The following is a 72089-nucleotide window of genomic DNA, read 5'->3' on the forward strand; positions in this document are numbered from 1 at the left end:
GAGCGCACTGGCACCGTTGTCCTGTGGCTGCCGTCGCATCATCCAAGTGGATGCTGCAAATTGGTGGTGGTGTGAAGAGACCCCCCTCATGATTGTGAAGCGCTTTGGGTGTATGGCCATACACAATAAATGCGCTATATAAATACACATTACATTACATTACATATATGTAAATGCATTTAGTACAGTATAAAACAGGAGGTTCTTTAACTCAGAAAAAAATGCATTTAATGATTAAACGATTAACACAAAATGCTAAACATTGAAGAGAGACTTAAAAAGGGTTAGTACAATCGAATGAAGCTTAGCAAAACTATAAAATATCATATAAAAATATAAAAACAGCTGCTTTAACTTTTATGAATACTTTCCTAAAACTATTTTGTACATTTTGCATTAGAAAATATAAACCTTTACTTTAGTAAAAAAAAAAATAAATAAATAAAATCTAGACATTCTGAATTTATGATAAATGATGAGGCTGTTTTTTCAGGCAAAATAGATTTGGGGATCGAAATTAAGACTTGCTGCTTCAGTTTTTAATTTTGTGAATGTGCGTCCATTTTGACCCTTAATAGCGGCACATGTTCAGGAAAGAACCAGAATTAACAAGCTTAAACCAGCATCAAATTATTATTATTATTTTATTATTATTATTACTTATTTTGAGAAAAACAAACAAAACAGTAACTGAATTAACAAAGAAAGGCAAAAATACTAAAACAGTAGTACATCCCAATTTAATTTAAATCTATGTTGCATAGAATTTACTTTTTAGTCATTGGTTTCATTTTCATCATCCTGCTAATGTAGATGTTGGACTGAAGCTAATATTCATTTACAATGAGGAAGGGCAGAGGGTTGCTGAAGAACTACTGAGAGATTTCAGCTGCTGTCTGGCCTATCACTGCCTTTCTACAGCTCCTTTTCTTCATGTGTTCAATACTTTTTTCCTGTGTCATTTCATTTCATTACACATATATTTGTAAACTAATTAATATTGCTTTCATTACATATATGGATTTCTTTGGTAATATGAAAAACAGCTCTCAGTAATATGTTTTCTGAGAAAAATGGTGATGTGTTGTCTATCCATCCATCCATCCATCCATCCATCCATCCATCCATCCATCCATCCATTCATCTTGTTTGCCATTTCAGACGCAGTTTTGTTTGCACATCTCTCTCTCCTCAACAGATGGTGGCAGTGGTGCACTTCCAACACAACCCAAAAACACAAGAAACACACACTCGTCTTATGTACACACCATTGGTACACACATCAAATGGGGCGGCTATGGATATACTTTGTATCCCTGCGTGCGTATATTTCTAATAACATGTATTGACGTTATTTACATATTAGTTGTTGATTATGTGACTGCACGCGGTTTTAAAACATTACATAGCTTGTTACGTAGCAATGTTTCGTTTATGTCAAAAGTCTAGATGTAGAGCAGCTATTAAATACAATCATTTGGTTCAAAATGATACAATTCAGAAGCAAAACCCAGCGCATTGGACATGGAGGAGGTTTTTCAACGCTGAACATGTAATATTTCCTCAATATAATCACATCGAACTCTTGGGAGTGTAAAACTAGTCCTGACATGACATTTACTAACCATATAAGAGCTCTCATTTGCATCTCTCTCTCTCTCTCTCTCTCTCTCTCTCTCTCTCTCTCTCTCTCTCTCTCTCTCTCTCTCTCTCTCTCTCTCTCAGATTTGTCTGGAATCAAGAGCACTTCCTATAGTTCATCATGTAAAATTTATCTGTGAGCTCCCTGAAAACCACAGATTTCCAATGTTAAAGTTTCCCAAAATCCTGGAGAGTTTGCTCAGAGATCAAGCCATAACGGATAAGCAGGTTGGATTTGTTTAGTGAATGTTTAACTTGAAATAATATGCATCATTTAATTAACTAAATTAGATACTTTATTAAAGGTGTGGGCTCCTAAGATTGCCTCAGAAGAGCTCTTGAGATGTGTGCACACTGAGGAGTATCTGTCCAACTTTATTAGTGGAAAAATCAGTGAGAAAGATCAGAAAAGGAGCGGATTTCCCTGGAGTTCTGGGGGGTATTCCAGAAAGCTGGGTTAACTTACCATCTGCTAAAACCTAAACTCTCGGTTGATTTACCCAAAACCTGCTTACCGCGAGTATGTTGGTTCCAAAACAGGTGACAAGAGTTAGTTAAATCAACCTCCTGAAGATAACCGCGGGTTAATGCGCGTGCACGGCACACACCTGAAGGCATTTTCAGTAGATCGCCGAATTCACGAGTCACCATAGAAAGTCACGGTAAGAAAAAAAGGGCAACGCACTTTACAGAGTCGAAGCTGGAGGTTTTAAACACAGAGATTACACATCTGCTTCAACGAAGGAAAGAAATATAGAATAAGAAATAGATAAGAAAATAAAAAATAAATAATAAGAAAATTTATTAATTGATTAAATTACACATGCCACCCTCCATTTTATTGTAATGATAAATTAAACTACTCTTTAACATCCTTTTTGAGTATGTTGTGTAACCATTCATGCATTTAATTTTCCTTCCATTAATTTCTTAAGGCCACAATATGTGTATTGACCAATAAGGCTTATAGAAATTGTAATCTTTCTGGAGCTAGAACTCTGTCCAAAGTCATTAAACACAGAAACATTATTATAAAAGGTAATATTTAATTACTGGAGCTCTTTATTTAACACTCTAGAATATGCTTTCTGACATGCAGCTAATAGAAAGAGGCCTGTCTAACTGCTGTGTCCTATAATAAAGGCTTTTCAGTGGTTGAGTTTTTGACTTAAACCACACACTCTGTCACTGTTGTAAGTGATTGTTGTCAGATAGCTTTAGGTTCTTTTTATTTTGCATGCAGACGAAGTTCCTTCTGCCTCAACTAACAAGCAGTGTAAGAATTTTCTGCACTTTTCCATATTTGAATATTACTCTTGGATCACAAAATCTTTTATCTACATATTTAAATTCTAAAGTAGCTGTATAAGGTCCATCTTCAAATATAAAGTCACATGAGCATCAACTTAAGGTGAGAAATGTATATGAAAAATATGTTACACGTTTAAAGGTGCGTGTGTAAAGCAGTGTACAAAATCATTCATTTTATTTCAGGAAGTGAAGAAATGAACAGACCAAACTATTTGAGTAAACATAGTTTTTTGACTAATTATATATTTTTTTAGCACTCTTCCATCTTTTTTGTCTGCTTGGGTCACTGAGATTTCCTCTGGGTCAGGCTGCAGGTACGTGTCATCGTATAAGGCAGAAAAGGGTATCTTTTGTCCTCCAGCAAGTAACAATGTAGTGCCTATGATTCTATTGTATAATACAAATATAATAAAAATAAACATTGTGTTAAGCAACATTTGCTTTATAGTTTTTTTTTACTATATTTGTATTATACACTTGAATCATTATTTCCTGAAAATCAGCCATTTAGCCTCAACATAGTGATGAGGTGGGGTGTGTGATGAGCTGGTAAGTGGAAGCAGTAATGAGTTTAATAGTTGAAACATCAAAAGATTAAGGATAGAAAATTAAGTTGTACCTGCACACTTATACTTTGGACAAATTTTATATTATCAGTGTCCTTTAGTGACTGATGGAGCTTTAAAATCGGCTGCAATTAATGCACACAATAGCATTTAGAAACCCTGAAAAAAAATTATATTAAAAAATGTAGGTGTGTGTGCGTGAATGTATATATATAAGAACGACGTCCTACATCTTAAATTATAGATATATTTTCCTACAAAAGACAAAGCTGCCACTTATAATATTATACAGAAATGTGAGGGTGCAGAAGGAGAGAAAAAACACACAATCTTTATGTGAGATTCGAACTCACTCCGTTGTGCGCTCCGTTGTTCTTTATCGACGCACTGTCCACTACTCTATTGCCGTGCTCTGAATCTTCTGTGTAATGATACGCAGTGATTTATGACCAAGGAACTGTACAAAAGTGTAAAAAACAGTTTAGTGTCAGGCATACTGTACAGGTGGTCCTACTGCCACATTGTACAGTTGCCTAAAATGCCCTGACGCGAATACAAAGAGCTGCACTGAATGTTTTTTATGGTAAGCGCAGACCCGGGGTTTGTCACATTTGATTTCAAAAAGGTTTGTTAAATACACTGACATTATGAATTTGGTTATGAAAAAAACTATGCACTTATAACCCTCTCACAACGAAAAAACTTGTATTTGTGTGTCCATATCCATAAATATTCCCATCAAAAGAGCATGCAATGCTCAGTAAACTCTTTAAAACAGACAAACTCTAAAACATAGCAACTTACTCTCTGAACATAACCTGCTCCGGAGCAGGTTATCTTCAGAGAGTAAGTTGCTATGGCTACTTAACATACCCAGAAGTTACCTCCGATTTTGGAACCAAAGTTGAGGTTATCCACCTACTTACTCTCAAACTTACCCGTGTATGTCACATAACCTGCTTTCTGGAATAGCCCCCTGGATTAGTGCAGCGCTGCAGATATGAAACAGGTATGGTATTTAGTATATGGAGTAGGCCTTGGGGATGTCTGGGTCAAATTTTTAATATTTATTTTTATACAATTTTTTTCATCTAATATGTTATTTAAAATGTTATATTTACTATATTTAGTTAATAATATGGTAAATGTATATATTTTTATTTTATTGTGTAGTTTTATTTAAATTTCCCCAAAGTAATCATTACTGACACACTGAAATAAAAAATAAATACTTGAGTATGCACAAATATTAATGACATTTGATTGCAAATTAAAATGCATTTCTATCTATCTATCTATCTATCTATCTATCTATCTATCTATCTATCTATCTATCTATATATATATATATATATATATATATATATATATATATATATATATATATATAGTTAGTGTATATTTTAATTTATTTTTGTTTTTGGTCATTGTTTTATTAGTTTTTTTTTTTTAATCTATAACTATTATTTACATTTTTATTTTAGTTTTGTGTTTTTTTCTTGTGGCAACAACTCAAAAATAATGAACACATGAACCCACACACACATTGGTGGTGATTGGCCTATTGGTGGTTTGTGAGTACTCCTCATAGGCATAATGAACTTTATATGAAAATAAAATAAACATTATTATCATTTATCCTAAACCTAACCCTCACTGGAAACTTATAGCAAGTTTTGAATTTCAAAAGAATCCTTAAACATTCTATTTTTAACAATTTTTAACAATAAAAAGGACACAGAGCATGTCCTCATACACCACTTTAACATTGTAATACCCAGGCTATAACCATGTCATTTTTCAAATGGGTGTCATCAGAAACCTTCCAAATCAGTGCATGCGCGCACACACACGTGCACATATATACAGCGCTCAACATATATAAGTACACCTCCCACAAATCACTCATTTAAATGAAGGTTTTCTATATGAAACTCTACGATATGGACCATTTTTACAAGACTGTTAGGAAGCGTTTTTAAGATTAATCAGAATCTTAAATTCTTTTATATGCATTTATGAATGTATTATATCATCTTTGCATCAACAAAAACAAAAAATGAATTACACGAGGTGTCTGTAATGCTGCATCTATGGGGCTGACAGTAAATTTTATATTATTCATCATCAGTCTCACAATTTTTTCATTTTTCTGAGAGACTTCATAACACCATCTTGTAATTTTTCTTTTATTATTTCAGCAAACAGGATTGTAAACAAATTATTTGCTGTACTCTTCGATTTACAGCATTCTTAAGTTTACCCAACTATGACGCCATCCGCTACTGAAAAACCCGGAAATGTGAAAAGTCTTATTATATTTGTGCATATACATTAGGTTAGTCAGTACTAAAGCCAAATCTGGAGCATATCTAACAAAAAAAACTTATAACAGTCCAAAATTATTTCACCCAAAGTTATGTTAAGAAAAATATTAAATAAAAAAATTAAAGAGCAAAATGAGAAACAAAAAAATGTTAACAATTTAGTTTAAATTTTGTAGTTTGTAATTTTATTTTCGTATTTTGCTTGAACTAAATTGTATTATCTTTCTATTTCTTACCCATATTCACTCAGAAATAGATAAAAATATTCATTTTCAAAATAAGCTGTACTCATTTATCTTAAGCACTATATATACAAGTTATTATTAATTTAATAATTTATAGTTTGGCTAAGCTTCATTTGATTATGATATCCCAAATTTTTTTGTCTCTAAATTGCCATCTTCAGCACTGTATGTAAATTGTTTAATCATCCTTTTTTTTGTTACATATAAAGCATACCTGAGTGCTTTTGCTGTGAAGCTGTATTGTTGTGCTGTCTTGCCTCTTCAGAAGTGTGATGTAATGTATTTGTCTGCTGTGAGATGTGGTCCAGGTGGGACGCTGTTGGCGGGACAGATCGCTCTGCAGAGAGGATTGGCCTGCAGCACAGCCGGAGGAACCCATCATGCCTTTCCCAGCCACGGCTCGGGCTTCTGCCTTCTCAATGACCTGGCTGTCACAGCTAAGCACTTGATCTCCGAGCCCACACCCAAGAGGAAGATTCTCATCGTGGATCTGGACGTACATCAGGTACACATATCAACCCTTAAAGGGATAGTTCACACAAAAAATTACATTTACAATCACTATATACGAGGACTGCACAATATATCGTTATCACAATATGTGTATACCCAATATTTACCGGTATTACATTATTAGACACCTCTCATTTAGTCACATGAAGTGCTCAGGTGTGAGTTTCTCACAGACTTTAACAGTGTAAAAATCTTGATAGTTCTGTGAGTCTCGTCCATCAAATTTGATCTATAATTTGTATTTTCTATTGGATTCCAGTACTATTGGATCCTATTCTATTAGATTCAAGTCAGGTGATTGGCTGGGCCATTCTAGAGCTTGATTTTCTTTCTCTAAAAGCATTTGAGTATCCTTTGTTGTGTTTTGGATCAAAAGCTGCGTCTCAAATGGCACACTATACACTATGTACTTATACACTTACACACTCAACAGCATAGTACATGAATGTAGTGTTGTCCCAAATGGAACACTGTTTTTTTTTTTACCAAGCGGAAATTCAAACTGTTACCCTGATGACGTTTGACGGTTGCCAAATCAGTGAAATAAATGACTAAACTATCAAATAATACCTGCCATGAGTATAAACGCATTCACCATCGGGAGGCGCTATAATTACTCTCCTAGGAAAATTTTGCTTTCACCATCCAAAATAAATAAAGGTATCCAACATGTGCGCCTGATAGCTCTTCGCTACGTGAGCAAACCTGCGGTCGTTGAGTGCATGAATCGTCCATCATTACACACTTAATTTTAGCGGCTGAATGAGTGCATCATCCAGGTAATTAAAGTGCACTTATTATTTTTAGAGTTTTCAGTGTGAACACACTACTTACACTATTTATACTAGAAAATGGCGTAGAATAGTGCATAAGTATGCGATTTGGGATGCAGCTATTGTCTACATGAAATGTCCACTCTGGTTTCATCTTCATCATCCTGCTAATGTAAATGTTGGACTGAAGCAGCTGATGTTCATTTACAATGATGAAGGGCAGAAGGTTATTGAAGAACCTCTAAGAGATTTTAGCTGCCTTCTGGGCTTTCACTGCCTTTCTAGACCTTCTTTTCTTCATGTGTTCAATACTATTTTTCTGTGTCATTTCATTTTACTATGCATAACTTAATTTGTACTAATTATTATGTTTATGTTTTTATTGCATATATGGGTTTATTTGGTTGTTACCAACATCTGGTGAGAATTTTAAGTCAACAGCACCTTTAGAAATAAGTTTTCTGAGAAACATAATGTGTTCATTACTTATTTCCCCCACTGTATCTACAGGGTGGGCCATTAAATGGATACACCTTAATAAACTTATTGGGAATCTCACACACAAAAAAAAATAATAATAATAAATAAATAAACAATGGTGTGTTTGGTTTTAAAAATAACTTTATTCTTTCATGAGTTATTTACAAGCCCCCTCACATATACTAATGTGCCCCAAACAGGACGTTGACATCACCAACCATTCCCATTTTATTAAGATCCATAAAAATGGCCCACCGTGTATATATATATATGTGTGTGTGTGTGTGTGTGTGTGTGTGTGTGTGTGTGTATATACATACATACATACATACACATATATATACACATACACACATTTATATATATATATATATATATATATATATATATATATATATATATATATATATATATATATATATATATATATATACACACACACATTTATATATACATTTATATATATATACATATATATATATATATATATATATATATATATACATATACACACATATATACATATATATATATACATATACACACACACACAATGAAGATTATTTATTTGATTATTAAATATTTGTATCTAAATTTTGCTGTACTTCCAGAAAATCATAAAGCACTGTTTATTTTATTTGTACAGTATCGTTGCTCTACTGTTTTTTCTCAATGTTTGTGATTGCTTTATTATATTCTATGTAGATGTGCTTCCCTACAAAATCCTCCCAGTGCATCGAAAAAAATTATGAATTCTTTCCAAACAGACCTATTTATTTCATATGGTTAAAAGATATATTCAATATCGCAATATACAGCATGTAAAAATAAAACAATCGCAATGTCAGTTTCCCCAAAATTGTGCAGCCCTACTATTTACTTACCCTCAAGTGGTTCCAGACATTTACAAGGTTTTTTCTGTTAAACACAAAAGAAGATATTTCGAAAAATGTTAACCATTGACTTTTTATTGTAGGAAAAACATGCTATAGAATTCAATAGTTAACATTTTCAAAACATTTTTCAGTAAACATTTTTCTTCCGTTCAACAGAAACAAGTCTGTGACAAGTGAAGTGCGAGTAAATGATGACAATTTTCGATTTTGTGTGAACTACCTCTTTAAAGTCATATTTCGATAACAGCGGATGAATTATTTGCATCTGAAAATCAAAGAGAATCTTTCTTTTGTTGTACTGACCGAAATGCTGCTGTTTTCCTCAATTATAAATGATGTTTTCCTTTCCTCCAATCACCAGGGTGACGGCACAGCATTCATCTTTAAGGACGAGCCCAGTGTTTTTACCTTCTCGGTGCATTGTCAGAGAAACTTTCCTTTGCGGAAACAGCAGAGTGACCTCGATGTCAGTTTGGAAGATGGCACTGAAGACAGAGAGTATCTTTCCAGAGGTATTTGATTTCACTTATATGTAGCTTGCGCATACACAGAAACAGATCATTTCTTACTTTTAAATACATTTAAAGTGACACATTATGCTTTTATTGTATGTATAACATTTCATAATGTAGCTGATAGTGAATTTAAAAGGTCGGTAAAAGGATTCAAAGATCAAAATGGATTCTAAACGATATTGTTTATCAGAAGAGAGACCTGATTCTGAGCTCCCTGAAACAAATTGTTAAGTATTTCTTCCTGCACAAATCTATAGTTCTTTGTTTTAGTAGTTCCAGTGTCTGATTCAATACTTAACAAATAAGATGGTGAATGACATTAAGGAATAGGTAATAAATAAGTAAACATCAAATGTACATTCATAAATGTTAAAATAAGTAAATACAATAGAACAAATGTTTCTTTGAAATGTTGTATTATTGAATCTTTTTGACTTCAGACCTCCGGTCTCATTTACTTCCATTAATTTTTAGATGTTAAAAACAGCTCCTTATTCTGCTTACGCTGCAAATGAATATTTTCTTGTTATATTAATCTACTTTTTATGTTTAGTCATGAACACACTAGGTTTTAGAGCAAGTATTTTGACAGATTTCTGCTGTTTATTTTTCCTAGTCATTAGGAATAGAACTTCTACAAAAGGGGTCTCAAACTGGTGACATAACATATTTTTTGAACCAGTATCATTAATGTGCAGTCGCCTCTAGCTACTTGTGTGTTTGACCCTACTGGACATTAAAATTACTGCATTCAGATTAGTTTTACTTTCATTTTCTCTCAGTGTATGGTCGAGAGTAAAGTCGCCTTTCCACTGCACGTGACTGTTCTCACAGTGTTCAAAATAAAGCAGTGCAAAAGCAAGAGCCATTATTCTCTGCGCATTCACCGTGGTTGAATGAATGGATGAATACTAGAAACTCAGACCACAAAAAATATTGGAGGGAATGTGAAGACAGCATAAAAAATTTATTATTAGTACTTTATTACTAACATTTATCAATAGAAATGTTTATATATCAGAAAAAGTTATTTATATATATATATATATATATATATATATATATATATATATATATATATATATATATATATATAAAAAACTTTTTCTTATTCAAAAAATGACAAAAAAAATTATAATTTCTCATCTCGCGCACACGGACCTGCTTGGACAGCACTGAAATACATCACATCCAGTCGGCCGGTCACATACGGTCTAGTCGCAGGAGTTCAAATATGTCAACAGATCCGCAGCTCAATTTGGATCTGAATTATCCGCATACGGAGATGATCGAACTCCATGCAGCTCCCGGACTACTCTCCATTGAAAATGAATAACTTCCGGTCTGTCACTTGTTGTTTGTCGTGTGCAGTGGAAAGGAGGCGTAACACGCATGCATTTTAATTCTGTGGCTGATTTAAATGTTGAAATACATGTCCGTAACTGCTTTATTGATAAAGCTCTATTTTTGTAAATATTCAAGGGTTGTTTGATTATTATCAGTTTTATACCGCCTGTATTTTGTTGTACAAACACTTCTTCATGGCTTACAAATCATGTTGGTGGTGTAACAAATATGATTAATTTGCTAATAATTGATTCAAATGGTCTCCTTTAATAGATTTTCCTCATATGCATATTAAGATTTGCATAAAAACTATGTACATTAGTAAAATTGTACTGCTAGTTGAATTGAACTTGTTACAGTAAATGTGAATATGTACATACTTCCCCCTCAGTAAAGTCACTTAAATTACATAAACTGCTTTCTGCTGTTGTTACGCTATTGGGACAATACAATCAGTTGGAACAGAACAAAAATGTATTATTATGTCTATTATTTGTAGTATTTTCATAGCAATTTAAACTCCCCATTCAATATTTACAACAATAAACAAAAAGTTTGAGTTTTGACTGCATATACTCTGTTTAAGAATGACTGAGTGCGTGTCTAACACTCGACCTCACACTACCGCAGATATAGATTTCAACAGCTGATGTGTGATACGATACACCTACTGATTTGCTTTATCAATAGTGACAGGTAATACTTAAAGTATAAACGTCATGTCTGTTGTCCTAAGATGCATTAATTATGTCAGGTTTCCACTTTTTTCTTGTACTTGAATGTTTAAACGGCCCTCCTATGATTTGTCAGTCACTGAAATGGCCCCCCGCCTATTTAAATTTGAGACCCCTGTTCTACAAGATCTAAAACAGTCGCAAAAATTAGAACTTCTTTGGTAGAGAGAGAAAAAATAAATAAACAAATTGCCCTTAAAGCCACATAAACCTAGGTACAGTACTAGTGTTGGATAGGTTACTTAAAAAAATATTCATTATTGATTGCATCAAAAATATTATTTTAATTTCTTTTCTAATTCTTTTGTTTGAAAAGTAACTTATGCCGAGTTCAGACTGCATAATTTTTTAATAGGAAGAATTGCAGACAACTTCGTTCAAACTTCGTCTCACAGCCAAAAACACGTAATATATCTTTTGTTATTAACTACATAACAAAAAAGAAGCCTTTAATGGGGTAGAAAATGTACATATTTGCTCACCTGGGTTTGAAAGGAATTAGCAATTTCTCCTCAACTTTCTTTTCTAACTTTCTGTATGAAACGTCAAACCCGTGTGTGTGCTCCTGTCAAACCTCAACTAGTTTTTCCCTCCATTTCTTGGGTCCAAATAAACCGAAAATGATCGCTTTTAACTTCTCCCTCAACCTCCCGCTGGCCTGCAGGTACACACACACTAGTGAATGCTGCTTTCTCATTGGCTGTAGGCGATCGCCGATGTTATTTTCAGTCAAAACTCATTTCACACAGCATGATCTGAATCGCCGACAGCTCCAGATATTTAGCATGCCAAATATCTCACGGGCATCAGCGACTCATCGGAGATTCTCTCAGGTCGTATCTTTGATAGTTCATACTGTGTGATTGTCACTCAGGTGCACGAGCACCGATTTGCCTTTGATTTCAGGCATTTGTCAACGACTTCACAAAACCTGTCGGCGAGTCAAAATCGGGGCTAAAATCATGCAGTCTGAACTCGGCATTAGTATCACAATCGCCAGCGATCCAGGCTTGTAGATCGCAGGGAATTATACACCTTCACTTACAATCCCGTCACCATATGGACTACAATTCCTGTAATGTACCTCACACACAACTGTTCTGGTTTTCCGTTGATTACCCACACACACACACAGCTGCGGGAGCTGCTTATTGATTACAAGTTCTATTTATACGCCATGCACAAACACTTTTGGGCTTAGTCTTGTTCACTATTATTGTAGCATCACAAAGCGTTAATCCTGTCTAGTCATTCCGTGTTTGATCCTTGCCTGGTTTTCTGTTATTGCTTCTTTGCTGCCTGTAGTAAATCAAATCATGATTACTATTGGAATGTGAAGAGTCTTTCAACCAGCACAACAAAACATGTTACTGAAAACAATCACCTACTGCCCCTTTAAGAAAAACTCTTGATAAAATATACACCTATCTGTTGTATTATGCAAGTCCAGGAACATCTTCCTTGGCTACTGGAGTCTTTCAGGCCGGATCTGGTGTTGTATGATTCTGGTGTGGATCCGCACTGGGATGATGAACTAGGAAAGCTTCGACTCACTGATGAAGGTGAATTTGTTCATTCTGTAACACATCTAAAATCGCAAAATGCAACTGATTATTCAATGTTGTACTTTTTACTCAACGCAGGACTTTACCGGAGGGATCTCTATGTGCTTCACACAGTTGTTAAAAGCGGCATTCCTGTGGCCACTGTCATTGGAGGAGGCTATTCCAGAGATATTGATCGACTGGCACGCAGGCACTCAATAATTCACAGAGCTGCATTAAAGGTGAGCATGCAGAATCCACAATGAGGATAATGTGGGATTTCATGGAGCTGACAGGCTTGTTATTGCTTATTAGATTATTTACATATTTTTCCCCCTTTTTTAGTTAATCTTATTCTTTTATTATTATTTAAATCGGAACATATGACATGTATAAAACACACACTTTCTGTCCCTTTAAGTCACCTAAATGTAAAGTATTGCACTGTCTGAGGTTTATATGCTTTTAAAGGTTCATATCTTTGCTCTTAGGTTTGGAGGGAACATGGACTTTAACTCCAGGATGGAAATAAAATGAGATTCAACAATCATAGAAGAAAATATTCAGTTTAATTGTGTATGCATAAGTAAAATGTCGAGGATCTTTATATACTTGTAAATGGTTTCAGTAATTTAGATATGTAATTTATGTATATTCCCCCAATGAGGAACAAGGGAACGTTCTGCGGTTTCATTGCAATTGATTTTATGAATAAAAATGACAGATTTTTTCAAGAGATAATCTATGTTTTGCACCTCTAGTATTGTTTTAGCTTTTTAATATATAAAATATTAGCCTTATCTATATATATATATATATATATATATATATATATATATATATATATATATATTTAAAATTTTAATTTAAAATGTAATTCTAAAAGACAAGTCCAATTTATATATATATATATATATATATATATATATATATATATATATATATATATATATATATATATATATATATATAATATTATATTAAATATATATAATATATATTTTACATTTAAATTTTATTATTAAGTGATCAAATTAAATAATTAAACACTGTAAATAATTACCTATTTCTTTTAAAAGACATTAATTTTAGCTAGTGATCATACAGTTTTTTGTATATCTTTGTAGATAATAAAATAATTAAATTATTTTAATAACATAAAGAAAAATTGCCTTTCACTAAAAAGATATGCATTTGAACCAGCATGTCAGCTAAAACCTTGGTACTTTAGAAGATTTAAAAATTATATTAATAATAATACCAACTTTACTAACTACATACATTTTCTTATAACCCACAAAACAATTTTGTGCTTAAAACATGTCTAATAGACAGACATCTTGGGTAAAACAAGGCTAAATTTGGGCTGTCAGTGAAGATCTAATAGACGTCTAACAATAGTCCAAAAATAGACAAGTCATCAAATAGACAGGAATGAAAGGGTACACATGAAATCTAGTCTATTTGATAACTAGTCTTTTATCGGACTATTGTTAGACGTCTATTAGATGTTCACTGACAGCCCAAATTTAGTCTCGTTTTAGCCAAGACTGCTACATTTCTATTAAACAAAAGAAGCTTGCTGGTAAATGATTTTATACAGTAATAATGTGTTTTTATAAAATAATTCACTAAAGAGACAAATGAATTTGAGCCAGTAGGTTTGATAAAAACAAAATATAGTACTTTTTATTATTTTGAAGTCAAAAATACACATAAAAATGGTTCAAGTTTAAGGGAAAATTAAAGATTTTGTTGTGACATTGACATGGTCAAGGTACACCAATACAAACACACACACAAACAAACACAATTCACAACAACACAGGCACAAACATGTTTCATTGTTCAAGTTTTCAAGACGGGAATTTATGTGCAATTGATAAACAAGCAGTCGACTATTTAAAACCTTGTTTAAAATCTTCAGACCACCACAACACGACAGCTATATGGTAAAATATTAACCGCACAACACAACACCTACACAGACAAACACGCGAAGAGCATTCAATAAGAAAACTCTAGTTATGTGCTTACATTGTTTGGTTCAAAAAAACAATGTGCTATGCTTTCTGTTTCAGGCAGGCGTTGCTGAAGACAGCTAACAGTGATATACCATTAAAATCAGTGCAAGTCGATTATTTTTAACTAAAACCAAACAACATCGAAAATTAAAGCTGTAGTTCACCCTAAAATGAAAATTTCTATGTTATTTTACTCACCCCCAGGATATCCAAGATGATTTTTTACTCAAGTACAACACTTTGAGAGTCAAAAAACTTGTATAGACAAAACAAAATGAAAGCACGTGGCTCCTGACTGATGTAAATAATGTTTAACTTCTTTCACACAATGATCCTTCAACTTTATAAGACATCATAGTTACGTCAGAAGCCATAGGTAATAATTTTGTGCTACCTGTACACATATTTTGGACTCTAAAAGTCCGAATAGACTTGAATTTAGCTTGTATTTAGTTTCAGCAAATGTTCTACCAAACAATAAATCTTGGATGGCCTGAGGGTGAGGTAAACTTACAGTAAATTTTTCCATTTTGGCATATACTATCCCTTTAAAATGCCACAGCGAGATGAATATTAAATTTAGTTTATCCGTTTTCATATTAAGACTAGCCTAAACGTTACATTTAGGACCAAGGTTGGTCATCAGAGCATCAATACCTCGCTGCTTATTGCCATTTATACTGTTAACGTTTAATATTAGCACTCCCAACGTCACAATACTTAAAAATCTCAAACTAAAACAGAACCTAAAACCATTAAAATTCAATTTAAACCTTCCAAACCTGGATCTTCTCAGCCACCACGCACCAGTTAGCATGGTCCAAGAAAGTGTGCAGAACATGGAGATCATCCACATGGTTTTGGATCAACTGTGTCAGTTCTCCTTCCCTGAATACATGATAGTACCGCAAACAAGAGTCTTTCGGCTGCTCTCCTTTCATCCCTTCGACTTCCAGAAGAGACGAAGAACTTTCCTTCCTCCGCAAAGGCTCTCGCAGACTCGATTCCTCCTCTTGTCCTTCAAGATTCGACTGGTCCTTTAGGTAGGAGACCAAATCAGGCAGTGGAACAGAGGAACATTCATGAACAAGCTCCACATTTCCATTGCCAGCACTTCTATTGTCTATTTTACGCACCGTTTCATTGGAATCCGAGATGAAGACATCTTCTTCTAGACTAGTTCTGGAAGAGGATGAAAAAAGACTGGACATCTGCCTTATAAGACCTCGACCACTGCCTCGTCGGTTTCGGTTTTCCACTGTTTCAGTTTGTAAAGTGCTGGAGGAGGAACGGGAGAGAGTCAAGCTGCCGAAATCCAGCACAGAATCCAAAGATCTGGAGAAGAACCAAAGCCTCTGCTGTTTCTGTTGACTGGGACTGATCAAGTCACCTTCGTCCAACATGGAGGATGTGCTTCTCACTTTCCTGTACTTGTCGCCGGATGCAGTTTCATCGCTCACGCTTTGGGTCCCGTCGCCTCGCTGTCTGGTTCCTCTGAGGGCAGGAGATAAAGGAGGATTGGGGTTCCAGGGAACAAAGATGTCCTGCTTCTCAAACTTGCGCCTCTTCTGCTCCATGGCCCAAACGTAGATCATGATCCGTCCTCCGACGCGCAGAGTTCTCGCCATCTCTTTTATTGCTCGGATACGCCGCTCTTTGGTGGACATGTGGTGGATGACTGGGTAATTAAAAGAGATTGTATTGATAGGTCATTGATGTGTTATAGTGCAGTCAAGGTATTTAAAGTAATAGTGTGCCCTAAAATTAAATTAAATTACATTAAATTAAATTGGGGCTTACTCAAAATGCTGCAGTATGGAATAAAATCGCTGTCATAAAAATTGTGTGAAAATTTTGTAAAATTTTGTAAAAACTTTAAGGAAAACGGAACGTACCCTTAATTTTACGAGGGTACAATTCCCTAATCTGTGATTGAACAGACACAGATACGACATTTTCTTTTGTCTGTTTGTATACGACTTATAAATTTACGGTGGTTGTACTTTACGAACACAAAATACAGTTTCACTATGGACATGATGACCTTATTACATTTACAAATTAAAATGCGACACTCTGCTGTCAAAACTACATCACCGCTGTAACAGGCATTAATAAACAAGTGAAAGCCATCGATCGCAATGGTGCACTTGCGTGATGAGATCCTGCATCCTGACTGAAGGAAGCCCACCGAGCAAAATGCCTGGGCATTCAAGATTTCTGTTATTCCCTCTTAAAGAAATGTCTGTCATGAGCATAACAAAACAAAAATCTTACCTGAGACTGTGTGTGAGAGCTCGAGTGCCCAGCCGTGTGGTTACATTATTTTGACAGTGGAGTGTCGCTTTTTGATTCATACTGGTAATCAGGTCGTCATGTCCGTGGTGAACTGCATTTCGTGTTTGTAAAGTACACCCAGCGTAAATTTATAAGTCGTATACAAACAGGCAAAAGAAAAATCTGTCTTTTCCGATCGCAGATGTTGGAATTCGTAAAAACACATAATTAAGAGTATGTTCCGTTTTGCTTAACGTTATTAAAATAACAACTGCGTAAATTTTATATACGCATTAAATATTTATGACATTGAGTTTTATCCATACTGCAGTATCATAGTTTTAGAATGCATGCAACAAATTTTAAGAAAATGTATTATTTAGTCATGGCGTACACTGCATCATTTCATTCATGTATTTTTGTAACTGTTGGGTTTTACAATATAGAGAATGAATTATTAGATTAATAGAAATTTTTGCCTCAGGATTTTTTATTATGGTATTATGATGTTAGTGGTTAATAGTAAAAATATATTGACAATAAATAAACTTAATACTTAACTAGTTATAATTATAAAATATATATTATTTATTACCACTACTGCTGATACTACTACTAACAATAACAATATTCATCTCAAATAAATCTGACATTTTAAAATTATAATATCATATTCTTCCCGTGACCGCGTGGGTTTCCTCCGGGTGCTCCGGAGACATGCGGTATAGGTGAATTGGGTAAGCTAAATTGTCCACAGTGTATGTGTGTGAATAAGTGTGTATTGATGTTTCCTAGTGATCAGTTAAAGCTGGAAGGGGAATCCGCTGCGTAAAACGTATGACGAAAAAAAGAAAATCAATGAATGAATAAATGAAATATATTGAAAATGAAATATCGTTTACTGAAGTAATTTAAGTACTTACACTGTAAAAAATGCAGAATTCATTCATATTGTCTCAACACAAATTGATTAAAGTTAACTTAACACTTTTAACAAATTTTTGTGGATTGAACATAAGGAAATTAAGTTGTCCCAATGAAATCCCAAACATGTTATTTCAGCTCATTTTAATTAAGTATTTTAAACAAGTAAAAAAATTATATGTTTTTGAGTGTATGCCGTAAACTGAAGTCGAACTAAAGTACATTCTAACTAAACTAGTACTTTTACATTAGTAATTGTAATTAGTTCATTCACTCATATTATTATTACATTATTATATTATCTTTAATCATATATACACTCACCAGCCACTTTATTAGCTACACCTGTCATACTAGTTGTTAACACAAATTTCTAATCAGCCAATCACATGGCAGCAACTCAATGCATTTAGGCAAGTACACATGGTCAAGATGATCTGCTTCAGTTCATCAGAATGGGAAAGAAGAACAGGAAACTGAGGCTACAATTTGCACAGCCTCACCAAAATTGGACAATAGAAGATTGGAAAAACGATGCCTGGTCTGATGAGTCTCCATTTCTGCTGTGACATTGAAGCGATAGGGTCAGAATTTCGAGTCAACACCATGAAAGCATGGATCCATCCTGCCTTGTATGAACAGTTCAGGCTGCTGGTGGTGGTATAATGGTGTGGAGGGATATTTTCTTGGCACACTTTGAGCCCATTAGTTTGAATTGAGCATCGTGTCAACGCAACACTCTACCTAAATATTATTGCTGACCATGTCCATCCCTTTATGACCACAGTGTACCCATCTTCTGATGGCTACTTCCAGCAGGATAATGTGCCATGCCATAAAGCACGAATCCTCTCAGACTGTGAAGGCCATTTGAGAACAGTGAACTCATTGTCATGTTCAAGAAACCAATGACCAGATCTCAACCCAATAGAGCACCTTTGGGATGTGGATGGAATGGGAGATTCGCAGTATGAACGTGCAGCCGATAAATATGCAGTAACTGCGTAATGCTAGCATGTCAATGTGGACATTATACCTTGTTGAATCTATGCCATAAAGAATTAAAGCAGTTCTAAAAGGCAAAAGAGGGTCCAACCTGGTACTAGTGTGGTGTACCTAATAAAGTGGCCGGTGAGTGTATAGAATACATCAGAAAAATATTACAAATTTTTATTTTAGAAATATTATATATATAATTTATTAAAAAAAAACTGACATAAACCACAAAGCGCTTTGTAAATAATAATAAGACCTGTGAAAAATACAACCACCATGAATGCAGAGAGCCAACTGAATAATAGCGTGTGTTGTTTCATGATTTTCGAGGGCCTTTCAGAGCCTTTAAACCATTATGAGAGCGTGATCTCATCAATGGACATTAATCTTCTCTCCGAGGACTCACGAGGGGTTGCCAGGTGAGCCCGACGTTTTTCCTGACAACAAACACTCCCCAGACCTCCTTTACCAACCGCTCATCTCCTGTAGCCTAGAAACACCTCATCAAGCTGAAATCAGCCGCACCATTTCTACACTTCTACTTTATCTGTGTGCGCTCCATTTCTACTTAAGACAAAAACACTACAGGCGAAAAGGGGAGAATATTGTCATATACAAACAAGTCATCACCATACTGCCCCAGATGAAAGATTTGCAATTACTGTATTTTAAATTTTCTAAAACGTTTCTTAAATATGCAAAAGTAGTGAAATTTATCATATCTACTCTTATTTATTGCCATGTCAGCAACACAGGCTATTTTCATGCCAAAACAATTGATAAAAAATAAAAGAAAATACAATAAAAGCCACTTACAAATAAACACGATATCATTTAGATTAGATTTTTAATGTGAATATGATTGAAAAATTCTAAAACTTTTCCAGGTAAAACTTTGCTGAATAAATGGAATGAATTTGTTAATCATTGGCTAATTTGCATACATCTCTATCCAATGTTCCAATTGTAGTGCTAAAGTCTAGTCCAAAATCCTCATTTCTTTGTTTCTTTTCTATCTTTCTCTTTCCTTCTTTCTCTTTCATTCCTCCCTTTTCCTTCCTTCTTTCTCTTTGTCATTCTTTACTTGTTTCTTTTCTTCCTTCGTTCCCTTTCTTTCCTTCCTTCTTTTTTCTCTGTTTCCTTCTCTCTCTTTTTCATTCTTTCTTTCTTTCATTTTTCCCTCTTTACTTCCACCTTTCTTTTCTTCCTTTATTTATTCCTTCCTTCCTTGTTTCTTTAGCTTATTTCTTTCCTCCCTTCTTTTCTCTTTCATCCTTTCTCTTTTCTTCCTTCTTTCTCTTACCTTCATTTTTCTTTCTTTAATTCTGTCTTCCATTCCTACATTCTTTCCTTCATTTCTTTTTCTTCCTTTACCTTTTTTCTCTTTCCTTTTTTCTTTTCCTTTCCTTCTTTCCATTCATTCTTTCCTTCATTCTTTTATCTCTTTCTTCCTTCTTTCCTTCCTCTTCTGCCTTCTTTCTCACTTATTTCCTTCTTTCTTTTCTGCCCTTTTTCTTTTTAATTTCATTTTTTCCCTCTTTTTTCCTTCTTTCTTTCCTTCCTTCATTTATTCATTATTTCCTCTTTCTATCATTCTTTCTTGCCTTCCTCTCCTTCCCTCCTTTTGTCTCTTCGTTTTCCCCTTACTTCTTTCTCTTCCCTTCCTTTCCTTCCTTCTTTCTCTTTGTTCCTTCTTTTTCATTCTTTCTTTTCCTTCCTTCTTTTTGTCCTTCTGTCTTCCATTCCTTCATTCTTTCTTTCCCTTTTTCTTTCCCTTTTCCTTATTTCTTATTCTTCCTTCCTCTCATCTTTCTTTTTTCCTTCCTTCATTCGCATATTAGAGTCAAAGGTTTTTACAGAGAAGATCCTGACCACAATTCAAGTCAGGTTTTTTTTAATGAAATGTTGTATGTACTCAGGCAAATATACTGTATATGAACATATGCCTCAGTAAAACCTACAGAATGTAGATAAAATTAAAAAAATGTGCTGTTCGATTTATGTAAAGGCTGCTGAAAATGTAAATGTATGACTCATTGCAGGAGAAAATAATATGGAAATGGACTTTAAAAACATGAAATACAATTGAAATCTACAGACACAAATTAAATAAAGACTTAAAGTAATAAGTGTAAAATAGAAATCTTTACTATTGTAAAACCGAAAAGAAATTGATGAAAAGCCAGAAAGTTCAAAATCTCAAATCGGACATGTGCAAAAGACAGAAATGAAATGGTTTGAACATGGAAACAGCAGTGTGCTAATCTGTGTGTGTCGCATGAAATGAACGCGTTATGAAGCTAGAGTACATCCTCATAAATGATTATGCTAATGACGTCTTGTCAGAGCCTATCAAGCTGAAACAGACAAGATGTTCTGCAGCACTAGATGTTCCTTCTCAAGTAACATGACCTTTAACTAATACAATCTGTGCAAAAGTGAAGAATTCATGGGCATTATATTAGATTAGATATTTGTATACCTTTTTTAAACATTGTAGAATAAAAATTCTCTCCTTCATACTGGCGTAAGCTGATGGTGCCAGAGTAGTATGTGTGGACATAAATTTAACAAAACCTGAAATTAAATCTGATTGGTTTATTTCCATTAAACAAAAGATGAAATCTGAATTAAGTTCGACTGGTTTATTGATTAATATGAATGAGAATTGAGACTCTTTTAAAAAGAAAAATCTGAAATGTTGATATGGAATAAATGTAACATATTAATATTACTTTTTAACCCTAACCCCTAACTCTTTTTAGCAAACAACAACAAAAAGCAGACCACAGAAAAACTAAATGACTTGTTAATTCTCGTATAGAAAATAGTTTTAAAAATGTCTGTTAGATTGTTATTTGCAGAGTTGATTCTATCCAATGACTCACTGAATCAATGTGAACAATCTGTCGCTTACTTGCTCAACAGCAAGTCAATTATCCCTCTGGTGCTTCCTTGAAAGTACTAAAATGATCAATGATGGAATGATTAAAACACTGAGGCACTCTTTGCAATCTGAATTTAGAATGAATTGAACTGAATGCAAGATGTTTACTATTGCTTGTGTTAAATGTCATAATCAGTTATATACTGTAGGGGTTAGAACAGTGGTGGGCAAACTCGGTCCTGGAGGGCCGGTGTCTTGCACAGTTTAGCTCCAACTCTAATCAAACACACCTGCTTATAGATTTCTAGTGATCTTGAAGACACTGATTAGTTTGTTCAGGTGTGTTTGACTAGTGTTGGAACTAAACTCTGCAGGGACACCGGCCCTCGAGGATCAAGTTTGCCCATCCCTGGGTTAGAACCAGAAAGATCTAAAACCATGTTAAGATGTATGCAAAAAATTTATATCAATACCAAGTACATCTTTTGGGCTAGACATTTATTAATTGCATGTTATTTGATTTTGTATTTAAGGTAATTTAATTAGTTTTTAAGGTAAATATTATTTAATAACACAATTACACACATATCTACCTGTCTGTCTGTCTGTCTGTCTGTCTGTCTGTCTTCACATCCTTAACATTTTAAAAATTATTATTAATCTGCTGATGTTCCATTTATTCTCTCAGTATATATGATGATGATACATTTAAAAACTAATTGAAGACTTACAACAATTAAATAAAACAAATTTTGTATAATATTTTTTAACCTAAATAGGATATATGCACAGCTAGTGTTTCTTTCCATACTGACGCACTTCCGGTGAACGGTTAATGAGACCTTTTTCAATTTTTTACAGTTCCTTTTACAGCATCGATGTTGTAATGTAAATGAAATATAATTGGTTAAATAGACTTTGGCGAGATGAAAACGAGACGAAAAACCATTTACATGCACGCACTGGTCAGGATCAGCAGCCTAGCACTGAAACTTCATTAAAAATACTGGGGTAAAATAAATGGTAATATTTAAAAGACATGGCGAGCGAAAATGTAATTTAATGCAGTGCTTCTTGTACATTCTGTGACCCACTTTGTATCGTATATAAATCAGGCAGTGAAGATCGTTGATCTTTAAAGAAAACTATCCTTAAATGCTCTGATTTTTTAACGGCATTCAGTTCACCGGAAGCATTTGACCCATGTTACTGAAAAATTAAAAGTCCTTCTGCATATACCCTATTATAAAAATCTAAAATGACTTTTATAAATGATTAATAATTAAACAATATGCACTTTTGAACAAATAATGGATTATTAAATACTAAATTAATTAACATTATTCTATTTAATATTAAACAAATAATTACTTTATTATTAATATTTAAGAACTGAATGATTTTCGAATCTGAATAAGAATGAGATTTATTTTTGTATATTTATGTTGAAGCATTACCTGCAATGGAGAGCACTGCATCAAAACAGGCGTCTCTGTAGGGCAGACGCAGGCCATCACAAATCTGTACCTCGTGCCCTTTATTCCACGCAGACTCCACCAGCGGACGGCACACGTCACAGCCCAGCTTGAAGATCTCCTCATTAATGTGCAGATATTTGCCATTGCCACATCCTGGAAAAACAAAAAATCAGTCGAAGTAAAAATAGTAAAATTAAAAGTATTGAGTCAATAATATAAAAATTTCAATTTGACCACATTAATATTTAAAAGAAATCGTTGCAATTCCTTTCAGACAATGGTAAGTGGTGTCGACAAAGTCTCATATAGTATAATAACAGGTTTTTATTTAATAGCAAGTCTTTTCAAACAACAGAATAAGAACTAAATGGGTTTCATTTAGAGCTGCACAATAATAGATTTTTTTTAATGGAAATCGTGCTTAGATCAAAATTCTAAACAGAAACTAAAACGCACTCTGCAGATGAAAGCAGAAGACATTTAACAAGCAAAAGTGTGACTGAGGTTTAATCAGAATTTATTATCAGCAGCAATTTCTACATTTATGGCGAATTCAACAGATTTGTAAAATACATAAGTAAATATGTCATATGTATCTACATTCATTTTAAAATGTTGTCTTAAACAATCAGCATACAAAAATATACTCATGCAAGCCCATCTTACATTCAGTTTGCTATGAGATAAAGATGCGCAAAGGCTGCATTTACACTGCACTGTTCAAGAGACTCAATTCCGATTTTTTTCTCCCATGTGGCACAGATTGGATATGGCCCATGTACGTGTAAGCAGGAACAAATCACATGGATTCCGATTTACTCAAATCAGATTCAGGCCTCATACACAAGGACCTAAACAGCTATTTTATTGTCATGTAGCACAGGTACTTAAGCATGTTAACCAGAGCGAGAGAGCGCAATGTCCGCCACGTAACCAATATAAACTAATAAAAAACTAGTGCATACATCACGTGCATAAATCACTCAATGGACATTGCATTAAGATGCATAAAGGTTTTAAAAAGCCTATATATCAAAAGGCGGACAAATGGACACTAAACTGAGCTAAACTTAAACTCTGAAAATTGATCTGACACCTTTCAGTATACCATGATCTTTTATGTGAAGCTGCTTTGACACAATCTAAATTGTATAAGCGCTACACAAATAAAGGTGAATTGAATTGAACAAATGACAACCTTGATGTTATAATCTATAGTAAAACAGCTTGTCAAAAGCCACAAACAGATTACATACGGCAATAAAGAAAAGAGCACTCTTTATTTGTCAGCTGTTGGTCAGCGCCCACTCTTTTTTTTCCTGGTCAGTGCCCCTTTGCCGTGTGCTGTATAAATGCAGACGATCAGATATGAGTCACTTTTACAAGATGATGTAAGCAGGTCATCAAAAAAATGGGATACAGTCACAAAATTGGAATTGACCATCAAGATCTGCAGTGTAAATGCAGCTTAAAGAAAGCCCTGCTCCTTACTCAATATTACGTTTCAGTTTGAAGTACATCAACATACTGAAATGAGAATCTCAGAAACTTCCAGTTCACACAGACTAAAGCAGGTCGCACACCAGAAGCGCCGCGCAGCGCCATGTATTTTAGAATTCTAAACATAGGTTTCTATCAGGATACACACACCGGTGCCGCAAGTCGGCGGCTGTCGGCGGCGCCCGGCGACGGCTCAGGACGCAGTTAATTTTTCAGCTGCGCCACAGACTGCCATCTGATTAGTTTCATGTTAAATATCATTCGAATGTGCGCGTCTGGTGTGTGATACTTTAAACTGTCATGTACGCACCGTGTTGCGGCGCCGAGCGGCGCTTCTGGTGTGCGACCTGCTTTAGAGTGCACTCACACTATGCTATCTGAACCATGTCCACGTGTGTTTCCAGGGTTCGTTTGAGAAGTGCGAGTGCTCCGAATTGGGCCCAGGCTTGGTTCGTTTTGTGGGCCTGACCTGGTTGGAAGAGGTATGCTAGAGCACGGTCCGGTTGGGCTTTGGCGTGGCACGCTTGTTGTGCGATGCAAAGCACACCTGAGGCCAAAACTGAATATACGGCATCACTTTTAAGGGGCTGTTTCTTATGGATTTATTAATCATTCTTGCTTTTCAATGAATGCAAACTGTCGTTGTTTATTAATGACACAAACCCCTCGCTGCACCTTCAGCAAACCTCTTAATGCCTGCAGAATGACGACTTTTATGCTAATTTATGAGTGCCAAAAGTGCTGGAAATGTTCGGCAAAATATCTGACTGCCTGTCACTGCATCCCAAACTACTAAAACAATATAACAAAAAAAATCTTCACAGTGTGGAGCGAGAGCGCTTCTCTATTTGTTAAACAAAACAGACGCATTATCGATGATGTAAGTGTGCTCAGGTTCGGAAGGCAAAATACATTGCAAGTGCAGGCCATCAGGGGAGAGGAGAGGGGGGACAATCACGCTTCGGCATGGTTCAAGACAACTGTACCTAGTGAGTACGCCCTTAATGTTTATTTAAAGAGAATAACAATGCATCTCTTGGAGATGCAAACTGTAGATTTTATTATACATAGATTATATGATATACATACAAATGTAAAATATGTATGTCTTATGCGTATATATGCACGCTTGTATATAAGCTTTGACTGAAATACGTTCAAAACTTATGGTCCTAGTGTTGTCACGATACTGTAATTCGATATCAATCCGTACTGAAATCTTAAAAACGTCTATTTCCCGCTAACGTTTGAGCGCTGTTGAGCACGTTCTAAAACAGCGCTGATTTGCCGTTGTGATCACATGCTCAGCAGAAATGACTGTGATTGGCCGTGAAGGTTTACTGAATGTGACTACAGATACAGAGACACTGGAGCATTTTAAAGCCGTGAAGATCAGCAGGTCTGTCTATGATGCGACACACGAGTGATCCGCTGATGAAGACCAATCTTCATGGCTTTAAAATGCTCCAAAGTCCCTTTATCTGTGGTTACACTCCGTAAACCGCGGTGAGTTTGGTGAACTGATGACCTTCATGGCCAATCACAGTCATTTCTGTTGAGCACATGAAATTAGCGGTGTTAAAGACCGCACTCAACAGGGCTCACATGTTAGCAGGAAATGGACGTTTTTCAAATTTCAGTAACGATTGCTTTTGAATTCCAATATCGTGACAACACTAGGTCAAACTCTGAATCAGAATTTTGAATGAATTGAACTGAATATAAGATGTTTACTATTGCTCGTTGTAAATGTCAGAATTGGTTTTAGATTTTAAAAGTAAGACTTAGAAAGATCTAGAACCAGAATATATTTTAGGATGTTTGTAATAATTTTTATTAATACAATGTTAGATTTTTGGCTACACATTTATTTATTGTATATATTTGGATTTTTTTTTTATGACAAATACAAATTTAATAACTAAATTACACACATGCACATACTGTTTCCATCCATCTATCTATCTATCTATCTATCTATCTATCTATCTATCTATCTATCTATCTATCTATCTATCTATCTATCTATCTATCTATCTATCTATCTATCTATCTATCTATCTATCTATTTATCTATCTATCTATCTATCTAATAATAATAATAATATGAATCTGCTGGTATTACAATATTATTTAGTTTTAGTATATATGATACAACTAAAAATAGATTTAAAACAATTAAATGTATAATTATATAATATTATGTAAATTATATAACTTAAAATCTCTTTTATAAATTAATAATAATTAAACAATATGTAGTATTGAATATGTAAAGACTTATTAAATACTAAACTAATTTACATTAGTTCGCCTCTATGGATGCGCCGGCACTGGGTGTGCTCCATAACAGTAACAACATTTGTGTTTAAGAGATAGAAAGCTGATTTACACATGTAAAGCTTGCAGTTTGTCACTTCCGTCTAAATGGATAAATGTTTTTTTTTTTTTTACATCATCTCATACATCAGTTTCTCATTAAATCTTGACCAATCAAATAGTCTTTAGTATCTGACATGTCCCGCCCCTTCAAGACGCTTCACATTTGCTTTTTTTTTTTTTTTTTGATGTATTTGAGCTCAACCACTCTCACTGGCAGAGCTGTGGTAAAACATCTAAATTAGCTTTTAAAAATTTCACCACCAATTGGTATCAAATTTCAGTATCGTGACGACACTAGGTCAAACTCTACATGTTGACAATCATTTTTCATGGGTTTCATTTAAAGACTTTTTTTTCTGACCTTCAGTCTCCACCTACAGGCACAACAATAAAATTGACACAATCTTGACTCAAAATGTCAAGTGACTTCCAAAAGATGATTCACTGAGACTTAATTGCTACCATAGACTTCAGTGTTTATACCAATGACATTTAAATAACAAAGACAGCAATCCTCTGCTGATAGATGTTATATAGCTCTAGTTTCTTTTCAATAGAAAAAAAATGCAACCTTCATTTAAAAGCATAACAAGCTACACAAGTAAAAGTGTGATTGTAACATTAAAAAAGCACACTGATCCTAATCCTTTAGAGTTAATCCTCATTAGAGATAAAACGTGAAGCCTTACCGATGTCAGCCACGATGCTGCCGGGCTCTTGCTCAAGCAGGAACTGTTTGACCTTGGGCCAAGCTTTGTAGCGGCTGTCGTTGAAGTAGGGTGCGATCCTCTCGTACACGCTGTGAACATGCTCTCTCTCCAGCTGGCTGGCAGCCTCGTCCATGCTGCTCTCTATTAAAGCCCACAGAGCATCTTCAGCACTTCTCCAGACAGAGACAGAGAGAGAGGAACAGAGAGGGAGGAGGCCAGACACCAAATCAGACACTCGGAGCTTAATGCCTTCGTTCCACAGCCATTTATAACAACCACAACAACAAAAATGAATGCAGTATGCCCCTTCGATTGGTTGTTTCTAAATGGCAATGTGAGCTTGAAAAATATAGCTTAGTGAATATCATGAAAATTGTCAGGGACATGTCGCATTTCACCTTGAAAACTGAAAGGGTGTCAAAAAACAAGCCTATTTTTAGAGCATTAAAAATTGTTTGCTTTATGACAATTATCGATCAAAAACAATTTTAAAATGTACATAAAGCAGTGTGATTCTAATTTGTATAGGATTTAAATAAAAACATAAATAATAAATAAATATATATATTGAATATATTTATAATACTGAATAAATTAATTGAATGAATAAATAATGAATACATTTATAATATTGAATATATAATAAATAAATACTTGAATAAATTAATTAAATGAATAAATAATGAATGAATAAATAATGACTACATTAATATTGAACATATAATGAATGAATTAGTTAATTAAAAGAGCAAATAATGAATAAACGAAATAATAAACACTTCATAATAATAATAAATATATAATGAATATATAAATTAATCAAATGAATAAAAATAATTACGAGAAAACATTTCTAATAATGAATATATAATGAAAAAATGATATAATATAATATTATATATGATATACAAGTATATATAATGATGAATATATAATAAATAAATAAATAATTAAATTAATAAATAATGAGTTTGTTTATAATAATAAATATATAATGAATAAATTATTTAATAAATTTTAATAATGAAAAAATAATCAATTAATGAATTAAATTAATAAATAAGAATATGATTATAATAATTAATATATAATGAATAAAATAATGAATAATTAATACATTTATAATAAAGAATGTATAGTGAATAAATTAATCAAATGAACAATAATAAATAATGAATACAATTATAATAATAAATGTGTATTGACAAAATAAATTTATCAAATGAACAAAAAAATAAATAAATGCATAATACATATATAATGAAAATATTAAATTAATAAATGATAAATACATTTATAATAATGAATATTTTTGATGAAAAAAAAATTAAACTGAACAAATAAATAATAAATGCATTTCATCACCATGGATCTAATCCTTGCAGATCGCTATAGAAGTGTCCAGAAAATATCTAGTAAAATATTATTTACTGTCATCATGGCAAAGATAAAATAAATCAGTTATTAGAAATGGGTTATTAAAACTATTATGTTAAGAAATGTGTTAAAAAAATCTTCTCTCCATTAAACAGAAATTGGGGAAAAAATAAACAAGCGGTCTAATAATTAAGGGACACTAATAATTCTGACTTCAACTGTATATATATAGTTGTTCTGTATATACGGATGGACGGACGGACAGACAGACAGTTCAATGATGGTTCACTTGCATTTTAATAACACATAAAAAATTACTAATTTGTCATTTAAATTAAAAAAAGTTTTAATAAAATAAAGTGTCTAATCAATGAAATGAACTAAACAGGAATATATTCAAAATGCGGACAAAACCTTGATTAGGATTTTTTCAAGAGTGTGAAATCAGCTGAAGCTGAAGTGTCTCTGATTAATTCTTTGTTCTCCTACATTCAAGATACAAGTGTTTAGTAAAGTGTTGCTCTTCACAGACAGATCTGCCTGTCGTCTCCTCACAGCAGCACATCAGTTACCAGCTGTCCAGAACAACAGCAACATAATTCACCATCAACACATGGCTGTTTATCATTTCCCACCTCCATACACACACACACACACACACACACACACACACACACGTTACATCTCCCTCAACAAGCACGACTCAAACAGAGCTTTGAAGCAGAAACAGTCGGAGATTTCCAGGCTTTTATCATTGAAAACTGCAGTCTGCATAGCATAATTGAAATGCAAAGTGGATGGCGCTTTTCCCACATCTGATCTGCTTTCAAAGCCTTGCCCGTCATATACAGTTAAAGTCAAAATTATTGACCAAATATTTTCCAAATGATGTTTAAGAGGGCAAGAAGTTTTTCACAGAATTTCCAATAATATATTTTTTGAGAAAGTCTTATTTCTTTTATTTCAGCTAAAATGAAAGAAGTTTTACATTTTTTAAACCATTTTAAAAGTCAATATTATTAGCCCCTGAAAAAGATTTTTATTTTCTAAAACTATGTAAAGACACATTTATTTGGGTGAGCGGAGGGCCATATGAATCTGTCTTCAAAAACAGGTGATGTGTTAAGGCAAGTGCTCATAAAAGAGCATGAAAAAAGACTTGGGGATACAATGCAGAAGCATCTGTGTAAATACAGCCAGAAAAGCATGAAATGTATAAAACATACAGTATGTTGAAACTCGTATATCTTTGAAAAAAGACACAGTAAAAATACATAACCTGGTTAACTATGTTTCTTTAATGGCAAATAACCGTAAACTGACTTTCCCAGAATTCCCTGCATGGCACATCACTTTTTATGCTTTTTGTTGACATTAATATGGAATTTTTTTTCCCCAACAGTTATGTACATTAGAGATTAAGGTTACATTTTATTTTTATAAATAATGTTTATTTCATAACTTTAATTTTATGCGTGTTACCATACTGGTGTTTAGTAGCTGTGTGAATGACACTGAGCACCTTCTATAGCCTGATACACTTTTCTGCTTGTGGGAAAAGTTGTCTGTGATGACCATTGGTTCATTATGTAACTTTCTCATCAACACCTGCATATGGCTGTGTTAATGTAACAAAAGATGTGTAGATGTTGGTAATTCAAAATAAAGACATATTACATCTATAAATAAATGAAATACGGTAGTTTACTGTAAAATTTTGTACCCTATTTTTAACGGTAAAACACTGGCAACCACAGCTGCTGTTTTATTTTTTGTCGTAAAGTTTGCGAATGAATTTTTTTCAGTGTCCAATTATGAATCAGGCCCAGCCCTAACCAATTTGGCACCCTAGGCAAGATTTCAGGTGGCGCCCCGTCACATCGCATAAATTCCACTGCTAGTGTATAGTCATAAGAAACTAAATAGCTTTTTGATCGACTACTACAAGCTGGGAAAACGTCAGATAAATATGCCAATACAATTAACATTATTGCTGAATAGATCTAATATTTACACATTTGCTTGAGCAAGGAATGATGGGGGTAGTTACATTACTATTACTATTTTCAATAACATCTTTGGCCTTCCATAACATTAGCTGACGTTAAAACCAACAGATAGCACTATAGCTATTTATTGATTAGCAATCTTTCAACGTTATAAAAAATATGGGACAGCAAATAGCTTCAAATGATAGAATACATAGCAAACATTAGAAAATATTAACAATAAAATAAAAGGTTTAGCCTATTAAAATCAATGGCCTGTACAGAAAATAAAGCTATAAAATCTATTTCACTTTTAATTGCATTTGCATATTGATTAGTTACTGTAGTAATTTAGTGAAGAGCAGCAAATTAATCTGATTTGATAACAGAGGTGATAATGTAAGAATGCACAGATCTATAATGAAGCATTCGACTACTTTAGTAACTGTTTGTGCTCTTTAAGAAAAAAATTAGTTGTGTTTAAAATAAAACACGCAAGACGGAGCAAAAAACAAACCCAAAAAAAAAAACGAAAAAAGAAGCACTTTTCCAACGGTCCGCTCAGCGCGAGCTCTCCCGGCTAAACGTAGATTGCAAGGGCTCAAATGGAGCAGTGGTCGTAATGTTGAGCGAAAAAAAAAAGAGAAAAAGACAGCTGCGAAACATGACCAGCTTTGTCTTTTTGTAGGAAACACTCTTAAATCTTTTTAGGGTAAGAGGTTTTTGAGTTACTGCCAACTGTAACTGAATGTGTCAGGAATATCGAAAACAAAACAAACTTAACCGTGCTCATTTCTTGCGCCCCCCGGATGTACAGTGCCCTTAGCATTTGCCTATACTGCCTATGCCACGGGCCGGCCATGTTATGAATACATTAGATCTGTGCATTGTAAGAGCCAAATAAGAAAAGAGGGCTTAAAATAGGGATCAAAAAGGAGTATGAGCTTGGAGAAGCCTGTTGAACCAGATATCAGTTGTGAAAATACAAAGTATAGCAAATTTAAGGGATAGGAGATTGTCCTGAGGAGAGACTGGAGATGGGTCTGCTTCAAGACTTTATTGTCTACAGAATTATTGGAATATCAATATGAAAACCACGACAACCCTTTAAGCAAATTTTTTTTGGATTGTCTACTGAACAAATCACTGTTATACAATGACTTGCCTAATTGACCTAGTTACGTCTTTAAATGTCACTTTAAGCTGAATACTAGTATTTTGAAAAATATCAAGTAAAATATTATTTACTGTCAACATGGTAAAAGAAATCTGTTAATAGAAATAAGTTATTTAGACTATTATGTATAGAAACGTTTTGAAAAAAAATCTATCTATTAAATAAAAATTGGGGGGAAAAAATATAGAGGAGGGCTAATAGTACTCTTGGAACTAAACTCAATTTTCTGATTTTCGTTTATTTCGTTTGCTGTTAAGTAGGTGACTTACAGTATGGCACGTCATAATTTTTCCCAGTATGCGATCCTGCATAACATCCATGTTGATCCTGGAACATCACTTTTGTTTGAAAATGTAATCCATACCTATTCTCTACCCCTAAACCCAACTACACCTGTAAATTGTCAAAATCAGATGGGAATAATAGTTTGATAACAATAGAAGTGCATAAATCAAATCGTAAGCCTAAACTTAACATAAACAGTAATAGTATCCCTTCATTCTGATTGGCTAAGTGGAATGTTGTTCCAGGATCAACATAGATGTCAGGGCCGGCTCACACTGCAATTGTTTTTTTTAAATCCTAAACAATTGCATCATGTCAGACTGCACAAACTCGGCTCCCATGTCACACTGTAAGATTTCAGCTGTCATATTGTCAGACTGAACGACAATGAAGATGAGCGAAATAGGCATGGAACGAAAACCGCTTTCAATGTATACCGCGGTTTGGAAAAGTCAAGGTTTTAAAACAGTCCAAATTTTCTGCAATACCGTTCCTAGGGTATGTGTACGATTTTTTATTTATTTATTTATTTTAGTTTTTAGGACAACAGCATTTCCAACAGAAAAAGAGATCCAAAGATGCCATTTTAAATTGTAAAAAAAATCTGTGTTTTTGAAACTAATGTAGACAGCAGACGTCAATAATTCATTTAGCCTGACATGTTTACTGTTCCAAAATATTTTAAATGTTTCTCAAAATAAATGTTTCTTTTCCTTTTAAAGACCGTATATTTTAAGTTTTTTTACCCAGACATTTAAGAAGAATATATTATATTTATTATATATTAAAACAGTTTTCACATTTTCCCATGGTCATTTGAATAGTTGCTTTGATTGAGTCATCAGATTGGGTGCTTCCTATTGGTTCTTGGATTAACGTTCGTCGCAGCTGTTGTCACACTGCAGGAAAGTGTCTAAGATCTTTGGACGGCTGTCTGTGAATATGTCAAGCTAACGATTAAAGATCACCGGTTGTAGCCTAGGATTTCAGGAATCTTTTAGGATTTCTCAAATTTGTCTCGCATGACAAAATTGTGGCTGAAATCTCACAGTTTGAGCAGGGTTTTAATCCAGGAACGTGTCCTACTTGGTGAAATCAGGTTGGCGTGACTTATGATATCAGTCCAATGTAAATAAAAAGCATTTAGCTGAAAAACAAAACTGATTGCCTTTGAGCTGCTTGAGTTGGTTGCGAGTTGAGAAGTGAAGTCGTGGATCGATAAGAGAACATTTCCAAGCAAATCCACATTCGATGCTGATCTGCTCAAACGACAAAGCGGAGTCAATAATCTTGTGGTCTGGCTGGAAAAATCAATCAAACCTTTATGTTGGTCAGCGGAAGGGTTGAGGCACGAATGCTTTTATCCTCTTTACTGCACAAATGACCAGAAATCCACAAAGGGTGTCTTTTTTTGGGAGGGGGTGGGGGGTTTTATAACAAAGCTATTGTGAATAAGCAATTGACCTTTTGGGATATTTAAATGAAAAGAAGATTATCTTGTTATTTTGTAACGCCTCAACGGTTTGCTCTGTTATGAAACAAAAAGCAGAAAGGCTCATCAGCTGAATCACATGCTGCCCTGAAGGGAAAAATCCACAGCTGAAATCACAGATGAGCCGTAAGAGAAAAACACAAAAGCATGTGGGACGGTCATACTGTATGTGTTCCACTTGACAGCAGGCGTTTGATTCGCTGGTCAAAAATGAAAAGATTAAAACCGAAGCGCAATTTAAATATAAAGCTGCCAAGAAAGAAAATAGTTATTTTCGGTAGAATCTTTACCACTGAACCTCTGACATAAGTAAATTTTAAAGGGATGGTTCACCCAAAACTAAAAATGATTTCACTATTTACTCACTCTAAAGAGGTTCTAAGCATGCAATTCTTTTTTTCTGTAAAACACAAAATATGCACTAACCAGCCACTTTATTAGGTACACCTTACTAGCACCGGACCCCCTTTTGCCTTCAGAACTGCCTTAATCCTTCATGGCATATATTCCACAAGGTACTGGAATTATTCCTCAGAGATTTTGCTCCATATTGACATAATAGCATCATGCAGTTGCTGCAGATTTGTCGGCTGCACATCCATGATGTGAATCTCCAGTTCCACCACATCCTAAAAGTGCTCTATTGGATTGAGATCTGGTGACTGTTGAGGCCATTTGAGTACAGTGAACTCATTGTCATGTTCAAGAAACCAGTTTGAGATGATTTGTGCTTTATGACATGGTGCGTTATCCTGCTGGAAATAGCCACCAGAAGATGAGTACACTGTGGTCATAAACCAATGGACATGGTCAGCAACAATACTCAGGTAGGCTGTGGTGTTGACACGATGCTCAATTGGTAGTAATGAACCCAAAATGTGCCAAGAAAATATACCCAAACCATTACACCACCACCACCAGCCTGAACTGTTGATATAAGGCAAGTTGGATCCATGCTTTCATGTTGTTGATGCCAAATTCTGACCCGACCATCCGAAAGTTGCAGCAGAAATCAAGACTCAGAGCGACAACGTTTTTCTAATCTTCTATTGTCCAATTTTGGTGAGCCTGTGCAAATTGTAACCTCAATTTCCTGTTCTTAGCTGACGGGAGTGGCACACGGTGTGGTCTTCTGCTGCTGTAGCCCATCTGCCTCAAGGTTCGACGTATCATGCATTCAGAGATGCTGTTCTGCATACCTCGTTTGTAACTAGTGCTTATTTAGTGTACTGTTGCATTTCTATCAGCTCAATCCAGTCTGGCCATTTTCCTCTGACCTCTGGCATCAACAAGGCATTTGTGTCTACAGAACTGCCGCTCACTGGATATTTATTTTTTTTGGACCTTTATCTGTAAACCATAGAGATGGTTGTACGTGAAAATCACAGTAGATCAGCAGTTTATAAAATACACCAACAACCATGCCATGTTCAAAGTCACTTAAATCACCTTTCTCCCCATTCGGATGCTCGGTTTAAACTGCAGACATGGTCGTGTTGACCATGTCTACATGCCTAAATTCATGGAGTTGCTGCCATGTGATTGGCTGATTAGAAATGTGTGTTAAAGAGCAGTTGGACAGGTGTAGCTTATAAAAGTGGACGGTGAGTGCATTTTGAATAATTGTAGTTACCTGTAATCATTGACTTTCATATTTGAACAAACAAATACTATGGATGTTGATGGTTAAACAATTCCATGCAAAATGTCAAACTTGACATAAAAAAGAAATTCAACAAAACAGTGACACCCTTTCTCAGTTGTTTGTGTAGACTTGTATTTTATAATACTTTTTATAACAGATCTAACAGTTGACCAGAATGTAGGAACAGACACAAAATATATTTTTTTAAACAAATAAAAAGAAAAAGTTTTATTCAAATGTTTAACTTAGTAGAATAAATTGGCAAAATAGAAGACTTCGTTTCATGATAATTGAAGCTGAATGTAAGATTCAGGAGGCAGAGATAAGAGGTATAATAGGAGTAGGCATGGGATGATGACCGCTTTCGAGGTATACCGCGGTTTGGAAAAGTGAAGGTTTAAAAACCACAAAAAAATTTTATTATACCATTCCTATGGTATATGTAAGATTTTTCTTTAATGTTCTTTAGGACAATAGTATCTTCAGCAGAAAAGATTTTCAAAAATGCATTTTTAATTGTTTGCCGGCAGCTAGCTCTCTGCAACTCTCACATGGTCCCACTGAAGCTAAGCAGGGCTGCGCCTGGTCAGTACCTGGATGGGACACCACATGGGAAAGCTAGGTTGCTGCCGGAAGTGGTGTTAGTGAGGCCAGCAGGGGGCACTTAACCTGTGGTCTGTGTGGGTCCTAATGCTCCAGTATAGTGACGGGGACTCTACTGCTCTTCGGATGAGTCATTAAACCGAGGTCTCGACTCTTTGTGGTCATTAAAAAAATCCCAGGATGTCCTTCGAAAAAGAGTAGGGGTTTAACCCCGGCATCCTGGCCAAATCTGCCCACTGGCCTCTGTCCGTCAAGGCCTCCTAACCCTCCCCATATCATAATTGGCATATCATCACTCTGTCTCCTCTCCACCAATCAGCTGGTGAGTGGTGTGCAGTCTGGCGCAAAACGGCTGCTGTTGTGCTGTCTAGGTGGATGCTGCACACTGGTGGTGGATGAGGAAATTCCACCCCATCGTGTAAAGCGCTTTGAGTGCCCAAAAAAGCACTATTAAAATGTAAGGAATTATTATTATTATTAATAATAAAATCTGGGTTTTTGAAACTAACGAAGACAGCAGAGGTCAATGATTCATTGGAATTCATAGTCTAACATGTTTACTACTCCAGTCCAAAATATTTTAAATGTTTCTCAAAATAAAATATATTGGCTGCGTCCGAAACAGCCTACTACTCAGTAGGAACTACATTTGAATTTACTACTTGACTGTTAGAAAACTACCTTATATACAGAATGAATGCGAGTAGTATGAAGAGAGCTCGGATGTACTATGGATGCCAATTTGTAATCATCGCCAGATATACCTGCCTCAGTTGCGTCGCTTTACTCCCATTCATGAATTCTCTTGCATCATGGTTAAACATATTGTTCATTTGATGCGCACTTCAGAATCTCGCCGGAAGTAGTAGGTCATCCGGGTACTTCTTGCATACTGCTTTTCGAATTCTATGAATTTGGACATACTACTCAGCCCGCATGCTGTTTTTAGCGTACTAAATAGTATTAAAATAAAAGATTTCGAACGCAGCCATTGTGTTCAAAGTGGAAAAAGTTCTTGACTTATTTTAGAGTAGTAATCACAATACCGTGAAATCGTGGTAATTTTATCCAAGGTTATCATACCGTCAGAATATTATACTGGCCCATGCCTATATCAGAGTCTTTCAGATAACATTTATAAGACAAAATGTCCCTGAATACACATACAAACATTCATTTTAAATTCATTCATTAGACTTTGAAAAATAACAATAAGTTAATCTTGAAGACAAAAAGTATTCGTGACAAAAAGTATTCATGACAATTCACTTTAGGATTTTAGGCTTTTGTTGTTTAGGCTTTTTGTACTCATACGCAATATCACTTTTTTTGCACAAATAATAAGAGACCCCAAAACAGACAACCGATCCTGGCCAGTAAATACAAAACCAAGAAACCATCAAGATCAACCACATAGGGAAAATATTGTTACCACTGACACCCTGACATCGTGGCAATGTGAGCAATGCTTGCCAAACATATTTTCTACAGAAAACTGCTTAAATCTTCAGCTGTAATGATCATTCATTTGTGGTCACCAAGAAGCCCTTTTGGAAATGAAACACAATAATAAATAACTGCAACTCTCTCTCCACAGTCAAATATCTGCACCGTAATTGTTTTCAGAGCAGTCGTTTTAGACTTGCGCTGGCTCTCTGGCCTTGACAGACTTGTCAACAAGCAGGCAATATATAAAGGTCGCCAGCACAAGCACAGCATCAAATAAAGAGAGAGCGGACAACCACCTGAAATGTCACCTAACTGAAAGATGTCAACTGGTGTCGCTCCGAAACACCTTCAGAAAATATCAAACCTCTCTCAAAGAAAAGTCATTTCTGCAGGGTTCCCACAGGTCATGGAATTTCTGGACTATCTTAGAATCGATTATGGAGCCAGATTGGACAGATTGGAAAATAATGTTTACAAAATAAAATTCATACCTGCCCAGCACAACTTACATTTACGAAATCCAGCTTGTAAATTCAAAACACACTTCAGAAATACAAAACACAATTTGTGATTTCACAACTAAAAAGCATAAATATTTGCCCAAATGAATTGGATTTGTGTATTTATGATTGGTGTTATAAATTTATGAATTTTATTTGTGTATTTATGAGTTTACCCAATTCACTTATAGCGCATGTTTTAGGGCTGTGGGGGAAACCGGAGCACCCGGAGGAAACCCATGCGAACACAGGAAGAACATGCAAACTCCACACAGAAATGCCAACTGACCCAGTCAGGACTCGAACCAGCGACCTTCTTGCTGTGAGATGACAGTGCTAACCACTGAGCCCTGATGCCGGTCTATAGTCTTCACTGTATTAATAATTCAGTAAAATTATTCTTCATTAAAAAGTCACAAATGTTGTACGTTAATGTGCCCGAATGCTTTACGGTCTCTAAAAACGCCTTTAAAACACAAACAAATGAAAAAAGTTTGACTCTGTTATAGTTTGAAATGACGCCTCAAATCTCATGTAATCTCAAATGTTGATCAACTATAATGCTAACTCAACATTGCACATTCTGCGATGTTACTAGGGCTAAACAATATATCGACTGAACATCAATATCACAATGTGTGTATTGGCAATAGCCACATTGCAGGGTTATATGATTTATTCAAGAGTAAAACATGAATATATTATAATATATTGTTATTTAAGTATTTATACAACGACGCCCATGTTATTTTACATTAAATTGTTCAAATTTTGTACTTGAATACTGTTAGACTCCCCAGAAATCCATAAGTCATTGTTTAATTATTTTTGCTAGTAATTTATTATAATTTAAACAGATGCACTGCATAGAAAAAGACTTGGTCATCCCAGTCAATCCAAATGGATGAAATCTTTCCAAATAGAGCTATACAAGTAACTTGGTGAAATTATATTTATATTGCAATGTATATCATGGTCGAACAAAATATCGCAATGGTAGATTTTTTCCAATATCGTGCTGCCCTAGATGTGACTATTGAGGACACATTGCGATAACAATGCTGAAACAATACAATTGCGCAGCTCTAACGTGCTTTTTATCAGTGTTAAATGCAACCAATGTAAGTTTGAATACTATTTTACGTGACATACTACTGAAAAGCAGCAGCAGATAGTTCACCTAGGACACCGATTTAAAATGAAAGTCAGAACTGTGACAGTGCAAACCAACAACATCAATCACTTACAGTGCATCAGTAAAGTATTCATAGGGCCTCACTTTTTCCACATTTTTTATGTTACAGCCTTATTCCAAAATGTATTAATCCATTTATTACTTCAAAATTCTACACACAATACCCCATAATGACAAAGTTAAAACAAATTTTTTTTAATTGTTGCAAATTAAAAAAAAAAAAAACTGAAAATTTTTTTTTTTAAAAATCACATGTACAGTTGAAGTCAGAATTATTAGCCCCTTGTCTTTTTCTACTTTTTCAAAATATTTCCCAAATATTAATAATAAAATCTAATAAAAAAAATCTGGAAAAAGTCTTATTTGTTTTATTTCGGCTACAATAAAAGCAGTTAAAAAAATAAAATAAAATTAAACATTTTTAAGCTATATTTTTTCTGATAGTCTACAGAACTAACTTCCCTAATTACCCTAAACCGCCTAGTTAACCTAATTATACTAGTTAAGCCTTTAAATGGCACTTTAAGCTGTAAGTGTCTTGAAAAATATCTAGTCAAATATTATGTACAGTCATCATGGCAAAGATAAAATAAATCTGTTATTAGAAATGGGTTATTAAAACTATTAATGTTTAGAGATGGTTTGAAAAAAATCTCTCCGTTAAACAGAAATAGTGTGGAAAAATAAACAGGGGCGCTAATAATTCAGGGCTCTAAATTGAGCTCAGCTACATTTTGTTTCCACTGAACATTCCTGAGATGTTTCAGCAGCTTAACTGGAGTTCACCTGTGGTAAATTCAGTTGATTGGACATGATTTGAAAAGGCATACACCTGTCTATATAAGGTCCCAGGGTTGATAGTGCATGACAAAGCACAAACCAAGCATGAAGACAAAGGAATTGTCTGTAGACCTCAGAGAAAAGATTGTCTCAAGGCACAAGGCTGGGGAAGGTTACAGAAAAAATTCTGCTGCTCTGAAAATTCCAATGAGCACAGTGGCCTCCATCATCCATAAGTAGTAAATGTTTGGAACCACAAATGCAATGTACAGAGACATCCTGAATGAAAACCTGTTTTAGAGTCCTCTTGACCTCAGACTGGGGAGACAATGTGTCAGCAGGACAATGACCCAAAGCACACCACCAAAATATCAATGGAGTGGCTTCACAACAACTCTGTGAATGTCCCTGAGTGGACCAGACAGAGCCCAGACCTAAATACTATTGAACATCTCCGGAAAACTTTCTGAAAATGGCTGGACACCGTCGCTTCGCATCCAACCTGATAGAGCTTAAGAGGTACTGCAAAGAAAAAGGGGCAAAAATTCCCAAAGACAGATGTGTCAAGCTTGTGGCATCATATTCAAAAAGACTTAAGGCTCTAATTGCTGCCAAATGTGCATCAACAAAGTATTGAGCAAAGGCTGTGAATACTTCTATACATGCAACAATTTCAACAAATCTTTTTTTTTTTTTACATTGTCATTATGGGGTTTTGAGTATAGAATTGAGGAAATAAATGAGTTTAATCCATTCTGGAATGAGGCTGTAACATAAAAACTGTGAAAAAAATGTAAGCACTATGAATACTTTCCAGATGCACTGAATGTATTAGTTCGATTAAAAGCCTTTACCTTTTCATTGGAAGGCTAGTATTTAAAAGTGTATGTCGTTTCACATTTCGTACAGACAGACAAATTGCATGTTGCTGGAATCTTGTGTATTGTAAGGACATGATGTTACGGGTCATGGAAATTCAGCGTTCTTTAGTCACTGAAATCAGGGAATTTGATATTTGGCTTAAAGTGGAAACCCTGCTTCTGTGAATTTTTCCTAGCCCTACCATTTAGAGCATTACAGTTCCTCAATCTCCCTTCAGACCCCAGTTTCGGCTCCGTTCCATTGAGAACTCGAGGGTCCCTCATTATGAGACTATTTTCAGATCACAACCACTGACAGAAGGATGGAGAGGAGCGTCAGGCCGTCATCACCTCACATAGCCCAGATTGCATCCGATTGTCCCTTCAATTCATTAAAATGCTCAACTCGACAGGCATTATGTAAGCAGCTGCAAGCGGGATGTAGTGAGAATACTGAACAGCGGCTTCTAAATTTAGAAACGAGCAATACCCGCCAGACCACTATTCTCCTACTGAGAAACAGCGGGTCTGGCTTGGCACTAATGGAAACATGGAAAGAGCGATAAAGAGTTTCATTGTTTAGTAATATATCCGTTGATAGATTTACAAGTGCTTTACTACTGATGCAATAGATTTAACTAATATAGCTCTGTTAAAGCCTTGAGACAAATCTGATGGCGTATTCCTAAGTTGATAGTAGTGTAGTATGCAGCAGTTGTATTGAGTATATGAAATATAATATTCTGTATGTACAGTGAAACCAATAAGTTATTACCAAATGGTAAAACTATAATATGGGAAATTACTTTGGTTATTCTGTTTAATAATGTTAAAACTGATGAACACCAATAATAAAAAAATAGCCAATACTATATTAATAATAATTGTCAATCATTTATGCAATATTTATATAAAGAAATATTTTGTATTAACATTATTTACAATTAAAATAAATTAGATGACATATTAAATGTGTGTGTGTGTATGTATGTGTGTGTGTGTGTGTGTGTGTGTGTGTGTGTGTGTGTGTGTATAATGTCTTTACATTTGCATAATAAATATAACAAGAGCAAAAATGATTAATTAATAAAAAATAACAAATACAGTGTACATCAGTTTATTAATTTGTTGTCACTATATGTTATAGCTGCACATAAGCAACATAAAATAATAATAATATATAATTATAAACAAAATTTTAATAATTCTAATAATTCTGACTTCAACATTATATAATAAATGACATTTTAAAAAGATATTTATATTTTACTCCCCAACAAGTCACACCAATCGATCTAAAGCAATGGCTTTGCAAATAGAGCTATTTAAGTCATCAGGTTGAAATTGTATTTATTTTGGAATAAATATTGCAGAGAAAAAAATATCGTAAGGTAAAAAAAAATTCTATGCAGCTTGAGATAGATAGATAGATAGATAGATAGATAGATAGATAGATAGATAGATAGATAGATAGATAGATAGATAGATAGATAGATAGATAGATGTCATTGAAGTTAGCTCTAATTTATTTTAAATGCTTACAAAATTAGTATTATAATAATATAATAAACAAAGTATACAGATTTTAAATTCATGATTTAAAACATTATCGTTGTTATGAATATGCTGCTGTATCTTGTTCAGCAAACACTACATGAGCAACATTTATGTGCACAGTGTACATTGCATTTGCTATTATCTCAATTAAGTAACAAGAAATACTAATTTTTTTTTACTCATGCATGTTTTTCGCAGCATTGGTACATCATCATGCTGATGAATCTGTGTCTCTGTAAAGTTTCAAACGCCAACAGCAAGAGCTTCTTCAGAGATGTAACCTTCATCAATTTAACATGCATCTGGCGTCAACAGTCTCTTCACGCGCAAACTAACGTTACACAGGACCGTCATTCAGCGTGATGGGGGACAAATCATTGTACATGTACCAGCTGAAAGTTTGAGCCCGCGTTAATGTGCAGCACAGAAATCAGCACCGATTACATCCTCTGAATCAAACCTACCTTTCCTCTTTTCAAGGCTGCAGTCGCGCAGACATCAAACACGACACGTCCTTCTTTCTTCATTTCGCGACATTGTATTACCATGTAGGAGAAAGTCAGCGATAAAACATCGACACCACTCACTAATTGTGTCTGTGTGTGTAACCGGCCGGCTCAGTGTGCACACTGGGGAAGTGCTAATAAATACATGCTCACTACACTCGACCCCTATGTCTGGAGAGATGTTTGATTCGTGAACAAGCGGTTCTTTAAATGATTCGTAAGAACCGAAACGCAAATGATTCGTGCCTGGATAATGTAAAAAAAAATCGTATTTTATTGATGTATATTCCGAGTATACTTGTTTGTGAATTATAATCTAAAGAAAACAATATAATGGATGAATGACTTTAGGTTTTAAAGGGATGTAGCTCATTCAAAAATGAAATATCTATATTAATTTAGGCTACTCGAGAATCGAATCATTCAAAAGAACCGCTTGTTCGCGAATTTAACCCATTGGTGCACTACATGGGTCTAAAGTGACCCGAAGTTTATTTATCTATTTTATATCTTGTGCATCAAAGGGTTCATTTAATTTGTAAGATCTCACTTTACTTGTTTAAACCCCATTTAGCTTTATTATGTTGAACACAAAAGCAGATTATGAAGAAAGATGAACACTTGGCTGTAATCATTACTTTTGTCCCATATTAACGTTATGGATGTAAATAACCTACAGGTTTTGAGCTTTAATTCGTTAAAGTAAATACTTTTGTGGTCAACAGAATAAAGAAAATTCTATAAAAATAGAATATAGAAATTCTATTCTAATTTTCAGAATAAAATGAATTACCTATTAAAGTAACCACTGAGGGAAAGTACTTAGTTTTCATTTCATTTACATTTACAAACTGTCCCATTAAAGCCAACTTTTAAAAAACATTGTGTACTTGTGTACTTCAACTGGCGCACAACAACAATAAAAAACAAGCTAATTACAAGACCAAACTCGGAAAACTGAAATAAACAGAACATTTACCTGTAAATTTCACTACACACCACAATTTGATAAATTAAACGAATCATTTCAACAAACTGTCCGAAGGAATCGACTCGCTAAATGAATCGGATATATCTATGTAACTAGTAGACGGATGAGTGAATTTAATGGGAATGCAGAGGAACACAGAACTGAGTGTGCGGCGTAACGTCCGCCGCTCTGATTGGACGGAACAATCACGTGACCGCAACATAATAAACACACACACTGTTGACACATGGCAAACGATTGAGGCTAAGGGCTAAGCATGATTTCCATTTACTTAAGGATGATTCAGACTTTTACTACAACGTGTTAAGCGAGCCAAAAGAGCAACGTGTAAATAATTATCTAACAACAAAAATATCCCACAGTGATTTTTTCATAATAAGACAAGAGCTGTAAAAGATATTTAACGACAGAAAGTCTGATAATTAGTTTATCTTTATAAGGGCAATATTTACAAGCTAACCTTATAAATGTTGTTCTTTTTTACATTAAATATTGAAATATAACATTCAGGCAATAAACTGTTATTAAAAACAAAGTTTTTAATCTGCTTTAAAACGACAGAATTTATCCGCTCACAACAACCACAAAACACCAGTGTTTACAGCGGTGACTAACATAAACATCTCTGATTGGCAACTGCATTCATACACTCAACAGAAATGTGTGTGATTATTGCTTATTACAATTATGCTAAATGATCTGATAAACCTTTCACAAATATAAATGTATAAAAACCAACATCCATAGTTTAGTTGTGCATATATATTATTTCTATACCAACACTTTACTAGGTACACCTTACTAGTAGGCTACTTGGTTGGCCCCCTTTTACCTTCAGAACTGGCTTAAAAGAGTGTATCATGTGTGTATATGTATGGAGTGTATAATGTTTGCATATGCATCAAGTATAGAGGGTATCGTGTGTGTATATGTATAGTATGTATGTAGTGTATCATGCTTTTCATTGTTCAGATTCAGTAGCTCAGTGGTTATGTGAGTCCCAGATTCTATCCCAGACCCTCACAAAAGTGTATTGTGTGCATTTGTATGAAGTGTATCGTGTGCATGTGTATATGTATAGTGATAGTGTATCATGCCTTTTGTTGCTCGGATTTATTAACTTCCAGTAGCTCAGTGGTTACGTGTATCACATCTCACGCCAGAGACCCTGACAGAAGTGTATCGTGTGTGGTATGGAATGTACAATGTGTGCATATGTATAAAGTATATCATGTGTGCATATGTATGGAGTCTATCATGCATGCACAAGTATAGAATGTATCATGTGTGTATATGTGTGGAGTGTATCATTTGTATAGTATGTATCATGTGTGTATATGTATAGTATGTATGGGGTGTCTATGTGTTTCGTGTATTTGTATGGAGTGTATCACGTGAGTCACCTCTCCCGCCAGAGTCCCTGACAGAAGTGTATAGTATGTATCATACATGCATATGTATCATGTGTGCATATGTATCATATATATTTATATATTTATATATATAAATATATATTTATATATTTATATATATATTTATACAACAGTTCTGTCTGGTTCTCAAACCGGTTTTTCTGATAGCCGTGATATATTTAAGTAATATCAGCACCGGTACAGCCTCTTTAGGCTTTGTGTATAACTCCGCCCACATACAGCCAGCAAAAAGCAGATCTAAAGTTTAAACAGATCTAAAGTTTAAACGATGCTTGCTCGGCTGTTTAACTGTCAGCTTATGATTTGAATCCGGAAGAAAGTAGTTCCTCATACAAAAGAGTTTTTTTTTTGTTTTTATATATACACAATTATGCCGTCAATCTGTTGTATAAACACAATATCACACTCGTAGCAGTGCGATATGGCTGTATATCGGCACTGGTGGCTGTGGCCTCGTGCCAACACACGCATATATATATATATATATATATATATATATATATATATATATATATATATATATATATATATAGAGAGAGAGAGAGAGAGAGAGAGAGAGAGAGAGAGAGAGTATATGTATAGAGTATCATGTGTGCATATGTATCATGTGTATGTATGTGTCTGGACGGTATCGTGTGTGTATATGTATGTATGCTTGTTTTTCGCTGTTTGGTCATATCAACCTCCAGTAGCTAATTGGTTACGTGTTTCACCTCTCACACCAGAGACCCGGGTTCTATCCCAGACCCTGACAGAAGTGTATCGTATTACGTGTATAGAGTATTATGTGTGTGTATAGACGAATTACCAAACTACGTCACATTGGTTCCCTGTTGCATAAGCAAACGTCATGTTGTGCAGTATGATGTCAAATTTGACAATATAACTTATTTCTAGACAACTCTGTACCACAACGGATGTCATTCCCTCCCGGTAAATGCTAGCCTCACGATTTTTTTTTTCTTCCGACCTTGCTGCGCGCAAATCCTGAATGTTAACAAATGTGTGCCTTTCATTGTTTGGCTTCATCAACTCAGTGGTTACGCGAGTAACCTCTCACGCCAGAGACCTGGGTCCTATCCCTGACGGGAGTGTATCATGTGTGTATATGAATAGTATGGAGTGTATCATATGTGTATATGTATAGAGCAGGGGTCACAAGCAGGCACTACCTGGTGCCCACAGGCACTAAGTATGACATAAGTTGCCCACGGACTTGTTTTTAAAATAGCTCACCATAGCGCCACTTACTAGTAAGCTGCATCTAATATTTTTTGTAGCCATTCTTTGTAAATCACATTGGTGTACATTTGGAAATGACAGTTTTATATATATATATATATATATATATATATATATATATATATATATATATATATATATATATATATAATCTGTCATTTTGTCATATATAATAGTTATACACACACAAAACCCTCAAAAAAGTCCCGAAAAACCCTTTTGTATGAGGAACTACTTTCTTCCACCTTGGATTCAAATCATAAGCTGACAGTGAAACAGCTGAGCTAGTATCTTTTAAACTTTAGATCTGTAGTGTCTGCTTTTTGCTGGTTGTATGTGGGCGGAGTAATACACAAAGGGTAAAGAGGCTTTACAGGTGCTGATATTACTTAAATATATCACGGCTATCAGCCAATCAGTTTTAAGAACTAGACAGATCTGTTGTATAAATGTAAATATTTCATATCTGCTGGTCCCCAGAGCAATGGTTGTGGGTGCAGTAAAGAGCAGGAGATCATTTGAAAACAGAAGAAAACAAATCGTTTTCACAATGAACTGGTTTTGCACTTGATCTGGCGACAGCAAAGCGACACAATGTTGAGAGACATTTCAGAACGTGTCGCGCGAGCTAACATTACCATGCCAGCACCAGGCAGTGCACTACAAGTGGAAAAAGTCCAGAAGGTTTTTAAAAACAGCAGTGTTTTTTCACAAGACCGGTGAAACTCACCCAAAAAGCAACTGAAGCCTCATCCAGAGCTGCACATTTTTTTTTCTTGTTTTGATTTATAGAAATAGTGTTGCAATTGTTGCATTGATATTTCTGTTTCCTACCTTGTTAAATTATTGTTGACAACTATTGTAAGAAATGTGTCATTTCTTACAATAGTTGTGTCAACTAATGTGTCATCACATAGATGAATATCATTAATTATTAATAATAAAATATAATTAAATATAAATTGAGCAAATGTGTTATTTGAGAAGTGTGCATCAAACTGATAGCCCTTCACATTAATCAGCACTCAAGAAGTAGCTCTCAGTTTTAAAAATGTTGGTGACCCCTGCTTTAGTTGAACCAAAAGGCTACACATATTAACCTTTCTATTACTAAACATTTTCTGATTAGTTTATTAAAAAAGGTTAAATTAGCAAAAACATTTCTTGTCATGAACTGTTGTCATATATATTTTACAGTGCTGCAATGATCGTTATTTTACAGTTGCCAAATAAATAAATAGATAAATGAGCGTTCCACTAACATTGTTTGTCTTTTTAAAATAGCCAAACCAGGACCAAATATGTACACGATAGAAACATTACACGTTTACTGGGTAAAACAGCTCTAATAAGACCACTGGCGGTGCAAATGGCAGTTAAGAGGCTTTGCTTACAGCAACACTGAATTGTTTATCTTATTTGTGCATTTCGCAGTTATAGCTGGCAGTAAGTGAGTTTTTACATAGTGTGGGTGTAAATACATGCAAATTACTGCTCTGCACAAAGCTGGTATAATAGTACATAACAGCTACATGTTGTTCAGTAAATCAAGTCTGATAGATTCCAGTTTTAAAGTCACAGCTGGTCAGCAGATGGTGGACTCAATTGCTTTTTCTGCTCGTTTTTAAGCAAACACTCTCAAAACAATAGGAAGAAAAACTGAGATCACTTTTCTCTGTTTCTCTGGATTTACTGGACTTTTGGGGCATGGGTTAGGATGAAATGTGCAATTTTGCTTTAATCTATGAAGGTCTGACAGCGTTTACGTTTTGTATAAAGCATTTCAATGTGGTCATGTCATTGGCCCATGAACATTTCCTGCTTACTATTTAATGAGCCACAGCCATGTCACCCAGCAGCCAAAGACCGGTTACTCACTGAAGCTAAGCAGGGCTGAGCCTAGTCAGTACCTGGATGGGAGACCACTAGGGAACACTAGGTTGCTGTTGGAAGTGGTGTTAGTGAGGCCAGCAGGGGGCGCTCAACCTGTGGTCTGTGTGAGTCCTAATGCCCCAGTAAAAGTGAAGGGGACACTACAGTGTCAGTGGGCGCCGTCTTTCGGATGAGACGTTAAACCGAGGTCCTGACTCTCTGTGGTCATTAAAAATCCCATGGCACTTCTCGTGAAAGAGCAGGGGTGTAACCCCGGTGTCCTGGCCAAAGTCCCTCTATCGGCCCTTACGATCATGGCCTCCTAATCATCCCCTTCCACCGAATTGGCTCTATCACTGTCTCTCCACTCCACCAATAGCTGGTGTGTGGTGAGCGCACTGACGCCGTTGTCCTGTGGCAGCCGTCGCATCATCCAAGTGGATGCTGCACACTGGTGGTGGTGAGGAGAGACCCCCCTCATGATTGTGAAGCGCTTTGGGTATATGGCCATACACAATAAATGCGCTATATAAATACAAATTACATTACATTACATTACTATTTCATGACTTTAACAAGAGGCAATTCAATCATAACTTAATGTTAAAAGAGCTTTCATTACATTAGTAATCAATATGTGGCTCTTTTTGGATTCTCGGAAGCTACACATATTTAAAACAGGAAATACATTGTTTTTGTTTACAAACCCTTTAAAATTGTCTATTTAAAAAAAATAGTTGTTAGAATAACCTATTTTGAGTGAACAATCTTTATTTCTTTATTGGTCTAAATCTTTATCGGTGGATTATTCCATCAAATATTGATTTCTTAACAAATTATAAGTTAAAACATCAGTATTTTTGTTGTAAAAATAAAACAATAAGTATAAACATGTTTTATGAAGCTCTAAATAATTTTTAAATATATATTTTAAGATTTTTATTTTACAGACTGTCTATTTTAAAGTAAATAGTTCACAGAAAAAAAATAATAATTTACTCAAACATGACTAAAATGAAAATAGTTATTTACAGCAATTAAACAGATTATGAAGGAAAGATATGAACTCTGATAAACCTAATTATTTTTCCAATTCAAGAGTTTTAAAGCACAATATTCAGTAGTTCCTATTAGAGTTTTTCCTTCTAGAGAAAGTCTTTCATTTGCTGGAATAAAAGAAATTGTTTGTTTTTAATGTCAACTTTAGCACCCTTAAAAAAATAATTTCCCCTGATTGGCTACAGAAGAAATCTCTGTTATCCAATGACTTTCCTAAAGAACCTAACTTGCTAACCTAATTAAGCCTTTAAATAATTGCACTTTAAGCTGAAGACCAGTATCCTCCAAAATAAATAATACAATTTTATATACAGTCATCATGACAAAGACAAAAGTAATTCAGGCATGTTATTTATCCAGCGGAGAAATTAAAATGGTCGTGCCCGACTGAGTCTGGTTCCCTCAAGGTTTTTTTTTTCTTCACTCCCATCAGGTGAAGTTTTTTTTCCCTCTCCGCTGTTGCCACTGGCCCGCATGGTTCAGGATTGGTAGAGCTACGCATCGATGAATTTGCTCTTCAGTGTTTGAACTCTCAGTAATGATTAAATCACACTGAACTGAGCTAAACTGAACTGAACTTAAACACTAAAAAACTGAACTACACTGTTCCAGTTACTATGGCCATTTATGTGAAGCTGCTTTGACACAATCTACATTGTAAAAGCGCTATACAAATAAAGCTGAATTGAATTGATCAGCCGAGGACAAAAAAAGTAAGACAAGACCCCCCACCCCCCCCAAAAAAAAAACAAAAAAAAAAACTGTTTGTGTGTACCTCACTGCGACACACCACCGCTAGATAGCGCCACTAACTCTGTTAGTTCTCGTGTCCAAAGAATATAATTTCCACTGAAATTTAGTCAACAATTTCACGTGATAAATACTAGTCAACAATTCCAACTTTAAAAATATTAAGTCCAGTTGAATTGAGCAGCCTAATACGCTGTAACATTCCACCCTGAAAAATATATCATGCATTGCTAAAAAGAGTTAATCACTTTCACTTTATTTCAGCGTAGTCCTTGCTTTTTAGGTCCGGTTCGGGGACCACAGGATTTCACAGAAGATGTTGTTCTGTTGGCGTCATCGAACATGGACCTTCAGCATGCACTGGGGCGGTTTTCTGCCGAGTGTGACTCATCTGGGATGCGAATTAGCACCTCCAAGTTCGAGGCCATAGAGCTCCTTTGGAAAAAGGTGGTTTGCCATCTCCTGGTTGGAGGAAAATCCTTACCCCAGTTGGAGGAGTTTAAGTATCTTGGAGTTTTGTTCACGAGTGAGGGAAGGATGGAGCATGAGATTGACAGGCGGATTGGTGCAGCGGCAGTAATGCAGTCGATGGAGCGGTCCGTTGTGGTAAAGGAGCTGAGCCGACAGCCAAAGCTTTTGAATTACTGGTTAGTCTACGGTACTACTCTCACCTATGAGCTTTGGGTCATGAAGAAAAGGAAAAGATCTCGGATACAAGCGGTCGAAATAAGTTTCCTTTGAAAAGTGGCAGGGCTCTTGTAGATAGGGTGAGGAGCTCTGACACTCAGGAGGAGCGAAGAGTAGAGCCGCTGCTCCTCCACATTGAGAGAAGTCAGCTGAGGTTGCTCAGACATCTGTTTCAGATGCCTCCTGGACGCCTATCTAGGGAGGGGATCCAGGAATGTCCCATCGGGAGGGGGCCTCTGGGAAGACCCAGGATACACAGGAAGAACAATGTCTCTCGGCTGACCTAGGAACGCCTCAGGATGTCTAGGGAGAGGGAAGTCTGGGGTTTTCTCCTAAGACTGCTGCCCCTGCGACCCGCCCCCGGAAAAGAGGCAGAAAATTTATTTATTATTATCTAAACAATTACAGGTATAACATTTCAGGAGCTAGGCTGTAGCACTGAATAAATGAAAACATCAGTACAGATGACTTGCAGAAAATAATAACAAATCTGCGTCCTGGCTTTATTTATAATGTACAGAGCGCACGTGGTCGTGACATGCAAAAGCGCGGAAAAAGTGCACAGCCACACACGCATTCAAAGCAATTTTATAATCTCTAGCGTGTAATCAGCGGCTTCGTCATGCGCTCACATTATAGGACTACACAATATCATTATACCTGAATAACATCCAGAACAAAGCAGTTAATGCTCCTTCTTGTGCACAATGATGAACAATATAGGCGCAAAACATCAATCAGGTCTTCTACTTTGATGAAGATATATCTCACCGAGACCCTCCCCCCTCCTCACAAAAAAAACAAAAAACTTCGGATTTACCCAAATTACAGGAGTCGCCACATTGAGCTCGGAAAAATACAGAAATCCATATTTATACAGAAGAATCACATCCCTGGTAATCAGTTATTTATAAACTAATTTCGAGAGGGTCACATGCTAATGATTGACCACAGCTGGTCCCGCATAAGCTAACACATGATAAATAACCAGACTTTCTTTCCTCAGTCATTGGTCTTGAAGAATCCACTCTTCTTCGAACTCCTCCTCCCTTTTTCATCAGTAGGGCGGCACAATGGCCCAGTTGTTAGCACTGTGCTTCACACCAAGAATGTCACTGGTTCAAGTCCTTGCCAGGCCTGTCGACGTTTCTATGCAGAGTTTGTAGGTTCTTCCGGTGCACGAGTGGGTTTTCTCCGAGGTTCCCTCGTTTCCTCCCACAGTCCAAACACATGCAACATAAGTGAACTGACCAAACCAAAATGGCACCATAGATGAGCTTTTCATCAGCAGTATATCTCTTCATAGCAATCCCTAATTTGTCATTAGCCTTAAATAAGCAGGGGAGTTCGAGACCTACCTGATCTCAAACTCCCATCTTGCCCTGCAAACATAAAGGAGCCATGGGCTTGAGGATCTTATGAGCTCTCCTGAACTTGAAAATATGATTGGCAGATTCATAGAAATGCTGGATTAAGATCGTCTCGGGGTTCAAAGCAAGATAGCGATGTTTTTTAATTAATTGTGCAGCTCTAACCTGCACACGTCATCATGATCTCTTGCTTCATATGAGATTAGACGATCAGACTGCTGTAGTTATTCCAGTTGTGCTATTTTTGGTATTTACCTTCAGGAAATCACTGAAGGCATATATTATGTTATCATAACGATCTAATGTGGCAATTACATCGTAACTGTACTGTGCATTTACATGGTGAAATATTCATTTATATAAACACACAAAAAACAACATTAACATTATAGCAGCCACTAGACATTACTGATAGGGTATTTGAGTGTCATCGAGTGTCAGAATATTGTAGCCTTGCTATATGTATATTTTATTTTATTTTTCCAATCTGGTCTTACCTGGTCAGGCTGGAAAATGACCAGTATTGGCTGGGCTCCCAGCCAGTCAAGTTGGTTTTAGCTGGCCATCTCCCAGCCTGAGCAGCTAAGACCAGCCTGAAAATGGCTGGAAACCAGCCTGGAAGTGGCCCAAACCCCTCTAAAACCAGCCTGGTTGACCAGCTAAAAGCTGGTTGTTTCAGTAGGGACATGAGTTATGATTATGAATTATAGAAAGTAAAATTTATTGTTTTTTTTTTTTAAAGCATGTTGGTAAAACATGGTAATAATGACAAAAAAATACTAATTTGTGGATCTCCTTACTTCCGAGTGCTGCGATCCTGCTGTTATGGCTTTTAGCCCTATTTTTTTTTTTAGCCCTTGATTTCGAGTGTGGTTCTGAAAAATCTTTGTTCGAAGAGTTATCTACCCCTTCCCCATTGCCCTACGCCTTCAAGCTAAAGAGAAATGGAACACCCCTCCCACTTCACAGGAACACAGAAAACGAAGGGTGTGGGTAAGGGTAAGTGCTAAGAGGTAGAATTGGGATTGGGCTTTTATAATCAGTGTAAACTTGAGTGTAAAAAAAATCAGTTTATCAATGGTTGTTTATCTTTTAGAAACCAACACCTTAAAATCCCCTTAACACAATCACACTCCTATAAACAACTCCACAAGCTATTTATACAGAATATTTTATTGGTTCAGCAGACTGAAAAACTGATTTGGGTGGTGAGGGGGAGAATCTTCAATTGCTTCCCAACACAGCCACTATTAAAACCACAGCTCTGTACCTGCATCTCCTCCCGCTTTCAAACACTGATAAAATCAATACTGGGCTGGACAATGTAACAAACACGTTGAGTTTTACCATCAGACCAGTGTTTCTTTTATCTGCAGAGGCACATTTGCACATGCACAATCATATGCACACACAAGAATTACACAAATGAGAAGGGTTAAAAAAAAAGAAAAGGAAAGCATAAAATGACAAACAAATAATAAAAAAGGGGGAACTACAAAACGGTTATTAACGAAGCACGGTACAGAATGATATACAGAGGACACACACGGGACACATACAGTACTGCTAAAAGTTGTACAGATTTTTTTTTCCTTTACTTGGACAGATCAGCTGGTGCAATATATTTAAAGCTGGAGGTAAAAGCTATACAAGTCGCCTCCCTAACCTTGGGTGAGAGGAAAAAAAAAGTAAGAGCCCAAAAACTATTTACACTTTCTTTCTGATAAGAGTAAGATCACATGGTCGGCACACGTAACAATGGAAAAAACGAAGCACGAGTGAATTGATGGGGCAGAAGCAAACGGCAGAAAAAGACGGCAAAATACAGCGGAAGCAGACGCATGGCTCCAAAAAGTCCAAACTCTCCACAAGTTCACACTCCTCTCCTCTCCTGGTGTGTGGCGATCTCTCCAAGTGTTCTCACGTTTTGTCTTTGTAAGCGACTCATCTTCGATCTCTTCTGCCTACCTTCCGTCGCACCTACAAAACATTATTATACATTTTGGTCATATTCTCAAAGCTGATCAAGCTTATGGATGTTTTCTGGTCATTTATGATGACTATAAATATTAAAATCTGTGTGAACCAGAAGTTGCTGAGACTCAGAATGTTGATGTACCTCCAACGAAAGCGAAATATTGAGTATAGAGCAGGTTTTTTTTTTAGCATCATAAGAGTTTAAGAGTTGTTTTACTATAACATTGGCAGATTCAGATACATTATTTTTTTGTTTTTCATTAAAAAGAGTGAGCAAAATGTCTATTTGCTTTAATCGCAGGTTTCACATTAGAGGCAACAACTGCAATGTACTCATTTATCCACACAAAGGAGCCTTCTCCTTCTCTCGGGTAGATGGCGATTTAACAAAATAAAAAAAAATACACATATATACCAGGCACTTTATTAGGTACACCTGTCCACTGCTCGTTAACGCAACTTTCTAATCAGCCAATTACATGGCTGCAACTCAATGCATTTACACATGTAGACATGGTTAAGACGATCTGCTGCAGATTAAACTGAGCATCAGAATGGGGAAGAAATGTGATTAAAGTGACTTTGAACGTGGCATGGTTGTTGGAATGGTCTGAGAAAGAGAAAACATCCAGTGAGCGGCAGTTCTGTGGGCGCAAATGCCTTGTCACAGGAGGATGGTCAGACTGGTTCCAGCTGTTAGAAAGGCAACAGTAACTCAAATATTCACTCGTTACAACTAAGGTATACAGAAGAGCATCTCTGAACGCACTACACGTCCAACCTTGAGGCAGATAGGCTACAACAGCAGAAGACCTACTCCGCAAACATAGTGTTGTTGTCACATTTGCCGCGCGCACTGAGTTCAATAACAGAAAGCTGATTGGCTATTGCATGTTGGTGTCATTTGTAGTTGTAATACCGCAAATTACATTAGGACTAGTGAAATAAAAAAACTACACCACGAAAACCAAGCAACAACAAAATAATAATAATTTAAATGCGCATTAGATGTAGCATTACATGGACATCGGAAAAATAAGACCCGTGCAAAAATATTTAAGACCTAGAACAGCGAATTTAAGACTTTTTAGATTTCTAAATTTGAAACTTTTTAAGACCCCGTGGAAACCCTAGTATTAGGGAATCATGGACGTATAAAACTAACAAAGGTTACAGTTAACCAGATAAAGACTAGATTTGGAACACGGCCATTTTTGTGTGAAGTTTAACCAAATTATATTCAAACTAAGATTTTCTATCTTGTTGAAGGTGGTTCATTAAATATTCATATTCAGCAATAACAGTCTTTTTAAATCATTTGTGTGATATGCAAAATCCTAAATGTTTAACTGATCTGACTGGGGTTTTGACTGACTTTAGGTGAAGAGTCTACAGACTCGTCCTCATCCTCTTCGCTCTGCTGGACAGTGTCCATCTCCTCTTCAGACTCCTCTTCCTGATGAGCAGCAGCTCTTGATCTCCCTCCGCTGAAACAGACATGACAGCACTCAAATCATGCTTGTGAAACACAGAGGATTGCACGTAGATGCTTTCAGCCTCACAGTATACCTGGCTTTCCTGGCTGCTGTCTGTGATTTTGGAGGTCGTCCTCTTCTTTTCTGAGGTGTGGTTTCCACTGAATCGCTGGCGGTTTCGGATACGTCCACTCTGTAAACAGATGTGAAAAGAAAAGGGGATTATGAGTCTCCAGGATCTCAAAAACCCATTTTTCTACTTCATAATTTGCTGCACTGTAACCTTCAAGCAACCAATAGAACCTTGTTATATATAATTCAGCAATGACAAGTCAATCTTTCAAAGCAGGGGTCTCAAACTACCAGCCCGGCCCACAACTGACATCAAAAATATAAACCCCAAAACATTTATTTTTTATCACTGTGATTGTTGTGCAGTCACATATAGCCACTTGTGCAGACACATATAGCCACCCCCCCATGTATTAAACATTAAAATTACAGTATTATATGTTCAGGTTACTTTCGGTTTCTCTCAGAGTGCGCATATAATAACGCACATGCAGATTATTTCTGGGGCTGATTTAATTGTTGAAATATATGTCTGTAAGTGCTCTATTATTTTTACTGAAGCTCTATTTTTTTTTTAAATATTCAATTATAATCAGTTTTATACCACCTGCATTGGGTTGTACAAACACATCTCCATGGCTTACACGTTATGCTAGGGGTGTAAATATGATCATTTTGCTAATATTTGATTCAAATGGTCTCATTTAATAGATTTTCCGGTCACACTTTACAATAAGGTTTATTAGTTAATGTTAATTAATGCATTTGAACAAACAAACAATGAATAATACATTTAGTAGTGTATTTGTTCATGTTAGTTAACATTAGTTAATGTAAATACAGTTGTTCATTGTTAGTTCATGTTAACTCATGGTGCATTAACTTATGGTAAAAAGCCTGGACTTGGATGTTAATAATACATTAGTTAATGTTTAATTATAATTAATAAATGCTGTACATGTGTTGTTCATGATTAGTTCATTTTAGTAAATGCATTAACTAATGAACCTTATTGTTAAGTGTTACAGATTTTCCTTATATGCATATTAAGATTTGTATAAACATGTAGTAAAATTTGACTGCTGGCTCAATTGAACATGTTAAAGTACAAGTGAATATATACATACTTTTCCCCTATTTGTTCTAGTTTAAAAACAGAAAGATATTGAGAAGAATATTTGCCAGTAAAGTCACTAAAGTTGCCCAACCTGCTTTCTTATTTATTTATTTATTTATTTACTAATTGGCACATTAGCAACTTATGGCTATTTCATGGCAAGACAGATATACAAAAAACATTACATGATAACAACAAATTCGTATTACAATAAAAAGTTGCTTAGATAAATATATAAAATATAAATAAATAAAATTCACACAAAAAATACATTCAAAGTTAATTATGATTTTTTAAGTTCAATGTTTAATAAATAAATTAAGATTCTTCCTGGTGGTACCTTTTCAAAAATTTCCATCAAAGTATTCTCCTTATAAATAATTTGTCTTATTGTATTCAAACTTCCACATTCCAACAAAATATGTTTGATAGTAAGAGCATTTATTATTAAGTGGATACAAATGAGTCAACTTTATACTAAATAAAACACTAATTATACTAAATAATAATATATTATTGACTAACATCTCACACTTAATAAAAATTAAATGACATATTATATACATACTCATTCATTGTTATTCATGTTCGTTTATGAATAACGTTCCTTCATTGTTAGATAAATTTTATATTTAAATTATTACATATATTCCATGTTTAAATATTTCTGGTAAAATCTAAAAAAGTGGACAAACAAAAGAAAATAAAACACAATAAGATTTAACAAATGTTGCTGTTTTTACTGTATTTTTGCTCAAATAAATTCACTCTTGCTGAGCATTAAAAACATCAAATATAATTCAAAATGTTACATTTGAAAAGAAAAAAGTAGTAAAAAAACAATATGATAATTAAAATCTGCAATACAATTATTAATAATGAATATAAAATAACTCACTTTGGTTTGCGTCCTCGTCTGCCTTTGGGCTTGACCTCCATATTCTCACTGCCTGCGTCTTCCTCCTCATCCTCGTCCTCTTCCTCTTGCTGCTCGTCCTCATTGTCCTCCTCTACAGGTGGGGCGGTCTTCCGGCGGCCCCGTCTGCCTTTACTGGGCGTCTCCTCCTTGGCAGCGGCTGATTTCGGGGGTCGCCCTCGTCGTCCTCTCTTAGGCGGACTGTTCTGCTCATCTTCGGTCTCCAGGTTTGCCTCTGCTAAACTGCTGTCTTCACCCCACTGGTCTTCAGCATCGTCGGTGCTTGTGTTTGCTGCTTTCTTCCGGCCACGTTTGGGTTTGGACTCCTGGCCCTTGTCGTCCTGACTGGCCCCTGCGCCCCTCTTGCGGCCCCTGGTGGGCTTTTCGGTTTCTGACGGGCTCTTCATTGAAATGTCTTCATTCTCACTGTGATCACCTGAGTCCAGTCTGAGGGTCAGAAAGGAAACAGAAAACTGGCTGTTAGAGGATTTAAAACTCCCTGTCCTGCTGCCAAAGCTGCTCTCAACAGCTTATGAGGCACAGAGAGCTTTCTGATATGTTGCTAAGATGTTTTTTTTTTTTTTTTTATAAAAACTGTGGTTAGTCAAATCAATAGTCCAGCCTTCCCACTATTTCATAAACACCAGATTCAAGGACTTTAAAGGACTTTTTAAAGCTCCAATAATTTTAAACCAAGCACTGTTGTAATTCACACCGCCAGCATATGAAGCACCATAAAAGTCCTAACAGTACTTCAGTTACACTTAATATTTACAATAAAATGTCTGAGTATGAGATTTTAAAGGGGTCATGTTTAAACAGTCATGTTTAAAGAACTATAATAAAATGTGCTGAGTTCAATACTGATAATAATTTAACACGGTTTATTAAATATTGATCAAATTATTTCAATTTAAAAAAAAAAAAAAAAGGAATTTATAAATTTATTTGTTCTGTTTTTGAAATAAGCACAATAAAATTGTTCAAATAACACCATAAATTTAATTTCAAATTTTAATTCAAGAACCTATGTACATTTAAGTACTTTCTAGGTCTTGAATCCATATGTCTGAAATTCAAGCACTTTCAAGAAGTGTAGAAATGCTGACAGTCAAATGTGACAAAAAAAGTTCAAATATTTTTTACTGTTGTCAACAATAACAAAAAAAACATGTGCACTGCTGCTGTAGACATTTAAAACTGATCAAGACTTTTCATTAGAACTCTCCCAAAACCAAAATGTATTGAACAATATACATTTTTACAATGGGGTATATGCACACAGACTTTTAATTTCAGCCAGCCAGCCTAATCGCTTAGGTGAACTGCCTTTCCATTAAAAAAATTGCCATGCTTGAGGTCTGACTTCTTTAAAAATCAGTGACCTTCACTGATAGATATAAAGTGGGTCTCAGATCGGACAATGACTGCATTAAACTCAATTTGTCTTAGTCTTTCTTGCCACGTCTTTAAAATATGACCCCAGTATTTTCAATCGCTGGAAAAGGAACCTTATGAAATTGAAAATAGTCAAATTAAGCTTTTCACTTGATGCATATAATTGGCTGAAAAACACTAGCTGTGCACATATCCCATTACATACATAACCAATTTTATCACTAGTAATATTGATGTACCTAAAATGTAAATTAATGTGTATAAAAAAACTTTGTAAAAAAATAAGAAACTACTTAAATTTACTACTGAGACATTTCTTCCAAATTTAAAATAAAAAGTGTTAATCAGAGCATTTTTCTGTAAGCAAAAAGGTGACAAGTTTTCAAACATGTCTATATGGATTTTTTTATACACACAATGCCAAAATTTGAACCTCAGAAGTGTTAAGTAACCATTTTTTGGTAGAATAACCCTATTTGGTTAAATCACAAAAAAGGAAAACTACTTCTGAAAATTATCATTTAAAGTGCACCCATGATGAAAATCCTCTTTGTTAAGCTGTTTGGACAGAACTGTGTATTAGGGTTGTAACGGTATGAATTTTTTACGGTATGATAATCGTCTAAAACAATACCACGGTTTGACGGTTTCGCGGTATACGGTATGTTACTGAAGTTACAAAATAATAGAACAGTGAAGCAAATTTGACTTTTTCCAATCAATATATTTTTAGTTACTATAAACAACACCACTTACAATGAACAAATAAAAATAAGAAAATAATAGATAATGTGTCAAAGTCCAAATAAACATGGTGGAAATCCTCAGTAAAAAATAGATATAAATATTTACTTTACTATAAATAGTTACATAACGAAACTAGATTCAATATGGAACATCCTTAGGTTTTATGTGCCAGCATGGATATGGTTGTCTGTGGATTTGGATATTGTTGTCTGCAATGCAGACAAACAGCTGCACCTTCATTTGCGTCTTTTGAAAACAGCAAGAGCAGCAGTTCGTCTTTGCTGTGTCACTGTTTTGTCATGTTTCTGTGCTGCTGTGCATGCAAAAGTACTTAGTATGAGAATTATTTCATGCAAAACTTTTTTTTTTTGCGTTTTATTTAGTCGCGCATAAATGTATGCTTATCTCTCATTCCGTGTTGTTCAAAAAGCTTGGTCCACAAACAAAAGCGAAACCTATGCTTATTGGTTGTGATATAGCGAGTTTGAACCAATCTGGGCATGGAGGAGGGACAATGCATCAATGTATCATGACTGGTTTGTTCGGAGACACAGTGACGAGCGTTTTTTTGTCAAATCAGCGTTGTCAAATTTTGATGACGTAACCGCACTGATTCCGGAGCCTCTGAAAGTCGCGGATGTTATGTGATACAAAGCTGAGATTCTCTTCTTTATACCAATCTTTGAATTGTATGAATCGGATCAGCGGATCAAAAGTTATTAAACATTTAAGAGCAATACTTATTTTTAGCCGCGGGCAGCTGTCTAGGTCTTTAAGGGTTAAAACCGTTGATATGCAATTGTTCATGGTATGATAATCGTGCACATTCAAATCGTGGTAAACCGTCATACCGGTATATTGTTACAACCCTACTGTGTATAGGTATAGTGTGTCCACAATCATATTGGAGTGATATAAACACAATAAGTCTCTTTTTTTAGAATTTACTAACATTAAAATAGGATCCAAATCCCAGTGATTTTGTAGTTTAAAACATTTTTAAAAGTGAACATGTTTGTAATAATGAGTAAAATCACTATGTAATTCTAACCCGCTATAATCACATTAGCCGCATGTCAGTAAACGCGCATATGTGTGTATGTGTGAGCACTGCAAACAGCATTTGTGTGAAACTCATCGTTTCACAAAGGCTTGAATAGACTCCACAACAAATACATCAAATAAACTTACTTGGTATTTTTGACTAGAGGGTTATTTCAGCTTCATCCGAGTCTGTTTCTGTCACTGACTGCTGTTTATCTGATGTATTGTAGGAGAAGCAGTGACGCACGTCGGAGCAGTGGGCAGGTAAAAGAAGTTAATTTGAATTTAAACCCACAAGCTACAAAAACAGCTACACTGTAGTCGCATAATAAATAATCTTGAGCTTTAACTTTACAGAGACATTCTGGAGACACAAAGGTTTATCTTACATCTTGTAAAAGGGGTAAAATAGGTGCCCTTTCATTTCAACTTTAAAAGTATAAAAAATATAAATCTAATTAATTTCAAATCTTCCATAAACATAATTAAATAAATGTTTTTATACAATTACAAATTTAAACTAATTATTTTAAAAAATGGCTTTTAATCAAATATTTCAAACTATTTTCTGATACATTTAGAAGTATATCCACACAATATTTTTTAATTAATAATCAAACTTCCAAAATCAAAACCAAAATTAATATTAAAGATGAAATGAAAATAAAATCAACCTTGCTATTTTTATTTTACTTTTGTGCCAAAATGAATCCCCATAGCACATAACAGCGTGACTCAAGTTACTGTATTCATTCATCACCCGCTTGTCATGGTCACATTGTATAAAGACACCTACGAGTTTGTCCATTATAAACGTTGAGTCATCTCAATGCCATGGAGCCGTTCGTCCCCGAGCGCTTTCAGAGCGACCCAGGTAAAAGGAAACAGCAATTACTGAGCCTTCGTGACGCAGATCCATGAAATACTCCTTTCTAAAGAGTTTCAATGACACCTATTCAGCAAGCGACTGACTCCGAATTTGCTTTTAGCCATGTGTCGGTGCTGAAAGACAGTATGACTGACCAAAAAACAGTTCATTTAGGCCACAGAGGAAACTTAATACCACAGCCAGATTTTGCAGTATGAATATTTATTTTAACAACATGCAAAATGGATTCAGGCTACGTTTAAGATCAGACCGCAGACAGCTGAGGGTTTATAACAATATTACCGTTTTTAGAAAATAAAATGGGTCTGGTGTTATTTATATTGTGTGTGTTAATGCGCGACACCATTAGCTTTATGGGATATCTGGAACAAATTCATGCTAGAGATCACGCCAGTTTTTAGGACCCTAAAGGCAAGAGTTTTAGAGATTTAGGGAACAAAATTAATTTCTTCGTCAACTCATGACATCGATTCCAAAGTGATCATATAATGCATTTACCACTGCACAAGTAAAACATCTATAAAGTGTTTGCACATTAGTATTGGTGTCGAATGAAAGACATTTTATATTTGTATAGGGCTTTTTTAAGTTTTACTGTTTACACGTTTCACTCTATAAACATTTGTTCAGGCCCGAGGATTAGATTAATTGTTGTTCATACTAAATAGCTTTGATACTTATTTTGACCTCTTTCTGTAAACTGTAAAAAAGTTTTAGATTTGTGAAGTATATATTTTAGTACAGTGGTCTCTCGTCATAAAGCAGCTGACCTTTTGCGGTCTCAGTTTCGCAGATTTTTTAGTGCAGTTTGACTTGCTTTTTTTTTTTTTTTTTACAGCGCATTGTTCTGCAACCTGATTCATTCAGTGTGTCCTGCACCATAATTCATGCATTGTGTTCTGCGTCCTGATTGGCTGTAGACCATTATCAGTTCAGAATGCATTCAGCCTACCAAATTTACTCGAATCTTTGATTGCTAGCAGTGTGACTCTAAAGTGCTGTACTGCAGTGGTTCTCAACCACCAGGCTGCGGACCGGTACCGGTCCGTGGATCAAATTGGTACCAGGCTGCAAAAGAAATCATTAATTATTTCTATTTTATTAATTATCTGTGTCTGAACAATCTTTTATTTTGAAAAGTCTTTTTATTTTGAAAAAGGACTGCATTTTCTCTCTTATTTCTAGGTCACTTTAGCGCCCAAATTGAACCCACAAGCAGCAAAACGAGTCTTTGGAAAGTTTCTTTGCTAAGGGTAAAAGACACAGTGAAGAATCCGCAAACTGCCAAAAGAATGGATCTGCAACCCATTTGACGACAAATCAGGTGAATCCACCATGGCTGTGGAAGACTATCAACTGAGGGAGATCCCAAATGACAGCGGCCTTTTATGGGCCGTTCGCATATCACGTTGTTTCTAGAGTTCACACAAGTTTGTTGTTTCCAATGGAGGTGCGGCTTGCGCGCACAAGTGGCATGACGCGCTCGCACCTTCCAAATGCACCAAGTTTAATGAATCCAGCTAGCGCACCACGAATCACATGACAAAAATTGACCGATCAGCTTCAGCTTGTATGGAATATACACATTTCGGTAAGACTAATCATCTCAGACAAACACAGAACAGCCGAACACTGCAGTGCTTTGTAATTTTTACCATAAAACATATATCAAAGTAACAGCATATATCAGTGTCTTCCTCTGAGAAAATGGTTGATGGTCGCCAATCGTTGACCGGTCCCGATGATAAAAAGGTTGAGGACCACTGCTGTACTGTATGTTGGCAAGTTTTTCCCTTAACAAACTCTATAATGTCGACAAAACATTCTGCACAGTCAAAGGCAACCACGGTAGCACCTAAAAGGCAAAGAGTGATCCTAATCATTGCATAAAAGACTTCTGGACATCCTAAAGACAGGTAGAAGTTACGTGAGTGCATAAACAAGAAAGAAAAGTGTGAAAATGTTTATGCTTGTCTGACAAAATAGTGTAGTGAGGTGTTTTACAACCTTAAAACATCTATAATAATTGTAAAAAAATAAAGCTGACTACTTTGCATATTTCACCTCTCCTCTTGTCAGCTATTTTTTTTTTATTGGAATTTGAGTAAAGAGAACTATTGTCTGCAAACATTTTATTAAGTGCTCCCTATTTTACACTTAGAGAATATTGCAGTATACATTAATGCAAATACTGTGTCTGGCAACTTTCACCCAGTGTTTTTAATATGGTATTTAAAATCACCTTTAGATGAGTAGTCACTTGCACAGTGTGTGAAAACTTTTTCTAACCATGATATGTTGTTCTCCAATAAGCAAGATAAAGTGTCAAATTTCACAATTATAGTCAAATGATCACAATTAATGGGCAAAAATAAACTGAAGAACATTTTTGCTCATTTTAAAGCGTCCTTGCTGAATTAATTATGTAAAGTTGTGATGCTGACCTTCCTTTACTGCGGCCGGGCGAGCTGGGGTTGGAGTTGCTGCTGGCGTTGCTGATGGTCTCCATGCGTGAGAGTTTGGTCTGCAGTTTTCCTGTGGCGGACAGCGGCTTGTTCACAGCACCCAACACGTTTGCTGCCTTAGGCTGCAGAGAATCACACAGTCAATCTCACAAAGTTGCTGGACTGAAGAACATTAAAAGCTAGAATAAAGGGCAAATATCTACCTTTCCTGGGGTGAAGAAGGACTTCATCTCAGGAGGCAGGTAGTTTTTCGTGTTGCTGAAATTCTGAAAGGCAGCGAGAACGTTGAGCAGTTTAGTGATCAAGCAGGAGAAAAATCTATTTGAACAGACATCTTTTTGATTTGACCAGCAACTGATTTATACTTTCTAGCTGCCAGCAGCTGGGATTCTACACCTTTCGAAACAATCAATTGCAGTGGCTTTTGACAAAGATTTCAACATTTATTTTTTTAGACTGGACTCAAAAAGATCATTTATTTTTAGGGCTTACCTTCAAAAGGAAACGCTATTGACCTTATTCTGCAATTCGGAAGTGCGCTCGTTTTTGCGATTAAGAACTCCTGATTTCCGATCGGAAAAATGACTAGGAATAATAAACGGCGGAAAAAGGTCAAACTACTTGATTTGCAAACAAGTGTGTTCATGAAATGTGGGCGATCACCCAGAGAGGCATCTTGGAGACATTCCTCCCACCCACCCTCCTCCTCTTTACTTTCATCCACGAAAGGGCAGCACAAACGCCAGCATCTTGCTAGGTGTGGCATGGAGACAATCCCACCGTCGCCGCTCTCTACTTTCATCCACGAAAGGGCAGCCTGAACAACGTGAGGGCGGCACGACTGTCATTTGCCTAGAGTGCAAGTTTAGCTTGCGCCGCTACTGTCATGACTACACAGAAAAATAGAATAATATAATAAAAAAAATGTCAGTTTGCGAACATCAACCAGCATAACGAGCTGTGTTAACGTCTAAAAATCAATGGAAGTGAATGAGCTCAAGCCAAAAAGTTTCCAAATGCTGTGCCAGCTCGCACTCCAGGAATAAGGTCAATATAAACTATAGAAATTTCAATGACTACTTAAGATGTCACCAATTTGCTGTGTGACTTCTCTAGGAATGTGTATTTTTCATGATACATGAATGAAGAATAGCAGTTCATTAGAGACTATAGGCCTATGTACACTAGGATGCTTATCACCAATGTTGACTAAATATCACTAAACAAAAGGTGCGAATGTGAGAGTGCACACTGACAAGCAACATGGCAAGTGTAAAGGTGCCATTTTAAAACAATTAAAAACTGTTTCACTCTATATACATTTGTTCAGGCCTGAGGTTTAGAATAATTGTTTCTAGTAAATACTATAACTAAAATCTTTGATATTTATTTTCATCCCTTTTTGTATACCATTTTAGGATGGTGTGAGGATGCACACTGATGTGCAAAATGGCAGGTGTAAGTGTCATTTTTTTAAAATCAAACAAACAACAACAAAAAACCCTGAGGTGTTCTTCTTAACCCAGCACATTAAAAAACTTGGTGTCGCACAAAACTAGTCTAGCACAAATATCTAACAATAAGGATGCATCGAGGCAGGATGAATGTACAGCTGCTCGTTTCATTGGTTTCTGAACACAAGGAGAAATCATTCTGTTATGCACGTCAGCCATAATTTCCCTTCCACCCTTCTCTATACAACTCCCTGATAATGTTTCGACTGAAAGACCTTCAGTAGTTAAGCACCTTGTCTGGTTGTGTGAAGTAGCGTGCAGGCAGTACGGGATCTTTAGGCGACTCTAGACTGTATGTGGTGCTCTTGGAGATGACGATGTTCATGGCTACATCACACACCGTGTACAGTTTCTGGGAAGAGAGATAAGAAAACGGTAAATAAACACTTACATATTTACAGAGCACAGATTTGCTAAACAATGACTGTTGTGTATTTCTTTTATTTATTGAAGCAATAATACAAAAAAATTATGTCATTTGAAATAGTGAGTTTTTCTTTGTGCTGTTGTATATGCCTTTGTTGTGGTTCTCTTTTCTCCACCTCTATCCACCGTCTCTCCAACAGGTTTCATTTTCAGCACACAGGTGCGATAAATGAGGTGTCGACACATGGAAGCTTGCCGGCGTGTTTGTGAAGTCCATTTAAACTAGACTGGGAGATCGTTCATAGAGTCTCCTCTCTCCTGGCTTGTTTTGTTTATTTGTGAAAAAACTTGAGTTGTATTTTCTCAGCGATATTGTTGAAATTTAACACTGATTGTTGACTAATTTAGATCTATACAGAGACACGTGGTGAGAAGGATGCCTTTTTGTTTTGTTAAGTTTTGTCATGTTTTGTGGTTAGTAGGGAGGTAAGTGAATGTCATTTAATTTGTACTATTTCATGTGCAGGTAAGAGGGTTTAATACTTAGTTGTTGAGTTTTTTGTTTGTTATTTTGGCCTTTATTTGTTATCTCCTTTAAAGTGAAATGTCAAATAAATTTTGACTACAGTTTTTCTTTGGTCAGTCGTCTTTGTTGTTGTTTTCAATTGAACGGAGATGAAACTCCAGGTTCCTCATTAATTTAGAGGTGTCCTCTTTGTTTTTATTTTTTTATACACAGTTACAGATCTGATTTGCTTTGTGGAGCTGTGCAAAGTTAGATAACAATGTCTTACAATGAGAATGGGGTATATGGACAGCTAGTGTTTTTCAGCCATTGTTAAACTTCCTGTAAAGGATTTATGTGACCATTTTAAATTTCATAATGTTCCTTTTAAAGCATTAATGTTATAATGTAATTAAAATATAATCAGTTAAATAGACTGAAGCATTCATTTAAATGTTAAAGCATAAAAAGAGACGAAAGACTGTTTAAACGCTAGTGCCATCAGGAGCAGCTGGCTAGTGGAGAAACTCCATTGAAAATGCGCATATTTTAAAGACATGACACCGAAAAATGTAATCTAAGTCAGGTAGTAGTAAAAAAATAAATAAATAAATAAAAAAATTAAATAAAAAATAAAATCTTAAATGTGTCGATTTTGTATGGGACACCAAAACATTGGAAGCACTTGGGCTGGCTGGCAGAAAATTTAAAGGTCTGTCTGCATATATCCTATGAATACTAGCAAAAGTCAAAAGTTTTAATCAACCTTCAATTGTTCTAAATTCTTGTGGGCTTCTTTATTGAGAACTACACATAAACATTTTGTTAATCAAACAGGTTATCCTCTGTATGGTTACCAATATTTTTTTAATATATCTTTACATTATGTAAACCTTACCTTCATTTTTTATTAACTGAAGAAAGCCTATGAAAATTATAATCATAACCCATCAGAACCACAAACCTCATTAATCTTGGCATCATCCGGACACTGTCCATCTTTTGTCTGTTTAATGTTTTCCACCATTTTCCTAATAAACGCGTGGCTGTTGTTTTCGTTTTTGGCCATTAGGATCTCCAAAACAAACCACAAAGCCCTGAAGGAAAAGCAGAAGATATGAAGTAGGGAAAAGGGAGAGAGAGAAACATCATTTTCAAGATTAAAGGCAGATGGCAGCTCTGAAACACAATTTATCAGTGTTTTTCGGCAGCCTGCCAAACATCTAACAAGCTGCACATTTTCTCCACTGTTTATGAAAATCTGAAGGGCAACATATTGGTAACGAATATCTCCTCTAAATTACGTATCTGACATTTTCAGAGCTTGAAATGACAACCTAATGAAGAGATAAACATTCTGCTAATTAAAGTTGGAAGAAACGCTTGCGTGAACTCACTCTTTGATGTCTTTGAGCTGCTCGATGTCCTGGACCTTCACATAATCTGGGTCGTGGACCAAAAGGTGAATTGCATATGGCACCACATACTCCGGGAGGAGAGATATCAGCTTCTCTGAAGTACAAAACAAACAAACAATTGTTATAATAAAAACCCAGGCGTATTCTCTTCACATTTTACAACAGAACGCTGCGGAGCATGAATATGAATTACTACTGGAAAAGGTTCACATCCTCCAAGGGCCTGAAACTTGCAAATCAAAAGTGAAAAGGCTGACGTGCTATGAATTAATTCCAAGAGTAACAGATAAAGAAAGCAACACAATGCTCTGGCGAATCCACTTGACAGGACAGACATAACAGTTGTGTCTTTTGCATAATGACCCCGATGACCAGGATGACTGAAGATTACATTGTGCTAGAAGATGCATGAATAACAACTAAAAAGATGACTAGCATACAAACACATCACAAGTCTTTTAGAAGAGAATATGATTCTGTGTCTGGTTCGGTAACAAATCCGGTCCGGTAACAAACTATAGAAACCCATTATAAAACCCTCAGTGAAATGCTCAACACTGTAAAGTTTCTGGGGATTGGTACAACACTTTTTGAACTATTATTGTCTTGAAAAAATTATATTGTCAATTAATGCTGATTAAGTTACTTATACATAGATCGTCACTCAATAAAGGGTTAAACAGGGTTTCTGCAGGTTTCTTGAAGTTAAATTTAAGACTTTTTAAGACCATTACCCATTAAATTTTAGACTTATACAGGGTTAAACACTAAGGATTTTATTCTAATGGCCCAGTTACTTCTGTAAATTACTTTTGTATAAATGTAAGATCATGTAAAGGGATGTGTTGCTTTAGTTTTCTTTCTCTCCTTAGAGACTTTAACTAGGAGATTTTGCAGTAAACGCATCTAACAGCTGTTGTTAATTGTATCTTTTTTGCAATAAAAACAAATACTTATCTAAGAAAAGGTTTTGAGATGGATTATTGGTGATTTGGTATTGGCCCAATTGGGTAGCTTTACTTGGACACTGGAAAATGAAGACCTATTTAATATGGTTTAAAATGATTTAAGACCTACAACACAATATTTAAGTGACATTGAGACTTTAAGGCCTAAAATTTTATTTTGAAATTTAAGACATTAAGACTTTGCCGAAACCCTGTTTAAATTAACCAATGGTCTTCTTGCAGTTTGGTTTGAAATAAAGAATACCCACGTCCCCAAAATATAATCACAACTGTCAAATAATTAATACCTAGATTTGTTGAAAGAATTCACAAGTAATAAAGAATTCTTGCAAAAAAAGTGTCAAATAATATAAATACTCTTGCATTCTGAAGCAAAAAACTCCTCTGCAAATAAATTCAGTCATGAATGTTGCAATCAATGCGACAAGAAAATGAATGAATGAAGTTGATTCTCAGCATTACATTTAACTATGCAAATGTTGCATTTCATTCCTTTTCACTGGTTTACTTGAAGCAGCACTGAGAATAACCCATCACTCATCTCTGTTATGAACGTAATAGCAAATCACATGAATTTAGATCAGCTTGTCTGTGTGTGTGTGTGCTCTGCTCTCTTACAAATTCTATACACATCTTAAGCAACAAAGCAGAGATGAATTAAGTAAAAGATTGATTTAGCTGCCTCAGTGACTAAAGTGATTGAAAGTGCATATATTGTACTAAAGTATGCTGTCACTGCAATAAATGCCTTTTCTCAAAGTTATGTTGTTATTAGATGAGATAAAATTTGGAATAGCAAAAAAGAATTGACATTAGAACTATGCAATGATTATAAAATGGATAAAAGCTAATTAATAATTACTTTAATTCATATCCAGCTTAAAACTAATTAATATTAACTGTTGCTGAAAAGGATTACAATGCTCTGTGAATTAGATTACGACTCTTGTTGGAAAGTTGGAAAATAATTAATAAAGTACAGCTTCAATAAATAAACAAATGTGCCATCCTTACCACTGACTGCTGCATGCTGTTTCAGGTATTCCCTGCGGAGGTTAATGTTTTTGACCAGGCATTGGCGGGCATGTGCCCTGCGCTCTTTCACCGGGTCTTTGGCACACAGTGTGAACACAGCCAGATACTCCAGCGGCAGACGTAATCTACAAAGACCTTTGTGCAGCTTTTGAGCGAAAGCCTGTCGCACCTGGTAGCACTCGTCCTAAAAAAAACAGACAAAAGGATTTACTAGACGTTTAGCTGATGCTTTTAATCAGTGGCTTAAAAAACGCTGCAAGAACAATAACCCTTGAGCTACCTGAGCTTAAGAGCCACCCTTGAGCTTCTGAAGTGAAGACTATTCTTAAATCCAGGTCAACATGAAATCAAAAACAACCCCATTTACTTTTACCATGCACACTATTAAATTTACTGTGAAATAGTTCTGAATGGTCTTCTAACAGAAGTAGAATAGCTTTTGAATGACCATTCAAACTAAAACTACATCTTTGTCTGCAATAAAAAAGCCATTGTTTTCAAGGGATATAATCATGTGCGCTGAAGCCTATTTCTGATTTTATCGGTCAGTTTGCAGCCAACAGTGGCTTCATCAAACACGTACGGGTCATAAACTTGATATCAAATGACATTTTTTAAAAGAGTGTCTGGTGACCAGAAATGCATCTAATCACTACAGAACCAACGGCTCTGCTGGTCGGAGAAGAGTAACCCATTAAAATGATGTTACGGGAACTTCTCTTTGACATTAAGATAAAAGATGAGTCCATCAGTCCAGTTTGCAGTCAGATAATAAGCCGGTGATGGTCTTACGTTGATGACGAGGGCGCAGAGCTGGTACTGCTCCAGGGTGATGATCTCATGGTAGCACGGCTCCTGAGCGAGACGAAGAATCGCACAGCCGGCTGCCAGACGCAGACGAGACATGTCCGGCTTCCTGCACACCCACACACAGAGAAGCAGCACGTCAAATCACTCCCGAAATATATATAAACCACCAGTAGTACTTTGCCATGGATATCATTATTTTTTAGAAAAAAAGTTTTCAAACATAATTGTAAAGCGTCTTTCTAAATGTAATCCAACATTTGTTGGAAAAAAATGTGTTAGTATACACTGCTAAAAAATTTAAAAGTTTAAATTATGATTATCAATGACATCATGTTAACATGATTTATTCAAAGTGTTATTAATTTTAATTTATTAATTTGGTAATTTAACACAAATAAATTATAGGAGTCTGCAAAACTGCATCATTAAATGCAATTAATGTCACACAGTCAGATGACTTGGGCAGTCGGGAATTTATCAGCATA

General features: G+C 35.4%; 3 protein-coding genes across 9 annotated transcripts in view; 1 reads left to right on the plus strand and 2 right to left on the minus strand.

Moving 5' to 3' along the window:
* Window positions 1–1277: 1277 nt before the first annotated feature.
* On the plus strand, window positions 1278–13630 carry hdac12 (histone deacetylase 12). 4 transcript variants are annotated; one of them, XR_012390948.1, is made up of 9 exons: window positions 1278–1552; window positions 1726–1869; window positions 1947–2080; window positions 4504–4527; window positions 6356–6595; window positions 9114–9264; window positions 12799–12910; window positions 12992–13134; window positions 13384–13630. XR_012390948.1 is itself a non-coding variant. In XM_073923878.1 (9 exons), exons 4-9 carry the CDS (start codon window positions 4519–4521, stop codon window positions 13405–13407), a joined length of 684 nt encoding a protein of 227 aa, XP_073779979.1. In that variant the 5' UTR covers window positions 1278–1552; window positions 1726–1869; window positions 1947–2080; window positions 4504–4518; the 3' UTR covers window positions 13408–13630. The 4 variants fall into 4 exon arrangements, 2 of the variants coding, with proteins under 2 accessions (XP_073779979.1, XP_001920667.4); XR_012390947.1 differs by having other exon boundaries at window positions 1947–2073; window positions 4495–4527; window positions 6399–6595; XM_073923878.1 differs by having other exon boundaries at window positions 12794–12910.
* Window positions 13631–14554: 924 nt separating this feature from the next.
* Window positions 14555–43597, minus strand: trmt9b (tRNA methyltransferase 9B). Of its 4 annotated transcripts, none has more exons than XM_068213470.2 (5): window positions 43443–43597; window positions 28050–28240; window positions 23458–23631; window positions 16053–16594; window positions 14555–15953 (listed from the first exon to the last, which is right to left on the minus strand). In XM_068213470.2, exons 2-5 carry the CDS (start codon window positions 28201–28203, stop codon window positions 15684–15686), a joined length of 1140 nt encoding a protein of 379 aa, XP_068069571.1. In that variant the 5' UTR covers window positions 28204–28240; window positions 43443–43597; the 3' UTR covers window positions 14555–15683.
* A 10448-nt stretch (window positions 43598–54045) lies between these two features.
* Window positions 54046–72089, minus strand: part of pds5b (PDS5 cohesin associated factor B) — a 63132-nt gene continuing 45088 nt past the window's right edge. The window contains exons 24-34 of the mRNA XM_688861.9: window positions 71587–71710; window positions 70774–70978; window positions 68771–68885; window positions 68338–68470; window positions 66735–66854; window positions 65192–65254; window positions 64968–65110; window positions 58428–58892; window positions 56435–56533; window positions 56241–56352; window positions 54046–54868 (exon numbers count right to left, since the gene is read on the minus strand). Coding sequence (XP_693953.2) covers window positions 54833–54868; window positions 56241–56352; window positions 56435–56533; window positions 58428–58892; window positions 64968–65110; window positions 65192–65254; window positions 66735–66854; window positions 68338–68470; window positions 68771–68885; window positions 70774–70978; window positions 71587–71710 — 1615 coding nt within the window. The 3' untranslated portion in view covers window positions 54046–54832. The remainder of the gene's footprint in view (window positions 54869–56240; window positions 56353–56434; window positions 56534–58427; window positions 58893–64967; window positions 65111–65191; window positions 65255–66734; window positions 66855–68337; window positions 68471–68770; window positions 68886–70773; window positions 70979–71586; window positions 71711–72089) is intronic.

This window comes from Danio rerio, chromosome 15 (assembly GCF_049306965.1).
Source record: "Danio rerio strain Tuebingen ecotype United States chromosome 15, GRCz12tu, whole genome shotgun sequence".
Classification (NCBI taxonomy): domain Eukaryota; kingdom Metazoa; phylum Chordata; class Actinopteri; order Cypriniformes; family Danionidae; genus Danio; species Danio rerio.

Excerpts from the sequence above, each read along its gene's own strand:
- hdac12 (XM_001920632.9), top strand. The coding sequence starts at position 1,424 with ATGTTTCGTTTATGTCAAAAGTCTAGATGTAGAGCAGCTATTAAATAC. Across the intron at positions 1,553-1,725 it reads GGTTTTTCAACGCTGAACAT|ATTTGTCTGGAATCAAGAGC; the intron begins GTAATATTTCCT and ends TCTCTCTCTCAG. Across the intron at positions 1,870-1,946 it reads AAGCCATAACGGATAAGCAG|GTGTGGGCTCCTAAGATTGC; the intron begins GTTGGATTTGTT and ends ACTTTATTAAAG.
- trmt9b (XM_073922756.1), bottom strand. The coding sequence starts at position 28,203 with ATGGACGAGGCTGCCAGCCAGCTGGAGAGAGAGCATGTTCACAGCGTG. Across the intron at positions 23,632-28,049 it reads CAGCATCGTGGCTGACATCG|GATGTGGCAATGGCAAATAT; the intron begins GTAAGGCTTCAC and ends TTGTTTTTCCAG. Across the intron at positions 16,595-23,457 it reads TGCAGTGCTCTCCATTGCAG|TCATCCACCACATGTCCACC; the intron begins GTAATGCTTCAA and ends TTAATTACCCAG.